The sequence below is a fragment of the Azolla caroliniana genome, unplaced genomic scaffold (assembly GCF_043228905.1).
Source record: "Azolla caroliniana isolate FFs.n. ecotype wild unplaced genomic scaffold, voAzoCaro1.0.p SCAF_12, whole genome shotgun sequence".
Taxonomy (NCBI): domain Eukaryota; kingdom Viridiplantae; phylum Streptophyta; class Polypodiopsida; order Salviniales; family Salviniaceae; genus Azolla; species Azolla caroliniana.
The window spans coordinates 2,555,631-2,627,719 of record NW_028230447.1 but is presented as its reverse complement, the minus strand read 5'-3'; the positions used below and the strand labels follow the sequence as shown (position 1 = coordinate 2,627,719).

General features: G+C 39.7%; 2 protein-coding genes, 1 long non-coding RNA gene, 1 other non-coding gene and 2 pseudogenes across 6 annotated transcripts; 4 read left to right on the top strand and 2 right to left on the bottom strand.

The window, feature by feature from the left end:
• Positions 1-17,629: 17,629 nt before the first annotated feature.
• Positions 17,630-20,273, top strand: LOC147856823 (small COPII coat GTPase SAR1A-like). The gene is made up of 3 exons (XM_087328631.1): positions 17,630-17,896; positions 19,490-19,621; positions 19,787-20,273. Exons 1-3 carry the CDS (start codon positions 17,768-17,770, stop codon positions 20,105-20,107), a joined length of 582 nt encoding a protein of 193 aa, XP_087184757.1. The 5' UTR covers positions 17,630-17,767; the 3' UTR covers positions 20,108-20,273.
• A 2,158-nt stretch (positions 20,274-22,431) lies between these two features.
• On the bottom strand, positions 22,432-28,083 carry LOC147856822 (cytochrome c1-2, heme protein, mitochondrial-like; annotated as a pseudogene). The gene is made up of 7 exons (XR_015530611.1): positions 27,891-28,083; positions 26,669-26,874; positions 25,833-26,112; positions 25,686-25,752; positions 25,369-25,485; positions 22,778-22,843; positions 22,432-22,697 (listed from the first exon to the last, which is right to left on the bottom strand). The product of XR_015530611.1 is annotated as a cytochrome c1-2, heme protein, mitochondrial-like (transcript).
• A 6,030-nt stretch (positions 28,084-34,113) lies between these two features.
• LOC147856820 (callose synthase 5-like) lies at positions 34,114-48,748 on the top strand (annotated as a pseudogene). Its single transcript, XR_015530603.1, has 41 exons — positions 34,114-35,189; positions 35,289-35,389; positions 35,873-35,994; positions 36,120-36,207; positions 36,285-36,395; positions 36,752-36,874; positions 36,964-37,056; positions 37,155-37,246; positions 37,341-37,479; positions 37,702-37,836; positions 37,924-38,000; positions 38,103-38,196; positions 38,280-38,399; positions 38,575-38,692; positions 38,792-39,126; positions 39,603-39,655; positions 39,729-39,789; positions 39,904-39,985; positions 40,094-40,143; positions 40,238-40,324; positions 41,569-41,646; positions 41,729-41,820; positions 41,901-41,997; positions 42,075-42,235; positions 42,439-42,562; positions 42,667-42,969; positions 43,199-43,350; positions 43,743-43,852; positions 43,949-44,089; positions 44,178-44,246; positions 44,659-44,845; positions 44,919-45,030; positions 45,562-45,681; positions 45,760-45,875; positions 45,987-46,070; positions 46,148-46,260; positions 46,344-46,573; positions 46,842-47,687; positions 47,720-47,770; positions 47,962-48,147; positions 48,239-48,748. The product of XR_015530603.1 is annotated as a callose synthase 5-like (transcript).
• Positions 44,175-44,256, top strand: LOC147856821 (small nucleolar RNA J33). Its single transcript, XR_015530656.1, has one exon. It is a non-coding gene; the product is annotated as a small nucleolar RNA J33 (small nucleolar RNA).
• A 184-nt stretch (positions 48,749-48,932) lies between the features above and the next one.
• Positions 48,933-55,421, bottom strand: NADK2 (NAD kinase 2). Its single transcript, XM_087328495.1, has 8 exons — positions 54,849-55,421; positions 51,714-53,510; positions 50,341-50,462; positions 50,113-50,254; positions 49,744-49,968; positions 49,605-49,679; positions 49,429-49,530; positions 48,933-49,360 (listed from the first exon to the last, which is right to left on the bottom strand). The coding sequence occupies exons 1-8, from the start codon at positions 55,419-55,421 to the stop codon at positions 49,157-49,159; spliced, it is 3,240 nt and encodes a 1,079-aa protein (XP_087184621.1). The 3' UTR covers positions 48,933-49,156.
• LOC147856818 (uncharacterized) lies at positions 55,214-55,492 on the top strand. Its single transcript, XR_015530604.1, has 2 exons — positions 55,214-55,352; positions 55,392-55,492. It is a non-coding gene; the product is annotated as an uncharacterized LOC147856818 (long non-coding RNA).
• Positions 55,493-72,089: the final 16,597 nt, after the last annotated feature.

The window sequence follows — 72,089 nt, the reverse complement described above, 5'->3', positions numbered from 1 at the left end:
CTCTATGTGCATATGTACATGGGGCATCTTAAAGCCCATATGGTTGTTGCATCATACATGTGCTAAAAAAATTTGGCATGTGGTAAAAAAAAAAATTAACATGTTCCGGTTGACATTATCACTTGTAGGAAAGTGGCCGGTTAAAATTTTTAATTTCTGGTTAGGATCACAAGCAGCAGGAAAATTTCCGGTAGGAGTTAAAAACTTTGCCCAACACTGCCCCCACCCCACTCCCTAAAAAGTTTTATTTTGTTGGTCCATTTTTCAAAAATTATTTAGTACTAACAGTATACAACGTACTCGTGTTTTTTTGGCAAAAAACATTACTTTTTTGGTACACCGTAGTGTGCTCCTACCCTGGTTGGTTTCTACATTGAGGGTCTTCTTTCAATACATTTGGAAAAAGCCTAGATAGGGTTATTCAATTCTTTGAACGTGTGGCTTTTGATCACATTACTTGTTATACATATTTGAGTGTTTGCGACCATGAACTATTCCGTTCTACCCATATTTGTGTGTTCGCGACCTTTGGTAATTGATTCAAATGGAATAAATGACTTAATAAACAAGACAACCATCATTTAAGTCAAACGTTGATAAACGGATGCAAGAAAATGAACAAAGAAAGAGGAGTTCATGCTTATGAATAATATATTCCTTTTCCAGAACCGTTCATGTTTACCATAAATCATGTATTCATACATTCCTTTTCCAAAACCAATCATATATTATTTTTCCAAAACCACGATTTAGTAAACAAGAAAATGATCATTTAAGTTATTCCGTTGATGAAATGGATGAAGGAAAATAAAAAAGAAAGAAGAGTTCATGCTTACAAATAATATATTCCTTTTCCAAAACCATGATTTATCAAATAAAGTTACATATTCCATTCATGAAATTGATGAAGGAAAATGAACAAAGAAAGAGGAGTTCATGCTTACGAATAATATATTTTTTTTCCAAAACCATTCATGCTTACAATGAATCTCGTATTCATGTATATTTTTTCCAAAACCATGATTTATTATATAAAACAACGAGCATTTAAGTTATCCCATTGATAATAACATTTAATACAAAATGAGGTGCCTCTCTTCCTATAAGAGGAAGGGAAGAGGATTAATTTTTGGGCATTTTGAGGCAACTTAGGGAGAGGGAAGAGCTCTCCATTTTCAACTTTCAAGCATTCTTTGGGTTAATGGTAGTGACTCATTTTTTATGGATGTGTGTTGTATTAACCACTCATGTTATGATTCTTGCCATGAATGTTGTAGTATTTGATAGCCCAACACCAAGTAAAGGGATGAAACAACCACCCATCATGCTAGTGAGTACAAAATCTACACAAAACTCTAATATTGAATGTGGGGTAATAGCTTTAAAAATGAATCTTATAATGAAGATGAATGCATAAGACGGGCCCTTAGATATGTTGAGCTTCCAACTACAAACACAAAATCTTTGAGCTCAGCCCTACAATTAATTGTGAAAGGTACGAATACTTGACTACCCATTCGTATTCGTATTCATATGCATTCGAATGGGAAACCCCACGAATGCGAATATGTCAATCTATGATTGTGATTAATGGTATCAATTAATTCTTTAGATATAGCTAGAATTATTAGTGAAGTTATGGACGACGACGACGACGAATCACATCATCATAAAGGCTTTGGCACCATCCCATGCGGATTCTGTGCAACGGAATACATATGAACTGTGTGTGTGTGTATGAGAGAGTGAGAGAGTGAGAGAGTGAGAGAGACAAGGAGTAAGACACAGAGAATACGCAAGGTAAAGTATATTAACAAAAGAGAAAAGACTCAACATTTTACAAGGTGGGAGGAGGGTGCTTTATATAGTCACCCTCTCTCTTCATTAACTACAAGACTCATGGAGCATGGGGAATGTGAAAGCTCATAAGTTATGTGTCATAGAATATGATTCTATGACTCATACTAAATGCTAGAATACAAAGTGGTGACATAATGGTGACTCTTGACCGTTGGAGTGTATATTCACTCTCAAGGTGAGTTCACACACTAGACCAAGTTGAGCTCGATTCTCAACACGCCCCCTCAAGCTCAAATCGGGTCGGTTTCAGACGGTATCCAAAATCTGCTTTGCGGAATCCGTGCTCCAGCTTTGTGTGTAGTTGCGAAGTCTATGCTTCGGCTTGCGCCTTTCTTCGCGGCTTTGCGCGGTAGATTGGCTCTTCGTGGCTTCGTTGCGCGCTTGTGGAATCCACGCGTTATTGCGTAGTGTCTTCAGTACTCCCCCTCAAGCTTGGCAGGTCAAGGATCGTCAATCCGAGATCGGTCATGAATTGCCATAACTTGTCGGCTCCTAAGGCTTTAGTGAAGATGTCCATCGTTTGAAGATTTGTGCTAATGTGTTGTAGGTCGACATCGCTAGCTAGAACGCGCTCTCGAATGAAGTGATAGTGCACTTCGATGTGCTTTGTCCGCGCGTGGAACACCGGGTTCCGAGCCAAATAGATACAACTCATGTTGTCGCAGTAAAGGGAAGTCGGATCCTTGATGGGTACGCCTAGATCCTTGAGTATCCTTTTGAGCCATACGGCTTCACATGCGGCCACTGTCGCGCCCCTGTATTCCGCCTCTGTGTTCGAAAGAGCGATGATTGGTTGCTTTTTGTTGCTCTAGGATATTGCTCCGCTGTCGAGGGAAAAAACAAATCCGGAGGTTGATCTTGTCGAATACAAGTGTATAATGGACGTATTCACACTATCCCTTTGTATAGCTCAAGTTTGGGCCATTTGTGTAATTAACATAAATGGTAGTTGCCCTAAGTCGGTCACTATATATAGTGACCTAGTAACCTTTTTGTAAGGTTGGTTGTATTATTCTTTTCTATTGAATAGAAAGAGCATTTTGTGTCTCTCTCTCTCTCTCCCTCTCTCTGTCTCTGTGCACGATCTTGCAAACTGTCATTCGCAGGTACTCAACAAGAATCGAATGCTATTTGATCTTCAGCATCGACACGGCCTTTGTCTACAACATTTGGTATCAGAGCAAGGTTCCTCAACCCGCTGTCGGCCGTCGTCTCAGCCTGCACAGCATTCGGTTCTTCGCTTCATCCTAGTCTGCAAAGCATTCGGCTTCTTGCGTCATTCGAAGAAACAGAGAAGAAGAAGAAAAACGAGGCTTGCATCTCATCGCGTTAGATCATCTTCGCTTGGAGTAAGCCAGCCGGTTGTACTCTGTTCCTTGTGATCGTAACCGCTCGAGGTGAAATCTCCTTGTGCAACATTGACACGATCGTGCTCCACTCGGTTAAACGGCATCCGAAGAGGTCATCAAACGCTGCTCGCCGCTCATTGTAACCACTCGGTGCAGATCGGTCTCAAGACAACAACCCCAATTCGTGCTTCATCCGGCTGATCGACATTCAGGAGGATCAGTTGGATCCGTCTCTCTCGTCGCTGCAGTCACCCGAAGCAGAATTGGTCCAGACAATCGGTTTCAATAATCGGTATTTGGCATATATATTCGGAAGCGAACCGGGCTCACTCCGACTCGGCAACATTCGGGAAGACCAGTCGGTTCTGTCTCTCAAGTTACCGGAGTCAATTCAAGCAAGTTCAACAATACATATATCCGAAGCCGAACCGACTCGGGTTCAAATCCGACTAGAACGATATCGGGTGAGCCAACCGGCTGCACTCCAACAAGGTTCGTAGTCAACTCCGAACCGAGCTTCGTCAACCGAAACCAAATTTGATGGCATCAACATCCGGCTCGTCAGAAATGAGTCTACGAAAGTTCGATGGATTGAACTTCAACTTCTGGAAGGAGCAAATGCAGGACTATCTCATAGTCAAGGGGCAAATCGATCCCATCGAAAATGAAGAACCTCCAGAAGGATACAAACCAATTGAGTGGCAGAAGCTGGACAGAATCGTCCGCGCCACGATTCGGATGCACCTATCGGAATCGGTATACTTTACGGTGCAATCGTGTACGACAGCATTCGAACTGTGGAAAACACTGTCAGACACCTACGAAAAGAAGGTCGCCGCAACGAAGATGTTTCTGATCCGGCGCCTCTACAACTTGCGGATGAAAGAATCAGATTCGGTTCAAGCACATCTCAATGAGTACGAAAGCATAAGCTCCCAAATCTCATCTCAGGGGACGGCAATCGAGGATGAACTCAGAGCAATGATACTCATGAGCAGCCTTCCCTCATCATGGGAAACTTTCGTCACAACCGTGTGCAACGCGTCAACCACGGCTGTTAAATACTCCGAAGTCACGAGTGCAATCCTGACCGAAGCAGCTCGGAGAAAGTCTTTCGCCAAAGACTCAACAGACGACGCTTATGTAGTACAAGGTTCGACAGACCGATCGAACATACGAGGAAGAGATTCCTCACGGCAGCCGAACAATCTTCGAAGACGGAGCCAGTCACGAGATAATCGAATCTGCAACTATTGCAAGAAACCCGGACACATCAAAGCCGACTGCCGCGCACTCAAGAACAAGAACGACAAGTCTCAGAAATCAGACAAGAAGAGTGGCCGGCATGAGGAGATCAATTACGTCAGCTTCTCAGCTGATGTGCTACCAAACGACCCGAATATACTATCAATCGAAAATCCAGTCGGATCAGAAGTTCTGCTCACGACTGAAGAATCGAGCACATGGCTCTTAGATTCGGGCGCGTCATTTCACGTGACTCCTCATCGATCCCAATTTCGGCAATATACGATCCGTCACTCCGACTCAGTTCGAGTCGGCAACTCGCAACACTGTGACATCATTGGAATCGGCACAGTAGACCTCAACCTTGCAGGTGGCTCTACACTTGTACTTCACAATGTCCGACATGTACCCGAGCTCTCAAGGCCATTGATCTCAGTCGGACAACTAGATGAAGACGGCATTCGTGCCGGTTTTTCTTCGGGAGGGTGGACACTCCACAGGGGGAATCTCCTGCTTGCTAGAGGACCCAAGATACACTCACTGTATCCGTTACATGTTACGCTCAGAGAGGGTAACCTGTTTTTGGTGGACATTCCTATGTCATCACTATGGCACAGAAGATTAGGACACCTCAGCAAGGCCGGCATTACGCACCTATCTAGAGCCGGATACATCCCTAAACTCTCCTTCTCGGACCATCAATTCTGCGAACATTGCCAGTATGGCAAACAAGCAGCCGCATCACACCCGACATCAGCACCAAGAGAAACGAGACCTCTCGATTTAGTCCACTCGGACGTCTGTGGCCCAATGCCGCATCAGTCTCTCGGCGGTGCCTCTTACTTCGTCAGTTTTATTGACGATTCGACTCGAAAGGTGTGGGCTTATCCAATTCGCACCAAAGATCGTGTCTTCTCGATCTTCTCCGATTGGCTCGCTATGGTAGAAAATCAAACTGACCGAAAACTGAAATGCTTTCGGACCGACAATGGGGGAGAGTTCAAATCAGAAGAATTCGTCAAATTATGCCGACAACGCGGCATCCGACGTGAATTTACGGCACCACACAGTCCGGAGCAAAACGGGATTGCAGAACGCATGAATCGGACAATCCAAGAACGGATAGTTTCCATGCTCCAACACTCCGGACTGTCGGATGGCTTCTGGGCAGAGGCTCTACTCACGGCAGTACACATAATCAATATGTCGCCAAGCAGACCTCTAGGACTTCAAATTCCTCAGGAACTATGGATCGGCAGTAAGCCGAATTACGACAAGCTGAGGATCTTCGGATGCGAGGCGTACGCCCTTATTCCGAAAGATGATCGCCGAAAACTTGCACCTCGGCATTTTCCTTGGATATGGATCAGACGGCGAAATGGGATACCGACTCTGGGACCCCGAACGCAGACAAATCGTTCGAAGTTCGGACGTTGTGTTCAACGAGTCGGCTATGAATCCATCAGTCAAACCACCGATCGAAGTCCGAAGGGTAACATTTTCCGATGTGCCGACCCTTCAAGAAGGCCCCGCTCTCAACACACGGTCAGCTTCACGGGTAGCTGAACCTTACATTACCGACTCGGACAACTCTGACTCGGCACAGCAGAATAATTCGCTTTCGGACCATCCGACCTCGATACCCGATACGACCAGGCCAATCATACCTCGACGATCCGAGAGACTGTCGCAACCTCCGGAGAGATATTCTCCTGGAATTTTCTTCACCGACGCCGGCGAACCGACGTCTTACGAAGAAGCATCGACATCTGTCGATTCAGCCACCTGGCATCTGGCGATGGAGTCGGAAATGCACTCCATCCGGGCAAACAAGACTTGGGATCTGGTCGAATTACCTAAGAATCGACGTGCTCTTCCTTGCAAGTGGGTTTATCGACTAAAAGAGACGTCTGATTCGACCACCCCAAAGTACAAGGCCAGATTAGTTGCGAAGGGCTTCCGACAAGAATATGGCGTCGACTTCGACGAGATTTTTTCACCAGTGGTGAAAATGACAACCCTTCGTTTTCTACTCGGCGTAGTGGTAGCCGACAACTTGGAGCTGATTCAGCTAGATGTCAAAACAGCCTTCCTCCATGGTGATCTTGAAGAGGAAATTTATATGGAGCAGCCAAAAGGCTTCGTGGCAACTGGCCAAGAACATCTAGTCTGCCGACTCAGGAAGAGTCTATACGGCCTCAAACAGGCACCGCGACAATGGTACAAGAAGTTCGACGACTTTATCCAATCGATCGGCTTCTCAAAAAGCGATGAGGATCATTGTCTTTTTACCAACACAGCTCAAGATGGATCACCCATCTTCCTCATCATTTACGTGGACGACATGCTAATTTCTGGACGCCACGCGGGCGAACTTGTCGATCTCATTCGGCAATTGCGGTTGAAGTTTGCCATGAAGGACCTCGGTCCGGCACGACACATACTTGGCATGAAGATTAGTCGGCATCGCGATAAACGACATCTTTTTTTGTCTCAGACCGACTATATCGGACGTGTCTTGGAACGCTTCAACATGCAATCAGCCAAATCTGCTTCAACCCCGCTCCCCATGAATCTTCGGCTCTCTCAGCAAGACTGCCCGACATCCGGTCCGGAGGGGGAAGATATGAAGTCGGTACCGTATGCACCGGCAGTCGGCTCCCTTATGTACCTGATGGTCGCGACACGGCCTGATATTTCTCACGCCGTAGGAGTCGTTAGCAGATTTATGCACAATCTTGGCCGATCGCATTGGAACGCAGTCAAGCATGTGTTCAAATATCTGGCTGGCACAAAAGACCACGGCATTCTTTTCGGCCCGAACTCAACCTCAGGCGTAGTCGGTTACACCGACTCGGACTTCGCCGGCTGTATAGACAGTCGGAAATCAACAACTGGATACTGCTTCAAATTCGGCAATGGAGCAATTTCGTGGAAGTCGAAACTTCAGGAGTGCACAGCGACCTCAACGACCGAAGCAGAATATGTAGCTGCGTCCGACGCTGCAAAAGAAGCTTTGTGGCTCGGCCGGCTGGCGCACACGTTTCGACAAGTCGACCATGACTCGGCCCCAGTTGTTTATAGCGACAGTCAAGGTGTTGTTGCCTTGTCGAAAAATCCGGTTCACCACAACGCCTCCAAACATATCGACGTTCGATATCACTTCGTTCGGGACTGCGTCATTTCAGGGAAAATCGGTCTAGAGAAAATATCCACAACCGACAATGTCGCAGATGGAATGACCAAGTGTCTTTCGGCAGACCGCTTTCGGTCCCTTCGGGATCAGATGGGCGTAACGACAAACCAATCCGGTTAGAGCCGGACACAGCGCAGGATGGTTTCAGACAACCGACATCAGTTCTTTAATGATCGGCTTCAACTCTTCCGACCCGACCAGTTCGGTCTTCTGCCTTCGGACCCTGCCGACTCGAACAAAACTGATATGTCCGAGAACCTAGGTCTATACCTGTAATCTTAGATAACCCATGTATACGCCCATTACGGGGGAGTGTCGAATACAAGTGTATAATGGACATATTCACACTATCCCTTTGTATAGCTCAAGTTTGGACCATTTGTGTAATTAACATAAATGGTAGTTGCCCTAAGTCGGTCACTATATATAGTGACCTAGTAACCTTTTTGTAAGGTTGGTTGTATTATTCTTTTCTATTGAATAGAAAGAGCATTTTGTGTCTCTCTCTCTCTCTCCCTCTCTCTATCTCTGTGCACGATCTTGCAAACTGTAATTCGCAGGTACTCAACAAGAATCGAATGCTATTTGATCTTCAGCATCGACACGGCCTTTGTCTACAACAGATCTTCTATCGGCCTTGTAGCCTACCCAATCGGCGTCTGTGTACCCCTCGAGTCGTATTGGCATTGCAATCTTGTAGAGGATGCCGCAATCCATTGTGCCGCTCACGTATCGTAGAACTCACTTAGCGCAATCCAAATGAATATCACACGATGTTTGCATGAATTGACTAAGGAGACCGACCGGATAACTGAGATCGGGTTGAGTCATCGTGAGGTAGATGAGACTCCCGATGAGTTGCCGATACTGAGTCGGCTCACATGCTTTAGTGCCGAAGTTCACATCTAGTTTGAGATTGCGATCGAGCGGGGTTGTCGCGGATTTGCACTCAACCATAACGAACTTGTATAACAAGTTGAGGATGTAGTGCCGTTGAGAGATCATGATTCCGGCCGGAGTCCAAATTACCTCGATGCCGAGGAAGTAGTGGAGCTCCTTCATGTCCGTCATCTCGAACTTGTCTGAAAGGAGGGATTTGACCTTATTGATTTCAACGAGATACTCATCTCCAATGACTAGGTCATCCACATATAAGATCATGACGATCAGACTTGCAGAATCGCTTCGTATGTAGAGGGAGTTGTCCGATTTTGACATACGGAAGCCGATTTGATGAAGATATTGTGTTATCTTCGAATGGCAAGCACACGGTGCTTGCTTGAGGCCATAGAGTAGCTTCTTGAGTCGGCATACAACTTTCGGATGGGTGCTCGAGTTGAAGCCGGGTGGTTGTATCATGTACACCTCCTCTTCTAGTTCGCCTTGTACAAAGGCATTCTTGACGTCCATTTGATGGAGGTGCCACCCTTTCACCGCGGCAAGCGCAATTATGGTATGTACCTTCGTCATCTTTGCCATCGGGGCAAAGGTCTCTTCGTAGTCAATTCCGTGTGTTTGTGCGTAGCCTTTCGCTACGAGTCGCACTTTGTAGCGGTTGACGGAACCGTCAACGTTGTACTTCACTTTGTAAATCCATCTGCATCCGATCGCCTTTTTGTGTGGTGAGGTGGGAACAAGATCCCACGTCTCGTTCTTGCGTAGTGCCTGCATCTCCTTGTTCATGACTTCGATCCATTGCGGATCCTTGGCTGCTTTGGAAAAATTTTCCGGCTCGCGTACTGTCACCACCTTCATCATAAAGGCATAATGATATGCCATGTAGTCATTGTAGCCTAATTGGCTGACCGGATTCTTTTCACGGGTGGAGCGACGGAGCTTTTCATTTGTAGAGATGAGGGCTTTCTTAGCTCCGATTGGTACATCGAAGCCGCCGACCTCACTATCGAGTGAGTGAGTCGACTCATCGTCGTCGAAGCGATCGTCGTCGTATTCCGACATTTTCGCCGCCTTACGTTTGTCCATCTTCGGGCTAGGCCGTGATGTGTTTTGATCGCTCAAAGGCTCTTTGGTCCGCTCAGTCGGGTCATGATCAGTGTTGTTAGTTTTAGGGTTAGGGTTAACATTTATGATAATCATGATGATTGATGATAAAGATAGACATGGTGGGTATGATGACGATGGAGAGTATGATGGTGAGAGAGATCATGAAGATGTTGACAAGCATTGAGAAGCATTGCGGGGTGGGGGGTGGTGCCTAGAATGGCTCCACCCCCCTCCCAAGGGGGTTCAACGTTAAGGGGAGGGAAGAGAGAGAGGGAGAGAGAGATTAAGAGAGAAATGATTATTCTTTTCATTCATTCCCCATAAGGGGTTAAATAGTACAAGAGGGGGTAGATACATAGGGGTGTAAGCCCCCTCGAGCATTCATACTGGACACTCACTCACACCTCCTCGTATCCATCCACATGCACACACGTGTGCATGTGTTCACATACGTATAGACTCACAATTACATTTATGCCCCCTACACATACACAACAACATCATGATAACATTCGACCCTCGCTCGTCACACTTAACTCTCCATACGTCTCGTACGGGGTAACACAATATGGCACGCCCGTGGGAGAGTGCCTTGCACGTCGATCCCACATGCCTTGATGATGATATTTCTTCGACCGGAACTTCCATCGGTCCTTTCAATGATCGACTCACTCGATCGAAGTGCTTGACTCGAACATCTTTGTCGGTAAGCAAATCTTTTCGCGACACGAACATTCTCGTTCTGTCGGCTAACGAACTTCGTCATGGGTCCAAAATCATGTCGTGTATATGTATGTTCTTCCTTTGTTTTGAGTGTGTGTGAGTAGTCTTGGGGATTTTCAAAATTTTGGTGGTGCCCTCTTGTTTTTTTTAAATTTTGATATGTACCCTCGAGTTTTGAAAATTTCATTCAGTACCCCCAAGTTTCTGAAATTTTAGGTTGCTACCCTCAAGATTTTAAAATTTCTTCGCATGCCCCTCTCTTCTCTTTTTCCCTCTCATTTCAATTTTATTTTAGGGTTCTTTTTCTTTTTCTTCTTCATTTGGTTCTTCTTGTTTTCTTCTGTAGTTCTTCTTCCGTTCCTTTCCAGAAATTGTCTTTTTCTGCATTTCTCGTTTCTTGTTGGGAGACAGGTCCCTCTTGATGGGAAGAGAAAAGAACAGTGCTGATGAACAAACTCGGCCGAGGCCGATAGGCCGAGGCCGAAACCGTATGAGGAGTACCCGGCTACAGAGAGCCGGATGATGCAGACCCGGTGAGGAATGCTCTCCGGATGAAGAGACATATTCGTAAATATGTTTTCTGAAGAGCCCACCGTGACTATATTTGTAAATAGCCGAAAAGTCATATTAGTATAAATATGACTTAGGGCAAACTTTTAGTTGTGGTTGGTTGTTGTCATTCTTCTTGTTGGTGCAAGAAGAAGAGAGAGTACGTAACGTTGGACAGAGAGAGAGAGAGAGAGAGAGAGAGAGGTCGTTGCCTCTGTTGTAACCGCCGCCTGTGGCGAAGATCGTGAGTCCGAGGTCGTTGCCTCCGTGAACTCACTGTTTTGTACATTCTTACATAGTGACAGTTTGCAGCCTATGGGTTGCCGTGGTTTTTCCCCTAGTTTGGGGTTTTCCACGTAAACCTTCTGTGTATTTTTTCTTCTTCTTTGTGTCGCGTCTTATTTCCCGTTTTCTGTGTATCATTCTAAGCTTGGTTGTGGCCGAGTGTTGCGCATAAGGAACGACCAGTTCCCGTCATTTCTTTCCATTTTCTGGTCTATTCCTTGTCTTCTATACTCTGCACTTTCTTCTCTATGTGTTCTAGTTCCTTCTTTTGTATCATTTCGTACCGTTTCTTCCTCTGTGACCGTCAACCTGTTGTCCGTCGTTGCCATCGTCTTTGTCACTTTTCGGTGTCGATGTCCCATCGTCTGGCCGTTGTCATTGCCCTGGTTGTGCATTTCAGTTGTAGTCTTCGTCTCTGTCGGTGTCCGGTCGTCGTCATCATCTTCCGACCATGTGTTTGGTTCGTCACTTGGCCACTCTGTTCAGTCATCATCCGGTTGTCGTTCTGTCGTTGATGTCTGACGGTTATCTCTCCGTCCATCGCTTTTCAGCGTCATTGTCGTTGTTTCAGTCATCTACTCCAGCAAGCTTTCCAACTGTCGTCCGGCCATTACGGACGCTTCGGTGCTAACCAACTTTGGTTCTAGTTCCGACTCTCTTCGCGGTGCTTCTTTTGGACACTGTGAACACTTCCGATTCTAGTCCCGTGCATTCTCAGCACATCCTGTCGGCCTCCGCTCCACACACTACGTCTTCCTCCACAATCTCTTGGTGGGCATCTCTTTCCAGTAGTGCTAGCACCGGCTCCCTTCTAACCAGAGTTTCTGTGTCGGTTCTTGCTCCGTTGTCCGTCTGGCCGTCTTTCTAGTTACTTGTCTCCGTCTTTCTGGTTGTCTCTCGCACCATGCTTTCTTGCACACACACATTGCTAACTGCAAATTTGCACATATGTTGTTGCCATTCTCGCACACTCACAATGCGTCCCGTACATTTTTGGCAACATTTCTCGGACATTTATGACAAAAACAGACCAAATAAAACACACATATATAGAGATTAATTTGTTGTAGAATTGTATGGCAATCAATCTTCCATTTTCGATTTCTTTCGCACATAATTGTAGCCTTTTGCTGCATTTCATTGTTGCCATGTCTCTGTTGCGTATTAGTCTTTGACTTCATCTCCAAAAGGGGGTCGCCTTAGTGGTCGCCAAAAGATGTTGTTAGTTTTAGGGTTAGGATTAACATTTATGATAATCATGATGATTGATGATAAAGATAGACATGGTGGGTATGATGACGATGGAGAGTATGATGGTGAGAGAGATCAAGAAGATGTTGACAAGCATTGAGAAGCATTGCGGGGTGGGGGGTGGTGCCTAGAATGGCTCCACCCCCCTCCCAAGGGGGTTCAACGTTAAGGGGAGGGAAGAGAGAGAGGGAGAGAGAGAGGGAGAGAGAGATTAAGAGAGAAATGGTTATTCTTTTCATTCATTCCCCAGAAGGGGTTAAATAGTACAAGAGGGGGTAGATACATAGGGGTGTAAGCCCCCTCGAGCATTCATACTGGACACTCACTCACACCTCCTCGTATCCATCCACATGCACACACGTGTGCATGTGTTCACATACGTATAGACTCACAATTACATTTATGCCCCCTACACATACACAACAACATCATGATAACATTCGACCCTCGCTCATCACACTTGACTCTCCATACGTCTCGTACGGGGTAACAAGCGGACTTTCTTCGAACATGTGCGTAAGGCGATCTTCATCCTCTATCTCTTGTTCGCCGGATTCTAAGTCGAGCGAAGTCGGAGTCGAAGTTGTCTCTAGTGCGTACCAGGATGCGGACTCGTCAAAAACGACGTCTCAACTTACTCAAGATTTTCGAGTTGAGGGGTTGTAGCACTTGTACCCCTTTTGCTCCAGTTTGTATCCTACGAGGATACATTTCTCTGACTTCGGGTCAAGCTTTTGACGATTCTCATCGGGGATGTGCACGTATGCTATCGCGCCGAATATCCAGGTGTGCGATAAGTCCGGCTTTTTTCCCAAGTATTTTTCGTGCAAAGTGACCTTGTGCACTCCAGATGTTGTGCACTGGTTCATTAGGTAGACGGCCGTATTTGCAGCTTCGGCCCAATATGACTTGGGCATATGCTTCTCGTTCATCATGGCCCGCGCTACTTCTAGGATGTGCCGATTTTTGCGCTCAGCTACTCCGTTGTGTTGCGGAGTGTGTCAGCAAGTGAATTCTCGCCAAATTCCTTCCTTTTGGAGATACACCATGAAATCATCCGAGAAGTACTCCTTGCCGCCATCTGATAGAAGGCATCGTACATGATGACCAGTGGCTTTTTTTACTTCATTTTTAAACCTTTGGAAGTGTCGGAACACTTTGCTCTTTTGCCGCATCGGATAGAGCCACGTGGGTCTGGAGAAGTCATCGATGAAGAGCACGTGATATTGGCATCCGCCGAATGTAGCCGTATGCGTCGGTCCCCATACGTCGATGTCGAGCGACCTTTGATCACGTTCCACTCTTTCGGGAATGGGTGTCGGTGTTGCTTGCCGAATTGGCACGCTTCGCATACACCTTCAATCTCCTTCTCTTTGAATGTCGAGAGTCCGATGAAGACTCCTTTCAATTTCATTGCTCTGAGTTTGTTGAGATTAATGTGGCTGATTCACTTGTGCCATAGCTCTATGTCGGAGTCGGCTTTCGTGCTTTTTGTGAAGATGGCGGATTTCATCTCGTGTGAATCGAGAATGAACATCCGGCCCTCTCTTCTTCTGCGTGCGATGATTCGGCCCTCTTTTTCGATGAATCACCCTTCTTGGTCGAATCGTACTTGCATCCCTTGCTCAACCATTTGGCTGACCGAGACCAAATTCTTCGTGATGGTGGGAACATGCAAGACATTTTTAATGTATGTTTGCTTACCTCTTTCGCCGAACAGAACATTGCCGATGTGACAAATCGGGTGCATAGTGTCATCTCCGGTTTTGACATAACTGGGTCGCTCCGGCTCTCGAAGTTCGAGAAACCATTCTTTATGAGATGTCATATGGTTTGGGGCTCCAGAGTCAACAAACCATACGTCCTCCGGATTGAGGGCACTAGTTGAGGTAGAGGCCGACATAGAGTTTGCTCTATGTTTCATCATGAACATTCCGCCACAGTCGGAGTTGTGTGCATACATTCCGCCACGATCTTCGTAGTCGGAGTTGTGCCCGTACATTCCGCTATACTCTTCGTAGTCGGAATTGTGCGCGTAGTTCGTGAGTTGCCGGCTTGTGGAAACCGATTCGCGCATCTTCTTTCAGCACTCTTCTTCGTGGTGGCCGAGCTTTCCGCAATATCCACATTCGGTTGTGTTTTGACGGCTCGGGCCGGAGTGGAAGCTCCCCCTTCTTGCGAAGGTTCCTCGTTGGCTTCCGTTTTGCGACCGAAATTGGGAGTTGTTGTCGTAGGTCGGACCTCGTTCGCCTTGTCCTTGGCCGAATCGGCCTCTCGCTCGTCTGCATCCTCTTCCTCTATTCGAGTGCGTGTAGAGCATGTGGCCTTCTGACTCATTGCTCCTTGTACGCACGTGGTTTTCTTCAACCAATAGCATTGATTGGAGCTTGAAGGAGGGAGATTTCTCCCTTGCTAGAACGGCAGTTCGCATCGCGCCGAACCGTGGTGCGAGGCCGCCGAGGCATATTTGCACCATCTCATCATCATCGATATTTATGCTTATCGAGCCAAGCGAGTCGCAAAGCTCCTTGATCTTCAAGGTGTATGTCGTGATGGACATGTCCCTTTGTTGAATGTTGTTCAACTCTTGGCAAAGTTGAAGCCTTCTTGCGGTTGTGTTTGCCGCGAAAATCTTTCGTAGATTTTCCCATGCCTCCTTCGGTGTCTTGGCTTCGCGAATGTAGTCGAGCATGTGATCATGAACACATGTCGCCAAGCAATACATCACGCAAGTTGCGGCTTGCTCCCATGTCGCGTATCCGAGAGCCGTTTCGATGGGTCAGTCTTCGTGCGCTCCTTTGATGTAGCTCCAATAGCCTTGTCCGACAAGGTACTGGTGCATCTTGTACTCCCAAGATGCGAAGTTGTTTCGATCCAACTTCTCGGTAGGGAAAGCGCTCCCCATTTGAGTATTCATTATGTCTTCTTCTTCTTCTTCTTCTTCTTCTTCTTCTTCTTCTTCTCTCTTCGAATGCGAGCTATGTAACGAAGCTACGATAGCGATGAGCCGGTTCTTGGTCGTCGGCGTAGGACACAATGCACGCGGATGGGCTAGATTGAGCTACCAAGTCGCTCTGATACCATGTAAAGAATCAAGAGATGGATTTTGTGCAGTGGAATAGATATGAACTGTGTGTGTGTATGAGAGAGTGAGAGAATGAGAGAATGAGAGAGACAAGGAGTAAGACACAGAGAATACGCAAGGTAAAGTATATTAACAAAGGAGAAAGACTCAACATTTTACAAGGTGGGAGGAGGGTGCTTTATATAGTCACCCTCTCTCTTCATTAACTACAAGACTCATGGAGCATGGGGAATGTGAAAGCTCATAAGTTATGTGTCATAGAATATGATTCTATGACTCATACTAAATGCTAGAATACAAGGTGGTGACGTAATGGTGACTCTTGACCGTTGGAGTGTCTATTCACTCTCAAGGTGAGTTCACACATTAGACCAAGTTGAGCTTGATTCTTAACAGTAACACACTACAATGAGCAACACACTACACAAGAAGAACACATCACACGAGGGTAGCACACCAAAAGGGCAACTCACTACACAAGGACACAACTTGATCACTACAACATACCAAGGGAATGATCAACATGACACAACAAAAAGCTCTATTGTAAAATAATATAATCGAGTTGAGATGGAGAGAGGACATATATCAACGATGAATGTAGCCCTCGAAAACACATTGAACGAAATGAATCAGTAGCTCACAACAACCAACAAAGAAACAATACATCTAAATGATGGCAATCCAACGCAAGAACTTTGCATTTACGCAATGGATGAATGTTATTGTCCACAATGATGTAACCTAGTGTTGTCAAAACCTGTGATGGGTTACATAAGTACATTGGATGATGGAGAAAGACATGACATTGAGAGAACACACAAATGTGGTAACATAAACACATGATCATGGTGATGATAGTTTTGACTTGGACACGCGAGTGGGATTCTATGAGGCGCATCCTAAGATAGAGAGATCAAATTTGGTGCATGAGAAAAATCATGATTACAAACATGGAGGAATTCAAGTTGTCCATATTGAAACAAAATTAAAAGCTCTAGTTTGCCTAAAGATCTATGGCGATGATCTTAATGCATGAGGTGGCTTTACAATTGGTGGTCAATCTTGGGACGCTTTGGCAAGCATGAAGTTAATAACTACTACAATGTAAAGGACGAGTGGTGGCTAGGGGGCATGGTAACCGATGTTGATTGTTGCAATGGAGCAAGGCCATGACGAAGCTCACCTATTGTGGATGGGTGTACAAGTGTACATGGCGAGAAAATGATATCCATGATCTGATGATGCTACGGAAAAATCATCGAGTTACTTGCATCGGTTCTCCACCATAGATCAGTAAGAGATTGATCAGTCGGCAACCCTTATTACTTGCATTGGTTTTCCACTATAGATCGGTAAGAAATTGATCGGTCGACAACCCCTATTACTTGCATTGGTTTTCCACCACAACTCAATAAGAGATTGATCGATCGACAACCCCTATTACTTCCCACGTACTGTATTCAAGCTTTCCATTAAACCTTGGCTATTAAGAGTAGCTACTTAGCTATTAAGAGTAGCTAATTACCTATTACCAATAGCTAATTAGCTATTACCAATAGCTAGTTAGCTATGATCATATTCTGATGTAGCTAATTAGCTTTGCATTGGCTTTCCATCATAGATTAGTAAGAGAGTAATCGATCGACAACCCCTATTACATGCATTGGTTTTCCACCATAGATCAGTAAGAGATTGATTGGTCAACAACCCCTATTACTTGCATTGGTTCTCTGCCATAAATCAATCTGAGATTGATCAGTCAAAAACCCCTATTACTTGCATTGGTTATCCACCATAGATCAATAAGTCTAGATTGATGGATCAACAACCCCTATTATGTACTTGCATTGGTTTTCCACCATAGATCAATAAGATATTGATCTGTCGACACACTCTATCTCGAAGAGCTTTGCTTCCATCTCAAAGAACTTTGCTCCTTGCCCATGTGAAGACATTCAAGCAAAGCAATTGATTTCTAGCCTACCTCTTTCTTTCTTTCTTTCTTTCTTTCTTTCTTTCTACCACTACTACTTCTAATACTAGATATACATTATTTTAGGGGAGTTGGAGAAAGAGAAGAGTGAGAGAGTAAAAAGAGGAGCTATGGCGAGGATCTGTTGAGGACCCATCATTATTTATTTATTTATTTATGTATGTATTTATTTATTTATTTATATTACAGATCCTTTTCCCATTTCTTCTCTCGCTCCCGCCGCCATGTTCCTCTTCGACTGGTTCTATGGCGTGCTTGCCTCTCTTGGGCTATGGCAGAAAGAAGCTAAAATCCTCTTCCTTGGTCTCGATAATGCAGGAAAAACCACTTTGCTTCATATGCTGAAAGATGAGGTAAGTTAAACTTGTTCTTTCTGTCTGTCTTTTTTGTAGGGTTTGTTTTCTTCTTCTTCTTCTTTACGTTCCTATGATTTTTAGATTTTATTGCTCCTCTACTAGGCAGACTTCATTTGTTTTCCGGTTTTAAGTATGGTTTCTTTCTCTGTTAAAGAAGGATTTTTTTTCTTTTTAGGATCTTTTCTCTATTCAAGAAGCCTTTGTTCTGTTAAAAAAGTTCTATTTTAATCTTTCCTACATTTATCTTTTGTGGGCTAGAATCCCGAATCGTATATTCAAATGGGTACATGTAATTATCTGCTTGGATGTGTTTCGATTCAAATTTGTGCTTTTACATGTTATGATAAATGCTGGATGCATAATATTCTAGCTCATTCCTAAAATGTTGTGCAGAAGATGTATATATAAGAAGAAGAAGAAGAAGAATTGCCCACATTCTTCTATAATTTTGATTCACCAAGATGGCTTCCTAAGAGAATTCTTATTGAACGAATCAAGATATAGTTATTTAGTATTTCGTTTTCCTGAGAAAGTGTGACCAAAATTGGCCTTTCCTTGTTATGATGAAGTGAAGATAAACGTGGATATGATTGGGCGATGGAAATCTAAATATATTCAGTCTTTCCTTGTGATTATGGGGAATACACTAATGTTGCAGGAAATGCTCGTTTCTGGCACTATATTATGGTTTCTCTATCTTCTTGTTTTTTTTGTTTTTACATGTTTCCTTGCCTTTCTGAGAGGGTTTTGGCTACCTATATATATCGCAGTCTTTTTTTTTAAATTGACAACTCCTCAATTGCTGTCAAACCCCTCTTTTTTTGTTGTTTATTTATGCCTATTTTTTGTTTCCTCTTCTGGATTTATGGCCTTCTTCGCAATAGTAATTTGATGTAGCCGAGCATATGATGGATAGGTAAATTTTAGATCAAGCTCTCATGGAGGTTTAACTCTAACCTGTGATACAAGGGCCTTATTCATTCTCTAGGCATAAGAGAGAGACTTAGATTATAATGTTTGGTAACATCAGTTACCTTTTTGTTTCTTGTTGATTGTAGCTATTTGGATCTATTGGCATATGTGATGTGCCTTCTAGATATTGAGGTTTTTCCTTACCTTTTTCATCATCGTCTTTCTTATTGGTTAGCAATGGTTCTATCTTGTATTTTTTACAAAGAAAATAATCAGTAATCCTTTGTTGTGTCCTCAGTAAGAAAGGAACTCCTTGAAGGATTTTATGTGGTTGTTGAGTCTTAATCAAACACTAGATTAATTTTAATTTAGACGTACATATTTGTTGTGCATATAGAAAGGCAATAGGAAAAATCCATGGAATGGGGAATATACCCCCAGTTCAATTGATTCAGACAATTGGTAGGCTATAAGCATCCTGTGATTTTAGTAAGATTGAACCAACACTAGATTAATGTTAGTCTGGAGACTTTGCTAACAATGTTAAGTATGGAAGATAAGAAGCACCCATGCATCCTATGTATCCTGTGTTTTAAGAGTTGGAGTCTTGACCATCATTAAAAATCGTATGTCCATCTCCTTGTTTTCTATACCATTTTCTTTTGTGATGTTCTACAGAGGCTTGTTCAGCACCAACCAACACAATATCCTACTTCAGAAGAGCTAAGCATTGGGAAAATTAAGTTCAAAGCTTTCGATTTAGGTGGACATCAGATTGCTCGACGTGTTTGGAAAGATTATTATGCTAAGGTAAATATTCTGTCCATGTAAAAGTGAGTTTCTTCCATTCCAATAAAGAGAGAACCCAAAAAAACATCGAGATATTCTTGTAGATTGATTATGGTTGTATGTATACTTGAAATAAGGAACTTCCAATCAAGGAATGTGGTTTGTTTGATTCTATATTATTTGTAGGTCGACGGCATTGTGTATCTTGTTGATGCTGCTGATAGAGAAAGATTTGTCGAGTCTAAGAAAGAACTAGATGGGTTGCTCTCCGATGATTCCCTCTCCACTGTGCCTTTCTTGATTCTAGGAAACAAGATTGATATACCAATTGCTGTTTCTGAAGAGGAGCTGAGGTACTTTTTAGGACTCTCTAATTATACCACTGGCAAAGGAAAGGTGAACCTTGGAGATACAGATAGGCGCCCAATCGAGGTTTTCATGTGCAGCATTGTTCGGAAAATGGGTTATGGAGATGGCTTCAAGTGGCTCTCACAATACATAAAGTAAATTAATTAGTGATTATTATTTTTTTCCCGAATGGTTATTTTCTTATTTTCTAGCTGGATCCTATAAATGGATGCTTCTTTGTTGACATTGAACTCTTTTGTCTTGATTATTTTTTGTTCTGCTGGCTGCATTTTGTGAAAGCTATTGTCATAGCCATCTTTTCTCTAATTCATGAAAGACTTGTATCTTGTGGAAGAGATTTCATAGCAAAACGATTCGCTGTGGTATCTACATAAATGATAAGGTTTTGTGAGGCAGAAGTGTTCCTAATGAATTTTGTGCACATCACGCGGAAGTGAGGGCTTTATTGCACACCAATACATCTATAGCTCAGGTTATCTAATAAAACAGACAATTGGGGAGTTGTGACTGTTAAGTGTATGTCTTATTGCACTGCTGCTTGTTTCAAAGCAATTTTGTGATCATTCATGAGGCAATTGAATGGTTTGTGATGCAATTCTGAATGTAGAACATGAATCAGATCTGTTCTGGAAATGCGTAGGAAAGTTATAACCATGTGTAATCTGTAATCTGGTCGATCTTGTGACTTGCATAAACAGGATAATAGTTGCGCTGGATGCTTATTCTGTTGCCATGGCATAGAAGATGATGCTGGTAGTGACTTGTCATTGTGATGTTCCCATGTGGAAACATGATGATACTTGGTCATGTACTTGTAAATTGTCTGTGTACTTGGTAATTGTCTCATGAACCGTAGCTCAGTTTCAGCAAAATACATGTTCGGAACTGCAGCATAGCTCATGAGCAAATTATAGGTTGCCATACTTGTAAATTGTCTGCGTACTTGCTAATTGTCTCATGAGCCTTTGCTCAGTTTCAGCAAAATACATGTTCGGAACTGCAGCATAGCTCATGAGCAAATTATAGGTTGCCATTCTAATGTCACAGGATTGATTAATGTAACACCTATTTGTTGCTCTCCACGTTTTTATCCGTAGTATTGCATTTTTTCCCCTTTTGTTTGTACTTCACTCTTATATGGTGTCTTGGAGTCTTAATGTTGGCTAGAAGCTCAAAGAAAACACTGACAAAATGGATTGGTGCAAGTAAACCTCGTATAAAAAGACAACTTGCATCTTTTGCAAAGAAATCAAAGAAAACAAATTGATTCAGTTAAGGGAACCATAGCTTGTTACTCTACGCTCAGTTGCTTTTGGAACCATAGTATGGTACTCTACACTCCATTGCTTTGCTTGTATTACAGAAATAGATTTGACACCAACACAATAAACAAAGGACACTTTCAAAACATTAAGAAGAAGCTGAAGTGAACCCCTGAATTTTAAAATTTTCTCTCCTAATAGGTGATTGCAACAGGATTAGAAACAGAACATCTGCATGTTCCATTCATTCTCTTTGTAGTAAAAGCATCTCCTCCATTACAATCTAACCAGTATATGAAGAATTAACCAACATTTTGTGTGTTCATGATATTTCAGATTAATTATGTTAATTATGGTAAAAGACAGTACACATTTAACGCAAAAACCTGAAATGTTGATTTATAAAACCCAGTACAGCAAATAACTATAGTCAATTTATGGCTCACATAGAAACAATTAAATCAACTCCAAAACATACTAGCATGATCAACTTGTTCGGGAACTGTCCTTTCAGTAGCAAACTACATTCTCATAAAAATATCAGTAAAAGCTTCGGTATTTGAATGCCACAACAAAATAATACGGAGAGTTTTCACTATACAACATAGAACGAAAGGTAGGTCAGTCAACCAGCTTTTCTATATTGATCAATGATTATATTAATTTAGAAACCAATGAACACAAATTCATGGGCCCTAACTTTTTCCAATAAATTATGGAAAAGCGCTATTTGCCCCCCCATTTTGGCTATCCCCCCCCCCCCCCTAAATTTATAGAACCTAATATAACCAAATGAAATTGTTTATTAATTAATTAATAATCTCAGCATAGCTCAGATTCTCGCATATCGCAAGTGCGTGCATTGTGACCAGCTTGACCACATATGGAACATTTGCGACTGGTAGAGTACTCTGCTTATCCAATACAACAATGATATTCTGAGCACGGAAATGGTCCTTGATAAAACTGATCAGAGCCCCTCTCTTAGTGAAGGTTTTATCGATAATTGAAGCTGAAGATGCTTGTTGAGACATGTTGCTGAACGAGGTGAGAACTATCAGAAATTGTAAAAAAAATTGGGGAGGGGAGGATAGCCAAAATGGGGGAGCAAATAGCGCTTTCCATTATTCAGAAACCATATGTTTACACCATCCATGAATTGGATTCATGCAAGCCAACAAAGTTATAACCTCCTGGTGATTATTCACAATGTAACAATTTAAATTTCTATGGCTTAACTGAATCTAAGGTTTAGTTAAGGATTCATGCAAGCCAACAAAGTCATAACCTCCTTGTTATTATTCACAGTGTAACAATTTAAATTTCTCTGGCTTAACTGAATCTAAGGTTTAGTTAATGACATCCACAACTAATTTCCTCGACTTCAGTGGTGCCCATTTCCACCTTTTATAGTAACCTGCTTGCAAAAGGGCTAAGAAAAGCACTAACATTACTTTGAAGCCCATCTGTATGAATAAATATCATAATTAATCAAAACAAACACGATTTATTACTGATCAAATCCAAGTTAACAGCACTAACTCACCAGTTTCCTCTCCTCCATCTCTGGCTCAACAGCCCATGATAAGAATGTTACTACATCTTTTCCCATCTGTCATTGTAACCAACCAAGAATTTGAGAGGAGATTTGTGCAAGCTATGTTATGAGACAATATTTTCTTTGCTTATCTTCCCATTACAAACGGCACACTGTTATCTTCATTCATGAAGTAAAATTCACCTGACCTAGTGGAACAGGAAAAACATCGCAAGGCCCTAGACTACAGGAAGTTCCATACATAATACTAATGCCCACATCTATATTTCAACTCACATTCATCTAGATGAGTCCAATTTTTTCAAAATTATCATCAATTATAAGGACGAAGCTTTTGAACATGTCTTAAATTATCACATACCATGTTTGCTCTTGAATCATGTGAGAATTCTTTACCTTTAACACCGGTTTTTTCTTTTTCTTTTAGTGTGATGCTGGCAGGGAGTTCTTAAAGGACTATGGGCATAGGTACATTTATGAACTTTGGAGTTGGAGAATGAGACAGAGATCCCAAAAAACATTGGATCCAGTTAGCCAGAAAAACTATGTGTTTTGAGTTTGCCTGTTCAGTTGTTGCATTGGATGACTAGTGGAGGTTATTTGAGGGTCGCCGAGCCGAGTCACATTTTTGTCGTTCATGTTGTTTGGTTAAGCTATATATAAGGGAACAATCAGGAAATATGCAAATGGATTCTAAGATTTAGACATACAGGAACATGCAAGAAGAGGTCAGGTGCTGCAAAGAGCATCGAGACAGGCAAAAAGAGATCGTGAGCAATGGATGCGCTGAATCATTGTTGTCACCCACATGTGGGTCTGCCTCTAGCTCTGTGTGTGTTTGTGTGTGTGTTTGTGTGTGTGTTTGTGTGTGTGTGTTCATGTGCGTGTTAGGAAAAAAGCCAGAAAGTTCAAGGTTTGAGACTTTAAGAAAGAAAGAAAGTTATATTTATATCTTTTAACATACCAACTTGATCTGATCTATAAGACCAAAGAATAGATTATGCCTTACAATATTTTCTCATCTTTGAGAACAAACCAAAAAGTATATAACTAAATATAGGGTACTAAAGACTCTAGATATCTAGGAACTTAAGATTCTAAACCTAAATATACTGAAACTTTCATCTTCAAAAAATATCCAACATGGACCACTCCAAGATGCAGAGATTTCCTAAGAGATGCACCTTCAGTGCCAGGTGATAATGGCCTTCAGTGACAAGGCTGACAAGGTCATGGTTTATGTGAGCAACACATTGCTATTGCCTGATATGTTGTAGCCTCTTTACAGTGTCTTGGTCAAGACTCCACTTGTGTAGTCCTTGATTGACTAGTAGCATGAGTGATGTGGCTAAGCCGTGATTGTTCTCTGCTGATAAGCTGTTGTGGTTGCAGTGTTGTCCAACAACTTCTCTGTGTGTCTAGAGTTCTAGCACAAACAATCTCAAGCTTGGTCTTCATATTCCATGATCTTGCATAGGGGGTCAAAACCTTGTTAGAAGTGGCAGTGACATCTGCCTCTTATTTCAGAAAAAACATCACAACGGCACACAGTTCTTATTCCAACCCCCTCCCCCCCAATGACAAATTGGCAACTCCGTTCTTCCATGGGTTTTGCATTCATATTTGCCTATCTAAATTTCTAACTGATGTGAAGAGTTTCTAAACTCCCCTATCGCACTAAAAAGCACATGAGATAGATGTCTTCATATAGGGAGTCCTCATAAATAGATGTGATCTTGTGGCATGTGTAAAAGAGTGTCTTGTAGTGAGCCATTTTCCTACTAAAAGCTCAGATGTGGACAATCCAAGCTATATTGGAATAGAGGTAGCATGTTAATACTTATTCCATGCAATTGGAACCACCTTGCATTTTAGCATACCAACAATGATTGTCTCCATTTTAAGCCAGTTGTTTTGATGACCTAAGAGCCAATCTTCAATATATTTGTTTGGGGGCACTCAAATCTGTTGAATATCTATCAATCACTCATAAGAGAAATGCCTCAGTTACTATTGGAGCTGCTCTCATCTTCTCCCAGATGATATCATGGGAACTGATGCTTTGCTCCTTATCATGCAGACAATTATCAAGATTTAAGGTCTCTCTATATATGTCCAATTATGAGCCCTACAGAGGCTCCATTCGCAAATTTCTACTACGTAGCAAAGAGTCGTGGTTTTTTTTCTTCTCTCTTCTTTTTTCTTTTTCTTTTTCTTTTTCTACTGTCTCTTTGTCACATTCTTTATTTTTTGCTAGTTATTCTGTCATTCTTTTTTCTCAATTTCGATTTCAGGCTAAAAATACCATAAAGGGCGTCAAGAAATTGACACCACCTCCCCTCTAGATGTATTAGCATATATGATCATTGCATTGAATATTCAAGTATCTTAATACTAAGTTAAATTGGACCTGGAACTCGTTTGATCTAATTAAATCAAATGTGTTTTACATGTATCTATCGCTATTAATCCCATACTCTTGTGCTATGACATCATGGAATTTGAAATTCTCCATGCATATCATCGCAGTTTAAAGCACATAAATCTTTGAGGCATGAACTTTATATGTAAGTAAATACCTGTGTCTCTGTTGCAGGCGTGCCATCTTCGTACTCAACCCCACCATCAGTCAGCATTTTCGGCATAGCAATTGCCCCACCAGGAAAATAGGGATTGTAGTGAAGACCCTCCCTTATCTGCATAAAACCACATTACCTTGAGGATATTAAATTAATGATACTTCAATTACAAGCCTTCTCCCCATCTGCACACTAATACTACTGCCATAAGAGATATACAACCTGTACAAATGAACCCTAGTAGAAGAATTTCTCTCTTCTTACACATTTAATAAATAATATCTAGCGCCAAAACAATAAAGATAATATAAACATACCGAAACACCTGCGGGTGGTTCACAATATCCAGTGAGATGGGCCATAGTTCTGACCATTGTGGCATGCCTAGAGAAGAGACAAGGGTAAACAAACCGTGAAATAATGATCTCTGTATTGAAAAATAGATTAGGTATCACCTTATCAACCTTTGTTATCAGACTCAAATCTGGGGGATAAGCCCCTCCATTTGCAAATCGTGCTGCTTGTTCGTTTGGATATGGATTAGGAAAGTGGTCACTAGGTTTTCCTGATCTGGTATACATTTCTCCCTCATCATTTGGACCATCAATCACTTCAATCTCTGAAGCAACTGATTTTACTTCATCTTCTGTGTATGCAAACCCAACGAGGTCACGGAATGATATTAATGACATGCTATGACAGGCGGCACACACTTGTTGATAAACTTAATGTCCTCTCCTGATTCTGCAAGTAGTTGAAATAAATGAGTAATGTGATGGAAGTGTGTGAACAGAACCTCATATGAATAGGCATTGATGAACTGGGTACTATAGCTTAAGAACTAATAAAAGTAGGAAGAAACACTAACATATCCTTGGATTTTTATATATTGACCAGAAAACCCATCTGGAATTGCAATATTTTAAAGACGGATGAATATTCTGTAATTTGCCTAAAAGCAAGAGGCATTCTAATAAATATCCAATAGGTTAGGGGTACGTATTTTGATGTATTTTGGATAATTTACCAGAATATACCTCTCTAACACGAAACTATTAGAGACCAAGGTATATTCTCGTAATATTTTAAAACCAATAGTATTCTAATAAATATGTGCAATAAGTTAGAGGTAAGTTTTGTTTGTCTTGGATATTCACCAGAATAACTGTAATAAAAAGGTTTTGAAGACTAAGGGATATTCTAGTGGTTTTTTAAAATTAAGGGGTATTCTAGTAAACATCTAAGCAATCAGGGGTATTTTAATATTATTTTCCCTACAGAAGTACAGCATATTACATACGCAGCATGATCATAGGAACTCAAAACGCCTTCATGTGACCATGGATAATTTGGAGCATGAAGACCATACTCTGCCTCATCAGCATAGGCAACACCTGTAAGGCCTAAAAGACCAGCCACACCTACTCCAAAGTAGGTGAACGCTCTAGAAGTCCTTGCTCCATTCATCTCTCGAGCATTCTGTTTATTATCGATGGTAAGCCCTGTCTGCGACAACAAAATAACGTGATAATCTCAATATCTCAGCAATCTGAATGGTTAAAGAGATTCAAAAAAATGCAAATGGAGTTCTAAAACACCTAGAGTTTTTACCTACCTTGTATCATTACATAACTTTGAGATTAGAGTAACCATGATTATTTCATGTAATCAAGAGTAACAATCGTGACTGAGAAACTTATTTATTTATTTCATGGGATAATAGTGAATCTCTAGAGAGGTTACAAGCCTTAATTCCATGCAATAATCATGCATCTCCCATGAACATTCTTGCAATTGTATTTATGTACTTCAGAACTTCAATCAATTTTCTATTTTATATGTTGAGTTTTACATCTGTTCAGCTTACTAAAATTTTGGTCAGTGAATAACATCAAACGCATTTTGAAAAACTGACAACTAATGAAAATTTCTAGTTGGTGTTGATTGCTGCTAAGTAAATGCAATCTTTTTCATTGAGCCGGGCTGGCTACAAAATCTTAATTTCAGTGCAATAAGCATGCATCTTTAGAGAGTGTTCTTGCAATTGTAGTTATGTATTTCATGTTCATTGAAAGTATCCAGATTTCGACAACATTCCTCCTTTATATTGGAATTCTACATCTGTTAAGCTAGGAAAATAATATTAGACATGACCAATTTAGTGTCAAATGATCCTATGTATAGAATCAATATTCATGGAAAACTAGAACATAAAGAAGAACTCTAGCAGAAATTTGAGCACTTCCCATGAACACAAAACTCATAAATATGATTCCAATATGCTAAGCTAAAGCATTACATTTAATGCAATGTTCAGGGTGAGGAGAAAGCTCAATTCATTTCTTTGGATACACAAAATTCGCACGAAGCCTAAGATCAAACCTAAGTCTGAACATCTTGCCTCTCCGAACCAAATAGAAAGCTAATTTCTTTTCTTTGCAGAAATGCATAATGATGGTGAAGTAAACCCTAACCAATTCTATTCCTAGACCTAACCCTAGAAAAAAAAGACATCTTCGTACCTGAGATACAGCTGCTTTGCCCTCAAACTGGCGGAGGATGCGAGAGAAAGCACGCCCCGTTACCAAGGCCGCCTTACGAGCTTCCATGCCACCATCAATGCACAGAAAGCTGCAAGAAAGAATCGGAAGAAGAAGAAGACGAAACACTGTTCATTTTATGGTCTGGAAACATTTGTGTTTCAAACAATTGTCTGAAAAAAAGGAGCGATTGATTGTTATTGCATAATTAATTAAATTATGGCATTGATTGATTTGGCCCAGAAGACCCGAAATGACCGACATATGTATGTGGCACGAATCAATATGTATCTTTCGGCCACCACGGACAAACAAATGTCCGCCGCCACGCCCACTCGTTCGCCCGGATCACATGAAATGATCCGCCTCCACATGTTGCTCCCTACGCGATGCCCTTTGTAAAAAAATGTGGCGTACTGATTCGGTGGTTTGTACTGGAAACCGTGGCTTAACGGTTTAAACGGTTCGGTTTAGGTTTTTATAAACGGTTCAGTTTCGGTTTGGGGGTTTAGCGGTACGGTTTGGTTCGAGCCCTTATCAGTTTAATGGTTTTCGGTTTAAACATATTAAAATTTGGAAATTTTTACAATTTTTAAATAAAAATGTGAAATTTTGAATATTGGCCTAACTTGAAAACCAAATCCGAACCACGGAAATTGTGGTTTTAATGGTTTAAACGTTTGAAAGCATCTAAAACAGTTTGGTTTGAGGTTGAAGTTTTTGTAATGGTTCGGTTTAAGTTTTGATTTTTTTTAACAGTTTGAGTTTGACACTCTCGACCCAAGTTGTTGTTGATTGTTAGTGGCGCACGATTCTCTGGACTGAAGAAAATGTCAAGATGACGTTTGTTTCCTTGGTTCGGATGGAATGATCCATCATGCCATTGTAGGCACACAACAACAACAACAATTGTTATTTTCAGTTCACATGGTTGAGAATAATAAGAAAAGGCATCAACTGAACATGGAAATTGTGGGACATAAGACACGAACCCCATCCAAATTGATCAAGGTCATATATATATGTATCAACTAAGCATTGGGATGTTTTAAGTGGCAATTTGGGTATTTTCGGCTCATATGGTTGGCAATAATAATAATAAGGCATCAAGTGAACAAGGAAATTTGTGTCACGTAATATTTGAACCCATACAAACCGAGCAAGCTCATATATTTTTCAACAATACATTGGGATGTTAAAAATAGTAGTTTGTGTATGTTTTTCAACTAAGCATTGGGATGTCTAAAGTGGTAGTTTGTGTATTTTCAACTCATATGGTTGATAATAATAATAATAATAGTAAGGCATCACGTGAAGGAAAAAATTTGTGTCGCATAAGACTTGAACCCCGTCGAAACAGAGCAAGTTCATGTATTTTCAACTAAGTATTGGGATGTTTAAAGTGGCAATTTGTGTATTTTCAACTAATAAGGTTGATAAGAATAAAAAAGGCGTCGAGTGAACAAGGAAATTGTGTCACATAAGACATGAACCCCAACCAAACAGAGTGATCTCATATATTGTTCAACTAAGCATTGGGATGTTTAAAGTGGTAGTTTGTGTGTTTTCAACCAATTGGGTTTATAATAATAAAAGAAGGCGTCCAGTGAACAAGGAAATTGGGTTGCATAAGGTTTTCTTAGTACAATGTTTCTTTTTAACACATGGGTGTGTTTCTTAACATTATAAAACAAATATATTTTTTCATTTTTGTTACAAAGTTATGTTTTCTTTAAATGGCAATAACAATCAATTAGAACAACATTGGTAACAACATAGAAGGCTTTCACGTGTACAATTTAGTACAATAACCATTCGGTTAAGTGCGTGCCCATTTAAGTGCACCATTCAATTAAGTGCGCTTTTAATAGAGGTCAAAATCCAGATAAAAAAAATTACATTGTTCATGATGAAATTACATCAAACGAAATTAAAACTATGTTCCAAACTTTCAAAAAACAATAAAAGAAAGGAGTTTCTAACAAAAAAAAAATTTAAAAGAATTTGTTACGTGATGGTGGGTGGGGGGGTCTCCTGGAAATGCACAAAGAGAAATGCAAGGAAAAAAAGAACAAAATTTCGGAATCGGTCTCTCCAGTTGTAGCGTTTGTGTGCGTGTTATGTGTTGTCTGTGTGTGTGTGTTTCAGCGAGTTGGTAATTTTGATTCTCGTTAAAGAAAATAAACTTTCCTACTTAACCCAATTTTCCTTTTCCTTTTCCGTATTCTTTCATTCTTAATTATGTTTCTTTCTTTCTCTCCCTCCCTCACTTTCTTAATTTCTCTCCATCTCTCCTCCCGCCACCGCCTTCGTTCATTCTTAATTTTCTCCTTCTTTCTTTCACTCCCTCCTCCCTCTCATTCTCTTTCTATGCATCTCGTTTTTTTTCTTTCTATTCCAGCCTATGCTTTCTCCGTTGCTCCTCCTCTCTCTTTTTTCCGGTCTCCTCCATCTCCATTTGTACTACGATTCCTTAAGCCTCCCGCCATTAGGAAGAGAATGCAAGGAAAAATCTCATCATATCCAAGGAAGTTCATTAGGTAGGCCTAACAAAAAGGCAAAAACTCAAGGTAATATGGAATCGGGAAAAAGTGATATCCAACAAGAGTACGTTGAAACCATAAACATTTCAGGTCAATTATATCACATTAATCGATCACTTTTCTAATGAAGAAACATATGATACGAACACAGAAGGAAAAAATTTCAAGAAACCCTAAAAAAATTTTAAAAGCCCAAATTTTTTTTCAGAAAACCTCTAAATGTGTGGCTCGGTTAAGTGCGCACTTCACCCATACGTTCAAAGTGCGAACTTAACCGAATGGTTACTGTAAATGTGGGGTAGGATTGTTCTTGATCATTGACTATCTATTTGAATAGATAAACCATTTAATAAGATTTGCGAGTTAGTATACCTTTCTAGCTTCATGAGGAGAATAGGCATTGGACTTTTATTCCTCAAGTATGTCTATATGCAGATGATTGTAAGAGTGGCAATGTGCATATTCTTATGGATGAGGTATTGTTTTACATGTGGACGTAAGTGTTATTATTGTCATAATTTGAATTAAGTGCATTATGCATGTGCTTGAGTGGTGGCTTGTAAACATTTGATCGAATAGGCAACAACAATGTCATTGTTTATTACCAATCTATACGAGATAAATCAACCTATATAAAACTGTGAAATTAAACATAAATGGACTATATGAAATAGAAGATAAATAATTAATTACAACGTGAAATCTTTCCTTCTGGGATTTTGTTTTCGTGAACAAGTGATTGATGACTTTGATAGGGGGAAGGGGACTTTTTTTATATGAAAGAGAGCTTTTGACAATGATTTCAAATATGTTTTTCCCTCTCTCATAACCATACATGACCCATGCGTGATACATTTCAAGAGGGAAATAATAAAGGGGACTTAGGATTGAAGGCCATGAATTGCGAGACAATCAAACACCAACATTGAATATGACCATTCGAGTACTCACATATATTGTTCATAAATGGATTGTAGATCTCGACATGATCAAAGTACAACTAGAATGGTGCATATGTACTCATGAAAACACATGGCTACGTAAGGTCAATTGGGACCCTTTGCAATGGACGTGGCGCAATCCTTATGCAGGTCAAGGAAGCAAAGTCATCCCTTTCTTCCAATACACGACTACATTGGATTGTCACATTCTGGCCACTCAAATCGCCTGAGAGCCGGTTGTTGCAAAGGTCTAGCACACATATCATGTTCCTCACACAATTATCGCCAAGTTTTAGTATAAATTTTGGAAACAACACATGAGGCAATTTGCCACGTTCTAATGGTTATTAACACATAAGTCACTATCGGTTGGAATGTGACAACGTGGGACCCTTAGCTTTCCTAATTATGTAGCATGCCAAAATTATGTTAGGTGCAAGGCACAATCAAGTGGGGAAATGTATGTTGGTTATCATGGCAAGCCCTAGTTGATAGGTACGGGCATCAACAAGAGGGTATGACTTTGGTGATAAAAGCACAAGAGGTTTTCTTTTCCACCATTGACAATATCCACTGAACTCTTATTAATGCTAAATCTCAAGTTGAGTTGGAATTGGTCAGCCCAATAACTCTTTGGATTCTAAGGAAACATCGATGTAGGTGGGTCTTCTCCAACCAAACAATGCATCTAGTAATGTTAATGCAAGAGACATGGAGTGAGGTTGTAGCCACTCTAAAGAGCTAATACAATGGTCACAAGGGTGGCTCCGATGGAGTTGAAAGAGAACAACTAGCCTTCATCCAACAATTGTCGTCCTCTCCCTTTCTTTAGTCAATGGACATCCACATAAGATGGAACTATCGTGTCCCTACAGGGATTTGTATATAACACTCTCATCTGTAAAATTGTATAACTAATGGAAGGAGTTTTTTTTGGGAAAAAAAGAAGAGAAATAATCAAGGGGACTTTTAAATTAAATTGAAGATTTTTTTTCCTTCCACACATTAAGAATTTTAACAAATGAAAAACGGTTAGATAAATAATAAAATGCTTCTTACTTCAAGGGATAAAAGATATCAATGGTTTTGACAAATTGGCCATCAAGCTCAATGCAAACATCATTATAACATGTATAATATATATAGGCTAGCTAGCCCTTTCCTTCTATGCAAGTACTCCAGATGTCGCCCAATCTTTTAGGCGCATTGGTAGTGAGTGTATTAGGGTAAACATGGCCGTTAAGACAAGCAACAATCAAAGGTGTTTTTTCACGTGTATAGGCATAATATATAAGTAAAACAAATGTGTGCGTAATAGTCGACAACGGTTTGGTTTGAACTGAACCGCAAAACCGTGGCTTAACGGTTTCAACGGTTCCGGTTCGGTTCACGTTTTTCTAAATAGTTTGGTTCGGTTTCAATAGTAGAATCAGTGGTTTAAACGACTTAACAACTTTTTATTTATTTATTTTTAATTAAAAAAATTATTTACAAAATTGTTTTTAAAGAATCTTTTCATTTTCGAGCCTTATTCTCACATTTTAAAATCATTAAAATTTTGAAAAAATTTGAAATAATGAAATATTTTAATTTTGAAAAATTAAAATAATGAAATATTTTAATTTTGAAAAATTAAAATAATGAAATATTTTAACTTTAAAAATTTAAAAATTAGACCTAAGTTGAAACCGAAACCGAACCACAAAACCGTGGTTTAAACGGTTTGAAATTTTTTAACGGATTGGTTCAAGTTAATTTTTTTTTAAACGGTTCGGTTTTGACACTCTAAAACCGAACCGAACCGTTGGCGATTGTGATGTGTGTGTGTTTTTTTTTTGGGGGGGGGGGGGGGGGGGTGGTGTGTTGAGGAGGCTAAATTAATAAATAAAGTAAAGTTTAAGAAAAGATGAAGAATAAATGAATTGGAATCCTTGGAGCTAAAAACTTTAGAAATAAGAAAAGAAAGAAGAAGGAGCGATTTGATCGAAAGCAAAAAAAAGCAAAACGCAAAAGGGAATAAAAAGCGGAGAAGCGTTTTTTATATTCTCTGTGTCTTTTTGCTTTTTGCATTCAAACGCGCGGGCAAACGTCTGTGTGTGTGTGGAAAGCAAAAAGCAGAACAGATATCTCTTTCTCTCTCTCTCTCTCTCTCTCTCTCTCTCTCTCTATCTCAGTCTCTCAGTTTCTCACTGTCTCTCTCTGTCTGTGTCTCTCAGTCTCTCACTGTCTCTCTCTTTCTCTCTCTTTCTCTCTCTACCTCTCTCTCTCTCTCTGCCTGTGCGACTGTGCCCGTTGATGTCTGTGCTCTGAGACTGTCTGATGAGAGAGAATGATTAGGAGTGAGAGAAAGAAGGAGAGAGAGAGAGAGAGAGCGAGAGAGCGAGCTCGGGGGGGTTTGCCTGTGTCCGTGACATTCATGAAGCTTTAATGGCGTTCTTCTGATCCTTCTTTGCCTCCTCCGATTCTTCGTTTCCGTCACTGTGTGCGAAGAACGAGAGAAAGAGAAACAGAACGAGATCGACAACAGCTCGGCTCATTTTTTGTTCGTTCGTTCGTTCGTTCGTTCGTTCGTCTGTGGCCGCGGCATTCGTGAAGCTGCTGTAATGACTTTCTTCTGATTACTCCTCTGAATCTACGTTTGTTTCATCGACTCCCTTTGTCTGCTTCGCCATAGCTTCTTCAGTCTCTTTGTAAACGGACGGACGCATCAAGCAACACGAATGAAAAGAAAACATATCTTTCTTCTCTTCTCCGTCAATGCAGGTGATTCGAACCCAGTGCATTCCACGTCTTGCTGAAATAAAGTCTTTTGCACTCTTTCTTCCCGTACGATCTTTACTTTTTCTGCTCGATCTGATGCCTGATACCGCAGTTTCCTCTGAATCATCACGGTTTAGTACTTTTACATGATCCACGCTCTGAATTGTGACGAATCCTTGCAGAAGTGTCAGGTTTTGTCCTTCACATACCAAAATCAACCTCAGGTTGCCATTGCTAGAAACAGTGCTTCAATTTCCTGATTTCATCTAAGGCTAAATCGTGCTCTGGATAAGATGAAGGTTTCATAAGGTTCTAAGGATCAAGTTTCAGCTCCTGTGTCAAGCTGAAGCTCAGGGGCCACTGTAGTTACATTGCTTCAGTTTTTGGGTTTCAAAGACTAAACCTAGCTCTGGATGGTACAAAACATTATCAAGACTGGAATTATCAAGTTTCTATTTCACGCTAACTCTCAGGGGCCATAAGAGAAACATAACACCAGTCTCTCCGTTAAGCTTGCATTGCAAAGGACGAATTCTTCTAATTCTGCAGAAGTATGCGATTCAAGATACAGTTCAGACGTTGCAAGCTTCTATTAGCCAAAACTTTGACCTGGAAATGAAAAAGGTTTCAAATGCAGCAGAAACTGTTCTTTGCTATTTCAGGTTTAAGTTAAGGCCATATTTGCAGCTGCCTAGGTTCAGTTTCCTATAGCCAAGAAAACAAAGTCTTTTTCACAGAACTTCTTCACGCTTTTACAAATAAGAATATTGGTTTCGTTTATGAACGGATGTGATTTTAGGCCGGTGCAGTAGCACAACTCTCTGCGTTTCGTTCACAGTGGGTCCAAGTAACCATGGCGGCTGAAAGATCAACTGGTGCACCGCAACGACGTTTCTCACGCTCTCTAACTAATACTGGACAATTCTCCTCTGACTTCAGAGACAGTGAGGTCGTCCCTTCTTCATTGTCACAGATCGGAAACATACTAAGAGTGGCAAAAGAGATCGAAGATCAGAATGCAAGGATTGCCTACTTGTGTATGTGCTCCTTCATCAATACCACGCAAATCCAATCTTTTTCATAAGATTTATGTTCTGAAGTTAATTTTTTGTTTTTGAATTTCTTGTTATCTGCAGGTCGATTCCATGCATTTGAAAAAGCACAACGATTAGATCCTCACTCAAGAGGTAGAGGAGTTCGCCAGTTTAAGACTGCGTTAATCCAGAGACTGGAAAAGGTAAATTGAGAGTATAAATCAAGGGTGATATGTTCCATGAGTGTGCTTAAATGTTTCTGGGTCTTACTTTACTCAGCAGTGCTTGTTTTGCGAACAAATCAACAGTGATCCATTGCATTAATTATTTAGAGACATTTCTCTGGACTGTTAAAGATCTGTTTGTATTCAAGGAATGTAATCACTACCTGGGTGTACAACAGAATCACTATACTGGTGTACTAATACATATAAGCAACAACATATCATTATATTAGTTAACTGGTACAAGGGGAATAATATATATCTATATGCATGCGCTCAAACATTGAATATAATCACTACATTAGCAGATCGATACAAGAAAATCTGATCATCACACTAGTGTACTCATAGAAGGATCATAATCACTGTACAAGTTTACTGGTACCAGGAGCATAAACAATGTACTCGTTTACTGGCTCAAGGAACGTAATCACTAGACAAGTTTACTGTTGCCACATGCAGGATGGTGAAGAGACAGCCCACCAGAGATCAGAACCGACTGATGCGAAAGAAATGCGGAAGTTTTATCGATCATATTACGAGAACTATGTGAAGGCCCTGAGTGGAGCTGAACAGAAGGACAGGTAATTCTGATAATATTAGCTCACACCGTTGTCATTAGCATGGCATTCTGCAGTAATTTGTTCCTTTGAGTTTGTGATTATTCTGCTATAATTCATTTCTTTGAGCTATGGTAATTTCTTTACAGAGCCGAGTTGGCTAAAGCATACCTGATAGCAGGGGTACTTTTCGAGGTCCTTTGTGCAGTGAACAACGATGAGGGTGTTGGTCCTGAGGTAATTTAGTCCTTGAAAGGCCAAGAATAAAGACTAAATTTGTTCATGCAAACCTTACAGCTCCTATCCATGTGCAGATCATTGAGGCGAGCAGAGATGTTGAGGAAAAGAAGGAAATATATGCTGCTTACAACATTCTTCCTCTTGATAAAGATGGGGCATCTTTGGCAATTATGAATAGGGAGGAGGTACTTTGAAATAACATGAGAACACATTTGATTCTACAAGATTTTTGTATCTTAGTTTTTATGCCCATGCTTTGCAGGCTTTCTTAGTTTTTCTATATTTTAAAGGACTTTATAATAGTTGTAGATCTGTGTTGGAATATGCCTATGTTTTAGATGCTCTATTTCGCTCATGGTCACATGCTTCTCCTATAGCATGCCAGCATTTTTGTATATTTAGCGTTCTGTTTTGCTGTTGGTTTCTATTTCCTTCAATGTGCCAATAGCAAGAAAAACACTTAATGGATTCTAAGACGAGATTTATGTCTATTTCCTATTTTGGTCTAAAATGTAAAAGATTTTTTTTCTCAATGTGCCAGATATGTGCCGCTGTTGCTGCTCTGAGAAACATTAATTCATTGTTGTGGCCATCATCTAAAAAACCAGCAAAAGCTCTTACATTGGACATATTAGACTGGTTGCAAGCTATGTTTGGATTCCAAGTAATCTTTCTTATTGATATTTTATCCTCAAACATTTGTCATGAATGCTTGACTTGCTGCTCAAATGTCAGGATTCCTTTATCTTGCAGAAAGATAATGTAGCCAATCAAAGGGAGCACCTTATTTTATTGCTTGCCAATATACATGTGCGGCTTTGTCCCAAACCTACTCTCAACTATAAGGTATTTGATGAATTCTAGTCAATTCTTGCTGTTTACCAAATATTTACAGCAGGTATCTATGGATCAGTTTCTAACTAGTTACTTATGAACTATGTCAGCTAGATAATCGTGCAGTTGACAAACTTAAGAGCAAATTGTTCAAGAACTATATGGATTGGTGTGAATTTTTGCGTCGACAGAGCAATATAAGGTCTGGTTATTTGAGTTGCTGGAAATCTCTGAATTTTGTATTAACTTGTGTTTCAGTACACAACCTTATATGAGTGGAGCGATGTAAACTGCAGTTTTTCACTTGGCCCAAATGCATCAAATGAAACAATTCAACAGCGAAACCTTCTCTTTATTGCACTCCACTTATTAATTTGGGGAGAAGCTGCGAATCTGAGATTCATGCCGGAATGCCTTTGCTACATCTTCCATAACGTATGTTATGAAAGTTCAGTATAATGTTTTGTTTCTTAATTGAAGAGCTTCAGATTTGAATGCCTCTGCTACATCTTCCATTATGAAACTTCATTATAACCTTTTTCCTTTTCAATTTTGGTTTGTTATATGCAGTGTGAAAGTCAGGACACCGTCAATATATTCTCTATTGGGAATTTCAGATTGCATTTCAAGTTTTGAATATTTTTTTTAAAAATGCAGATGGCATCAGAGCTCAAGGGGATGCTCGGGAGTACTAGCATTGTTACTGGTGAGCATGTTATGGCTGCATATGGAGGAGATGAAGATTCATTTTTGAGAAAAGTTATAACACCAATATACAATGTGGTGGAGAAGGTGCCTCTTAATGATTCAAGATTATAGTTAGTCTGTTTTAGAATATTGTATTTGAATTTCAAACCATGAATTGCTTTTGCCCCGTAGGAAGTTAGCAATAACAAGAATGGAACTGCAGCCCACTCAGCATGGAGGAATTATGATGATTTGAATGAATTTTTCTGGTAATGTCTTTCATATTGTCCATCATAGATATCATTTAGTTCTGGAATCGTTTAAAATTTATAAATAATAGATTTAACGTTTTGCCATCCTAATGCTTGCAGGTCAAATGAATGTTTTCAGCTGAATTGGCCTATGAAATGTGAACTAGACTTTTTCCAGACTCGGGCCCAAGGTCGGCCTTCATCATCTCTTAAGGTGCATTCTTTGGTGTCCATCTTACTTTGCTCTAATGATTACTCTATGATTGGGGAAAATCTAAATTTGATGTGAGGTTCCAGGATCGCCACATTGTTTCTTCTCACAAGGTCAAAAAAATGAATTTTGTAGAAGTCAGAAGCTTCTGGCATCTTTTCAGAAGTTTTGATCGCATGTGGACCTTTTACATTTTAGCCTTACAGGTATACTTGCATGAAAAACGTGAAAGAGAATACGTGTGAATAATTTTGGCCTTTATGCTTTTGATCTTTCTTTGGGAATGACGTCAACATTTTATGTACTTTTGTGGAAATCATAACAGACACACTGAATTGAATTTGTGAAAGAAAAACCACAAATTAAATGGATATTTTGCAGGCACTGATTATCTTAACCCAGACGGAAACAGGTTCTCTTCTTGAAGTTTTCCAGCTTTCTGTATTTGAGAACGTCTTAAGCATATTCATAACAGCAGCAATACTTCGTTTGCTACAAGGTCTAATCTTGTTTATTGTATCTTGAGATGAATTATTATTTCAGCCCTCAAATTTAAACATCGTTAAGAAGAAAGCTGGATTACTCTTATACTTTGCAGTGATGCTCGATATTGCGTTAAATTTCAAAGCTTATCACTCCTTCAAGCTAAGCAATATGCTAAGATTGTCATTGAAGCTAGTAATAGCTGTGGCATGGGTTATTGCATTGCCAATCTGCTATGTACATTCATGGGAAAACCCAACTGGCATTATAAAAGTGATCAAAGATTGGCTTCGTGAAACAGGAAAGATTCCCTCGTTATATATTACGGTAGTTATAATCTATCTTTTGCCAAATGTCCTCGGTGCTGTTCTGTTTTTGCTGCCTTCTCTGAGGACAATGATTGAAAAGTCCAATTGGAAGATATTCCAGTTCCTGCTCTGGTGGTCACAAGTAAGTTTTCTGCATTTTCGTTATTTTTATACTCAAAAACTTATTCTCCCACAACGAGTTAAGGAAATAATATGAATGAAGTGGTTTTCTGGCACTTCATTTCATTGTGTTTGATACTCAATCCAGTCCACCCTGGCCTTTGTCTCTGCAGAGTGTGGCCCAGGTAGTATACTGGGTTTTTGATGAGATTACACCTACTCTCCAGCATTGATTATGTGCAATATCCTAGTTTCTTGTTTTATGAAGATTCTTTCATCATCATTTATATATGAGTTCTAACGTTCCATATTTCATGTAAGAACATTTCAAATAAGTTAAAGTTTAGGGTCCCTGGCCTCCTTGTTAAGTCTGAGTGATTCGAATAAATGTGAGCAGAACTAATGATTTAAGCAGAATCAATTCTACAAAAATAAATGCAGCAATGTGAATATACGAGAAAATATATTTATGGAATGTTAAACATTTTGTGGATGCAGCCTCGTTTGTATGTTGGACGAGGAATGCAGGAGGGTGCTGTTGCTCTGTTCAAGTAATCGATCTCATGCTCAAAGGGATGTATTTTTTTTGCTTGAAAGTTTCTGATATTCATCTTTGAATGACAGGTACACAATATTCTGGATTGCTCTTCTGATCTGCAAATTTAGCTTTAGTTATTACATTCAGGTCAGGAGGTTTCTTTTTTTTGCTATTGTGCCAGACTTTTATATTTGTCAGTTGTATCTTCCATTAGCATTCTTGGACATCATTTTAGTGAGTTGAGGGAGACTGTTTTGGCAGATTAAACCGTTGATGAAGCTTACACATGACATTATGGGTGTGACTTCTGTTCATTATGCGTGGCATGAGTTTTTCCCCCGCGGTATATTTTCGGCAATTGCATTTTTGAAAGATCCTATAATTTGTGTTTCATTATTGTTAATTACGATCATTTTATGCCTAATAACTATGAGAACTGTTATGCTAACAGCAAAATATAACGTTGGAGCTTTGATCTCTGTTTGGGTTCCTGTGATTTTGGTATGTTTATATAAAGTGGAATGTTGGTTTGGTACTTTATATCTAGGTACAGAATTTGACTTACTGAACAATTGCCATATCTCTGTTTCTGCAGGTCTATTTTATGGATACTCAAATATGGTATGCTGTTTTTTCCACACTTGTGGGGGGAGTGGCTGGTGCCTTTCGCCGTCTCGGTGAGGTTAGAAATCAATCACAAACAGATGTTTTTATGGAGTCCGAAATTATTTTCCATGCTATCGGAATTGTCTTGTGCCATTGTTTAATATGAGCTCATGTAACCTGTTCTTCTGCTATGGTGTAACACAATATAAAGTGTATATCATAACAATGATGTGATCATCTGCATGGCCTTTCCTTGGACGGAAATGCTATATATATTTATGTATGTCTAAATGTGTATGTGTACACATGTGGACAATATGGATATCTCACAACCAATCGTACTGCGTATAGTAGCAATTTCTGACACATTGGATTTTTAGGTTTTCACTTAGGCAATCTCTACATGATTCTTGATGAGCCTCAAAACATACACAGAATACACAAGGCATGTCCTCCCAGTCATTTTTGAATGTTTCCAATCTTAAGACAGATAGGGGCACACTGGTTACGTCCTTGCAATCATTTTTGTGGGCTGTCACCTCGGATTAAGATAAGTATTACAAAAGAAACGATATGTATACATACAGGCATAGATTCAAAGATAGATAGGTAGTATTCGAAAATCAAGAGATTGCTTAAATTATTAATAGCTATATAAGTACAATATAAAGTAATAACAACTTACAACAGTAGAGTTTTTAGCTCTTCTTGAACCCGTTGACCAACTCCCCTTTTTCTTCCCCCCCCCACCTTTACAATTGGCTTTTGAGACGTATATTATATTAGTGAATTAATTAATTATTGATGTATGTGTGTATATACATATATGTATGGAGGTATATATGTATATATGTATGTGTATATGTATATATGTATGTGTGTATATGTGCATACGTATATATGTATGTGTGTATATGTATATATGTATATGTTATATGTATATATGTATGTGTGTATATTATATTGTATGTGTATAGCTATTAATAATTTACGCAATCTCTTGATTTTTCAACATTACCTGTCTATTTTTTCTCCAATTCTATTATCTTTCTATCTCTCCTTCTAATTCCCAAGTCCTCTCAATCTATCTATTTTATTTTCTTTCTTGCTCTTTGTATCTCTCCAAGTTCATAATCCTAGTAGTTCCGATGCATTGATCATGAACTTTACAACAACGTGGGGATGTGTATGCCAGGAATTTGTCAATGTGCAAACATGTTGCACTTGCCACACAAGTTAATCCATTCCATCTCATGAACTTTAAGATGTGCCTACTTGTGAGTTCTGAAGTATATATTTCAAATGTTATCTACAATGCAGATTCGTACACTTGGTATGCTGCGTTCGAGGTTCTCTTCGTTGCCAAAGGCTTTTAATGATCGTCTAGTGCCACATATGGTAATTGTTGACTTACATCTGTGGCCACATAGAAAATATTTGTACACCATGTTGAAATATTTTATCTTTATCCTTGCAACAGATTTGTGATGCAAAGACCCAGCATGCAAAGTTTGCACAGCTGTGGAATGAGTTTATCCTTAGTTTTAGGGAAGAGGACATCATTAGCAACAAGTAGGTCTTGCGCAAAAGTGACATTATTAATCTGAAAAGGGTTGGATTTTCAATGTTAATGTGCATGTATATACACGCAGGGAATTAGATCTACTGCTTGTCCCGTCGTCTTATTCTTCAGACACCAACTTGAAAATAAACTCTGAGCAATGGCCACCATTTCTACTTGCAAGCAAGGTGACATTTTGTAATATTCAATAGAATTCATCCACCATTCCTTCCAAATCTTGACAGAAACTGCTGTTCATCTGCAGTTGCCAATAGCACTGAATATGGCAGCGGACTTTGAGGGAAAGGATCAGGATCTTTGGAAACGTATTTCTGCAGATTTCTACAGAAAAGTTGCGGTTGAGGAGTGTTACGAGCTTTTCAAACTCATCCTAAACTATTTGATCATTGGAAAGAGTGAAAAGAGGTAAATTAAATAAGTGTCTCACATGGTTGAAGCTTCTTTGACATTTTGGACGATCAATTAAAGAAGTGTCTGAAATGGTTGAAACTTCTTTGACATTTTGGACGATCTTTAATTTGTTGTTTGTTTACTTTATAATGAGTTTGTTATTACAAATAGATGTTCAAATATTCGAAACATATATTCTTTGCATGTTATTTGTTCAGAATCTTGAAGATCCTTTTAAATAAAGTGAAGACCTCTATTGAAAATAGAAAATTTCTTGACACTTTCAAGATAAAAAAGCTTCCTCTTCTTTACCAGAAGTTTGTCGATCTCATCTTAACTTTGGTAAGCTAGCTATAACTCGCTTGAGGAACATATGCGAGTTAGTTTCATTTTGGAATGTGTTGTTTACTGATAATGGTGGTATAATGCATCATGGTTTGCAGCAGCAAGAAAGCTCCGACGATTCAAATCATAGTGCTTTAGTTCTTTTACTTCAGGATATGCTTGAAGTGACTACACAAGACATTATGGAGGGAAGGTAACTTTTTCCTTCTCTTACTAAATCTTGTGCAAAGCATTTTTCCAGCTGTTTCTCAATACATTTTACCTAATTCTTTGTGTGAATCAGCTTTGACCATGAGTTGAATGTCCAAGGCAAAGATCAATCAGAGAAAAAACAACTCTTTGCGAGCACTGTTCCACCGGCAATACATCATTCTCTACCTGATTCTCTTGCCTGGAAAGAGCAAGTATGTGCATTCAGTGGTTATGTGACTGTAATTATTTGTTTATCTTGTATTTTATAGTACAATTTTTACTCTTTGCTTTTCTCAGTTAATAGCAGCTTAAAAAAGACCCATATATCTTTGATTTATTTATTTAAAAAAAATAAATCAAGGATATATGGGTCTTGTTTTTGCAAGTTGTTTTGAAAGGCTGTAAATCTCAGAAGCCTAATCAAAGGTATTTGCTTTCCAGATTAAGAGGCTGTATTTGCTGCTCACTGTCAAGGAATCGGCCATGGATGTACCGTCAAACTTGGAGGCACGGAGACGCATTGCGTTCTTTACAAACTCTTTATTTATGGGAATGCCAAGAGCTCCACCAGTGTGTGACATGCTATCATTTAGGTATAATAATGAATTTTGATAAGGGTTAGGACCCGTAATTTTATAGAATGAATCCTTTGTTCTTTTGCTTTCAAAAGAAGACATGCATTTTGAATTTATGTCATTGCTAGAAAAAATAGCCCTGACAATTATAATTCAAGGTTGTAATATTTATACAAGAAATAAGTAGTGAATTATACCTTAAATGTATGTACGTGTAGCTTTCCATTAGACTCTTTACAGAATGGACACCAAGAAAGAAAAGTATTGCCTTTGCCACATCACATTTCATTAAATTTATGGTATCACAATTGAAAGTAACACTTTTTTTAGTTAAATTATTTTATGAAATTTTATTATGTTTGGGTTTATGGCTGATCTTATTAAGTTCTGTTAATTCCTTTGATGCATAGTGTGTTGACTCCATATTATAGCGAGGATGCAGTATATACTATTGACCAAATTAATCAGGATAATGAGGATGGTGTATCCATCTTGTTTTATCTACAAAAGATCTATCCAGGTAATTTCATATAACTTTGATAAGTCTCCTAGGTGCTTATTGGACGGAGTGGTCCCTGTTCGCTTTCTTATATTTTGAATTCTTGCCGCTATCTAGATGAATGGGAAAATTTCTTAGAGCGCTTGGACCTTTTAAGAGAAGGCGAGAACAGGAAAGAAAATGATCGTTGGTCTGGGGAAAATGAGCTCGAGTTACGACATTGGGCATCTACACGTGGACAAACACTATTCCGAACAGGTATTGAAATCTTGCAATTCAAATTCTTCTACATGGAAAAAGTGTTTCAAACACCAGACTTACTTGGTTGTTTTTGTATTCATTGTAGTGAAAGGAATGATGTATTATTGGCGGGCTTTAAAACTTCAAGCATTTCTTGATATTGCATCAGATAAAGGTAATTGTTATATTTTTCTTGATTTTTGTCTTAGCTCAATTGACCTAATTTTTCTTCGAGTGAAGCAGATTATGTTGGTTTTTCTTAGTATCCATACATGTATATTTCTAACTTGTTTCTAACAGCACCAATAATATTTGTGCGGATACCTAATATGTTTTTGAAGTGGAATCTAAATTGTTCTCCCAAAGATACCTAATACGTATTCTTCAGTGATCCCTGGTGATCTGAAGTTTTAGAGAAACATGAAACTTTATACTAAAAACAGCATTCAGTAATTTTATTGCATCCTCTGATTTATAGTACTTTATTGCTTTCTCTTAATCTTCTGGTACTAATCCACAAATAACTTTTTCATGAAATCATGAATTTAAACCCAAATTTAGCATTAAACAGCACATGTATTCTGCAGAAATAGCTGAGGGTTACAAAGCACACATTGCAACCTCTGCTTATGAAGGCAGCCAGAGGTCACTTGAAGCGACCCTGGAAGCAGTAGTAGACATGAAATTTACGTATGTGGTTTCATGCCAAAATTATGGTGCCCAAAAGCGATCTGGAGATCAACATGCAGCAGATATTTTGAGTCTAATGGTGAAGTATGTAGCCCACCTGTCCCATCCAGTGTATTCAATCTAGAACAAGGATGGTTGATCCCTTGTATATGTATAGGTACCCTTCTCTAAGAGTTGCATACATAGATGAAAAGGAGGTGAGGGAGAAAGACAAGATGCATAAAGAATATTACTCAGTCCTTATCAAAGCAGTAAATGGATTGGATGAGGTAAATTATTTATCTGTTCTCTAAACCTCAAGCTAACTCCAAATCATGGATTGGGTAGCTTCTGTGCTGCTATTTAAATTGTCATGTATTAGCCAACAAGGATGGATTAGGATCTAATAGGAATTGATCACCATGAAATAGATGGGGCATTTTCATTCCCAATTATATTATTGCTAACTCATCTTCATCAGGAGCATTGGGATTTTGGTATTTCTTCCTCTCCATACAGAAGACTGCTTAAAATTGGTCAAACATTCATCCACGCATCAGATTTGTAACTTTGACTTAAAAGTAGAGACAACAAACATATTTCTGTCTGTATGTTTTACAATCCGATTGATTTGCTTAATCCAAAAGAGATTTCTGTTTGCAACTCATATTCGAAAACAAACTTTACGAAAACAAATGTTTTTGTAAGGTTTTAAAGATTAACATAGATGTGAATTTTCCATACAAAAGAAAGTATATATAGATTACTAGAATCAATAATTAAGTGTTTTTACTAAAACTTAATGTTTTGGATGAAATCAGGAGGTATACCGAATCAAGCTGCCTGGTCAAGTTAAATTGGGAGAGGGAAAGCCGGAGAATCAGAATCATGCGATTATCTTTACACGAGGGGAGGGATTGCAGGCTATTGACATGAATCAAGTAATGTTTATCACTGCAAAATTGCTGAATATGTTGATTTAAACTGATGGACTTCTTATGAATATTGAGGTATTTCAGGATAACTATCTAGAGGAAGCCTTCAAGATGCGGAATCTGTTAGAAGAATTCAAGGAGGATCATGGTGTCAGGGATCCTACGATCCTTGGTGTAAGAGAGCATATTTTTACTGGGAGGTATATCTTTTCAAATTAGTAATATGACAGGCTTGTCACTGTGATATGGATGGTTGCAACTCCATCCAGAACAAACCTTATATGGAGCATGCCGTTCCTTTGTTTTTACAGTGTCTCATCATTAGCTTGGTTCATGTCCATGCAAGAAACAAGTTTTGTCACGATTGGACAACGTGTCTTGGCACAGCCATTAAAGTAAGCTCTGTTGTATGTTGTCTGTTCTGAGATATTTGAATGATATTCTGTTTAATTTTAACATCTTGCCTATACAGGACTCGTTTCCATTACGGGCATCCAGATGTCTTTGATAGGTTGTTCCATATAACACGAGGTGGTATAAGCAAAGCTTCACGTGTTATCAACCTGAGTGAAGATATATTTGCAGGTTTGTTATTTTGACTTTTGAACTGCATATGCTTATATGTTTATATGCTTTTTACAGTTGATTTTATTTTCTTTATACACTAGGATTTAATTCTACTTTGCGACAAGGCAATATAACACATCATGAATATATTCAAGTTGGCAAGGGGCGGGATGTGGGTTTGAACCAGATATCAATGTTCGAAGCCAAGGTTGCCAATGGAAATGGAGAGCAATCATTAAGCAGAGACATATATCGTCTTGGGCATCGGTTTGATTTTTTCCGGATGTTATCATGCTATTTTACAACAGTAGGCTTTTATTTTAGTTCAATGGTATGTCACTTGGTACCAAGTTCTGCTATGTTCGATTTTAATTTTAATAACAGTTTCTTCTCATTTAGTCATGAACCCTGTGGATGCCATAGTATCAGAAGTGGGAGATCTAGTATAATATATGAAACTTTTGTAATCATTGCTTGTCTTCATTTTATGGATGGTTGTCTTGCAGGATATGCATTCTTATATGTCCATTTTATCATTGGTTGGATACCTAATACAATATGTGAATCTTACCTAATCATTGCTTGTCTTCATTTTGCAGATGGTTGTGCTTACGGTATATGCATTCTTATATGGTCGTCTTTATCTGGCTTTAAGTGGCTTAGAAGCTTCTCTTGTGGCTGAAGCTGAATTAAAGAAGAATGTTCCTCTGGAAGCGGCATTGGCATCTCAATCCCTTGTGCAGCTTGGTGTATTGATGGCACTACCCATGGTTATGGAAATAGGCCTGGAGAGAGGATTCTGGAAGGCTGTGAGTGATTTTATAATAATGCAATTGCAGCTTGCATCTGTATTTTTCACATTCTCATTGGGCACAAAAACTCATTACTTTGGGAGGACTATACTACATGGAGGTGCAAAATATAGAGCAACAGGACGTGGATTTGTCGTGAGGCATGAAAGGTTTGCTGAAAATTACCGTTTGTACTCGAGAAGCCACTTTACCAAAGGAATGGAACTTACTATACTTCTTCTGGTCTATAGTATATATGGAAAGTCAAACAAAGGCTTAGTGCCATATATCTTAGTCACATGCTCAATGTGGTTTCTTGTGGCATCCTGGTTATTTGGCCCCTTCTTGTTCAATCCCTCTGGATTTGATTGGCAGAAGATTGTGGAGGATTGGGATGACTGGAACCAATGGATGAATAGTCGTGGGGGCATTGGTGTACCCTCAACCAAGAGCTGGGAATCATGGTGGAATGAAGAGCAAGAACATCTCAAATACACAGGCTTTTTGGGCCGATTTTTGGAAGTTATTCTTTCACTGAGGTTCTTTTTGTACCAATATGGCCTTATCTACCAACTTAACATCGTGAATGGAAACAAACAGATACAGGCAAGGGACTTCACAACTAAACTGTGTCTTCTTTTCTAAAGCATCCTTGTTTCTCATTTCTACTGCCTATGTGGTTGCAGGTGTATGGCATGTCATGGCTAGTGATTGCAGCAATGATGGCCTTATTGAAGGTATGATTTATATTTTAATAACTACATAACCAATTTGGCAAAATTCTTCAAGTTTTTAGTTGGAGAGTTCACCAAGCGTAGGAGACTCTTACGAGGTTCCTCTTAATTTCAGAAGAATGAAAATGTTTATTTATGGTTTTATGATTTAAGTATAAGAGACTGATTTATTTCTTGATTAAATTGGATGCCAGGTTGTCTCAATGGGAAGACAACGGTTTGGCCCAGACTTTCAGCTCCTGTTTAGACTGATGAAGGCTGCACTCTTTCTTGTTGTAGTCTCCATACTTGCAGCACTCTTCTTTGTTTTTACCTTTACATCAAGTGACCTCTTCATCTCCATGCTAGCTTTTTTTCCGACAGGCTGGGCAATTTTACAGGTATCTTTTGCATAATCACAGGTTACCTTTTGCATAATCACATTGTTCTTTCCATGTAAGCTCTTGTTTTCTTCTTTCCCAATTGGCACAGGTTGCACAGGCATGCAAACCAACAGTGGTTGCAATAGGGCTATGGGATTCAGTGAAGGCACTTGCACTAGGGTATGAATACATGATGGGCCTTGTGTTATTCACCCCAATTGCAGTGTTAGCTTGGTTTCCGTTTGTGTCTGAGTTTCAATCACGACTCTTGTTCAACCAAGCATTCAGCAGGGGTCTTCAAATCTCTCGTATCTTAGCTGGTGGCAAGAGGGGCTGATGTCATATTTTTATCACTTCATCTGGTCCATTCGTGTATGTAATGATGATAGAAAGCTAATTCTTTTATTACGGGAAGGTTCCCCATTTAGGTAGGTGATATATGCAATTTGATCTAGAAAATAGACTTAGCAAGAAACTAGGAATTTGATCTTTCATGAAACTAGGGATAGAAAATCCCCCCCAAAGGATTTGCCATATAAAATATGGCTGTCAAAGGCGATACCTAAATTTTGTTATGTAATGAAGAAACTGAAAAGGATTATACTACATGTTCACTAGAGCAATGCCTACCAGTGAAGGGAAATTCCAAATCTGCTGTTGTATACAATGCACATCATTATATACTATTGAAGAAACTGAAAAGGAATATACTACATGTTCACTACAGGGATATAATATGTAGAGCCTTCTTATGTTGTCTCTAGGATTGCCATTTATATAACCAAACAAAATTAATCAAGTCATTGTTTCAAATTGTTTATTTTCATTGAAGGAATATGATGACCATTAATGAGCATCTCTATTCATTTTATACAGTGTATAGGGATCCATATACACATAATTGTACAAGAGTTAATATATTCAACTGAAAGAGAGTAGACCAATCAAATTACTTAGACCTTGCCATAACAACCTCTCAATATTTATATGTACAATTCCAAAAAGACACCAACCTTCATTGAAAAAATTACAAAGCCTTCTGCTCCAGCCTTTCATTCCAGTTCAGGCATCTGACAAGACTTCTGAACCAGTCATCAGTCTGATCAGACTTGTTTATGGTTGGGAGAGGGTGCTGACTCATGCAAATGCGAACAGAGTCGCCACGAGAAAGTTGTTGCCTTCTCTTGCCATCAAAGGAAACCCATGCATTACTGCGTGCATCTTCTGGAACCTGTGACATGACACATGTATCAAATGCAACTTTGTATACTTACAATTAACTTGAACTGATCTTTTTACCTTCAGTTCTAACAATGCAGAGTCGGGGAGTATAACGGGACGAAATGAGAGAGAGTGTGGACAAATTGGAGTGAAGAGCATACATGGCACATTCGGATGCACCTACAATTTAGCTTAAATTATAATGGCAAGACCAGTTTGTATTAACAAGATGAGTAATGGCAATAATCACATACCATAGATCCACCAGCAGCTGTAGAATATGCAGTGCTTCCAGTTGGTGTTGCCACAATTACTCCATCAGCTTGTACCTATATCATAAGCAGGTTCAGCTGATGTTATATATAGTGCTACACAGAACACTATGAGGCTCACCTTTGTAATTAGTCGATTGCGTTCATAACACTCAATCTTGCAAAGATATGGATTGGAGCCCCTATCTACAACCACTTCATTCAGCACGTCAAACACTTTACCAGGAACTGGCTTGTCATTTCGGAATATCTCACATTGTAGTCGCATACGCAGAGTTATGTAAACACCTTCCACACGTGTATTTCCATGAATGATAGCCTTAAGATCTGGCATAAAGTCTTCAAACTGTTTGGCAAGGGAAATTTCGAAATTATAGTTAAGAACTAATCATTTTAGCAGAAAATATATGTTCACATTAAGCATTCAACATTTCTACATCTCCAACTTGATACGAGAATATTCTCAGAACAGTATATGCTTGCTACTCACAGGATGTGCAGTTAGGAAACCGAGTGAACCAAGATTGAATGAGACAACAGGAGGAACTGCATCCCGGAAAAGGTTGGAGGCATGCAAGATTACACCATCACCGCCAAGGCAGACTACAAAATCTACCCTCTCATGTAGAAGACTGTTCAAAAGGTTATTTAGGATAGAATCAAAGGCATCCATTGTCGAACGGATTTTGTTGATAAATAAAATTTAAGAGTCTAAAACCTTATATCTTGACTATGGAAGGTTTGAATGAAGCCAAACCCAGCAACCCTTGCTAAATGATCATGAACATCTGGCTCTACAATCACATTCATCCCTTCTTGATAATGCAAGAATGACGCCACCTGCAGTTGACAGATTACTTAACTTTATTATATGATTGCTTAAGAGCAATTACTGTTAAGACATTCAAAATATAAAGTTGAAGTCAACCTGTTGAAAACAAAACTTTCCTACAATACATTGTATGGAATACAACATTTTATCTACTAAATTTCCGCAAAAAAGACATGATGTACTCCTATTTCTATTAAAGGTTCATGGATATGGTAAAAGCTCAATTATCTACAGATACAACTAGATTCAACAAAGCAGAAACAGGAATTCTCAATTTACTGACCTTCCTAACAGACTTACAGACAAGTGGCTCATATATATATATATATATATATATGCAGAAAAAAGGAAGATATATTAGCATCTGCAAACACTGAAATATGCTTTTGATATAAATCACAAGTACAAATATGGTGAGCTTTTATTGTTCATACTGAAAAGAAAAGAAAAGCATTGGTCTGTCTAGAGATCAATGAAGAGGTTACTGATGCATCAGACATGGTTTTACAACAGTTGATGAATCTTAGGATGACTTTTACAAGCATGAAGAGCACAACTACTACATAGATCACGAGTGGTGGCAGGGGGATTGATGGGTTAGAGACAGGTAGTGAAGATATCTATCAGCTGCATCTGATAGTCATCACGGACTAAGACATGGTGAGCAACGATGTCCATGGTCTGATAATTGCATGGAATTATCTGAAATTAGTAAAAGCAATATCTGCTCATTGAAACTAATATTGCTGTCTCCTTAAATGATCCATCATAGGCCTGTCTATTATGGATGTCGAAGCAAGGCACCTGCTTTCTCTCTTCAACAATAAAGACCTTGATTTCTCAACAAAAGATACAGGATAGACCTCATGAGAGTGCTCATTTAGAAAAAAACATGATTCTTATGTTTTTGTCATTTTCGGAACCCTATTGCGCTTGCTACTCTGGACTTCTACTTTCTTTATGAATCCATCTCAAAAACTTGTTGAGCACCAGAAAAGCTTTTAGATTTCACAACCAATGCCTATTCAAGGCTCAACCCATAACAAAATTCTCACACAGGTTATGTGATAAATTACCAATACATGTCAAGTTTGAAAGTTCATCAACATGACAATAGGTCGATAACTATAAGAAATTTCTAGTAGTAGCAACAAATAAACACTCGGAAGTTTTTGGATTTGTATCAGTATGGAGATGATAGGGTCAAGATCTTTCTTGATTAAGAATGAAACAGTATTAGTAAATCTATAAGAAAATACCAGTTCTGTTTCTTGTATAAGCTCTGAGCCCAGCTTCTTAAGAAGAAGAACTGTCTTTGGAGCCGTTTTCCACATAAGCATTTGTTGCTGAGTGCTGGGATGTGTGAAAGCCAATGTTGATTCTTTCACCCTTTCTCTTGTGCAAGAAAACCCATCTGTCCGAACAAGGTACATTTCTGCCTTCTTCCTAGACTGAACTCTTACCACCCCTGTTGTGGAAGCACACATATCACCCACAACTGCATCATCATCACCATCATCAACCCCAAGAGCACCATTGGTACCAGGAATTCGATTGAGAGCTCCTTTTACGAGAGTTATTTCTGAAGAAGTTGAAGCTCCATTTGTTACCCCTCCAACATATCTTTCTTGTTCATCCTTTACAATATTACCATTGTCAGCGCCTTTTGAATTTGCCCTATACTTACCTTCAACTTTTCCTGCTCTAGGAATTCCTGGACCATCTAAACACCACCTTCCAGCAGGTTCAGCAGTCTCTGTATTAAGAGCAGTTTCATCTCTGTGAATAACAGTAGAACTGACTCTTTCTAATCGTCTGTTGAAACTTGCTGGCACAATCTTTCTTCCCTTCAAAAATTTTGACATATCTCGTTGAGAAAATGATTTTTTGGGTGGTCTTTGTGATTCAAATGGAGTAAACACCGTTGTGGATTCTTGCAATATATCTGTTTTCATTGGCAGTGTTTCAGGAGGGTGATGGTTTTCCGACCCTGAAGTCTCCACCAATGATTCAATATTAACTTTCTCAATAATCTTATTTTCGGATTTAACGACAAGCTCTTGATCACCATTCACAGAGCAGGTCTCATTATCTAAAACAGTTATGCTTGATTGCTCTTCTTGAACGTGAATTTCAAGGCCAACTTCTCGCCATTTAGTCACCATGGCAGAAGTCCTTCCGACCCCTTGTTGACTATGAAGATAAAGAGGTTGATTGTTCACATCAGCCACAAGTTTTGCAAACTCTAATACCTGATCCTTGGTGGGAACATTTCCTGGTTCAACTGGCAAAATGACTTTCTTTAGTTTCCCAGAAGAAACTGCAGCATCCATTGCAGACTTTGAGAGATAATCTTGACTGGGTTCTGTTCTTAAATCCACAACACATTTGAAACCATTTTTAATTAACCAGTCTACCCCATCATCTGTCAGTTGACCACCTCTCCAAAATGCTATATCACTGTTTATTTTTTCATTCCACGGGGTTTCCAGTTTGACAGCCCCCCAATTTGGAATATCTGCATGGTTGGGAGAACCTTTTGCCCTTGGATACCCAGCATCAAAGCAGATATTCTGCAGCATCTGAAATTTCTTGTGCATTAACTTGAATTGGTCATCATGGATCGGAAAATAACAAAGCAGCAAAGCCTCTAGTTGTTCACAACATTTCTTCATGTTAGCACGAAATTGTGCAAGTGGTGGTCTGGTGTTGTAGCCTTTACCAGGTGAAGATCCATGATTGAGTCTTCCACTAAGAACTTCTTGTTTTTGTTGATATAGAAGTGCACCAATACACCCCAAACTGGAGACTATTTTCTCTTCTAGCAATGGAACATCCTCAGAATTAAGGGGCTCTACATCACCTAAAGAAATGCCATTATAGACACTAGACTGAGGAGTAACATGTTCTCTAGAATCATTCACTGTGCACAATGCTTCCATGACCACATTGTGCACTTGCTCTGCTACTCGAAATATTCGACAAAATGTTTCGACCTCAGCAAGATCACCTGGCAACGGTCCATGTCGAAAATACCATAGATTTTCCTCCTTTATCTGTAATACAAAAACTCTTCCGTGAACCTAAATAAAATATGAAATAATAGAAATATACCATAAAATCCAGCTCTCAAAAAAACTAGCATTTTACATCCATTCTGTGATGCATTGTATGTTATGGGCATATGTATTGCTTTAACGAGCTCACGATACGGTAGGTATACCTCTATATACCATGAAAACTTGGGTCCAGAACACAGTCGTTCAAATTTCAGGTGGTGTCTAATAACATAGACTTCCACCAGATTGATTGATCCATCTCTAGCCACATACATGACATCAGCTAGTTAGCCCTTTAAATATCATGAAAACCTAGGTACACAGCCAGATCATAGTGAAACATTGTCCGGCCATATGGCCATCCACCAATTTGAGGGGTTGTATCTTTAGCTCTTATGATTCCTTGCATATCCTACAGAGCCCACAATCAGGTACCTTATCCTTTATATACCGTGAAACCCAATGTCTATGGCTAGACCATGGTGGTCCAAGCACTGTCTGCTCATACGACCATCCCTGAATTGATGGTTCATTCTCTAGCCCTTACAACTCCTTGCAAAACCTCAAAGAGCTCACAATAGGTTAGCTAGCCACTCATATTCCATGAAAGTACAGGTCTGTAACGAGGTCTATATCCAGACCATAGCCATCTAGATTGTGTCTAACTGTGAACATCTATCATGTGAAAGCTAAGGGTAGCATATGCTTATAACATTGTATCCAGACATAGTATTTGAATTGATTGTTAAAGCAGAATACAGGATATTCTTCATCCAAACAAACATGATATGTCGTAAATGACTGTTTCTAGTTTCATGCATAGAGTATATACACTCCATTCAAACATACCATTATAGATACGGATTCTTAAACAGCTTTAAATGACTGTCTCTAGCATTATGCAACAATAGAATATAACATATGCATATGGATACCCATATGATTGGTTATAGCACAATCCATATAGCATAAACTCCTTTCAAAGTTCAAATATAACTATTATAGACGACTGGTTCAAGTTCCATGATTACAGTATATATAACTGTCCAAACATCGCAAGTATGATGAATTCTTAAAAATAAAATAAAAATAGCTGTCATGCATACAAATTCTTAAAAACAGATATAAGTAACCGATTCCATTTCCACGCATATGAGTTCTTAAACAATATATGAGTGGCAAGTTCTAGATCCATCCAAAGATGGCAAATATATCCACGATGACTCTTAAAAAAACATATATAACTCATATGATGAAGCTCCGAGCATACAACATTGCGATTATTCATGATCCATATACAAGGAGATTAATAGCTTCTAAATCATCTTCACATACCTGGTCTGCGGTGATAGAATCCATTGCCAGCGATTCCATGGGATAAGCATCTCTCTTCCTCCTCCTCCTCCTCCTTGAAGATGATGACGATGATGTCAGTGAATCTTCCAATTCCTCTTCTTCGTCTTCTTCCGATGAGTTCTCGACAGAAAACATTGCAGAAGAAGAAGAATTTACTGAAAGAGAAATCGATGAAGATGAAGAAGATGAATTCAGTACTGACCCTGATACTGACCGAGTCTGTTCAGAAAAAAGAGATGACACAAAGGAATTCGCTCCCATTACGTTATTGCTGCGATCAACGTGAGTACAAGAAACCACATCTGCACTACAATTCCCATGGTTTCTTGAAGAGGATATTATCATACCTAGGGAAGAAGGTTGGGATCGAGTTTTTTTCTTCTTCTTCTTCTGCATCACATGTCTCTGTGCAGCAGTAGAGGAGGGCTTGAGGCTACAAAGGAGGGATGATTCATGTAATGGAAGGATGCGGTGGGTGTGGGTGTGGGGGTGGCGATGATGGTGATGGTGATGGTGATGGAGGAGATGGTATTCATTCACAAACAGCAGCATCTTCTTCTTCTTCTTCTTCTTCTTCTTCTTCTTCTTCTTCTTCCTCCTCCTCCTCCTCCTCCTCCTCCTCCTCTTCGGTCAACGACCGATTACTCAGACATGGCCTAATTAGAGCAGAAGGAGATACTGGCAAACACAGAGATGGATCCACCGATCGATCAATCTCCTGCAGAGGAGAGATGGATGGTGGCAGCAGCAGCAGCAGCAGCAGAAGCTAAAGGATAGAGTAGATAGGAGACATGTGCTCCGCATGGTTTCTTCTGCGTCTTTCTTCTTTCTTGCTCATCTCCATCACCATCATCACCATCACCATTCATTTATCTTCTTCAATATGTATGTACATATGTACATATGTACATGTATGTATGTATGTATGTATGTATGTATGTACATGTATGTGCATGTATGTATGTATGTATGAGTGAATGCATATGTATATGTGTATCTACTTGTTCTGGTTGTGTGTGTGTGTGTGTGTTATGTATGTATGTATGTATGTAAGTATGAGTGAATGCATATGTATATGTGTATCTACTTGTTCTGGTTGTGTGTGTGTGTGTGTTATGTATGTATGTATGTATGTATGCATGTATGTATGTATGAGTGAATGCATATGTATCTGTGTATCTACTCTTTTTTTTTTTATAAAGATATCCTGTCATTAGTATAGTCATTTTACAAGATTCAAAGTTCTATGTAATTGGGGGGGGAAACAACCGTTTCGGAGGTTGATAATGCCAATAAGGAGTACCACAGTTGGCTGTCATGAATGGAGAAGGTTTCCATATAGTGATAAACTCATGCCGTTGAGCAATCTTAGCATCAGAGTCACCAATAATACCATCCCATTGGCCCTTCAAAGTATGCACTATGTCTAACCAAATATTTGAGACCAATTCGGCCGGTGGTGTTTTCAGTTGTTGGAAAATAAGAGAGCACCTAGTCTTCCAAATATGATATATAGTGGTACTACTCAATATCTCCCATACTGGTTGGACTTCCTTTCGTATTCCTGTAAACTGTAGTGACAACAATGGTACTTTATGTACTCTTCCAAATTTAGTGCAAAATCCATGGTCCATTGATTCGTTATCATAATGAAATACATCACGGACAAGAGATGTCCAAACCACCATACCCCAAGTGAAAACCAACGGGGAGAAATAATTAGCAAAAATTCTAAGGAGACGTTGCCATATCAATTGAGACTCAATACATTCCCATAAGCAATGTTTGTGAGTTTCCATTTGTAAACGACATCGTGCGCAAGTAGACTCTACTCCCATCCTATGCAGCCAGGTGCCAACTGGCAAGGCTCGATGTACAAGCAACCACTGTACATGCAATATTTGGTGTGGCTGTTTTCTAGCCCATAACACTACCCAAAAATTTGCCAGGAATTGGGGAGTAATACCTTGTTGATTCCAAAATTGAAAAGCAGCCGGTGTCACATCTCGTATATCTGAAAGCACATGTCTTCCTAACTGTACAGAATATTGGAAAAAATTAAATTTGTTACCCGTAAAAGGGTCTGTCCACTGATAATCCATTGGGTCCCATTCTAATCTGAAAACCGGTATTTTAGCCAACACCCACAACTTCCAATGTGCCTTTATTTCCCCAATCATTGGGTCAATGTACCATTTCCGGTCAGCATATCCGATGATTCTTATCTTGTGTTCCATAGCATAAGGGTAATCTATCCTCATTTCCCCGGATTGTGTCAATTGGTTTGCTTCATCCACCTCAAAGGATCGGTAGGTCTTATCATCTGAATATCCTTTAACAGCCAAGAGTACTTCCAATCTTGAAAAGACCCCAACCCATCTGTGATTAGAGTTATTGGGTGGAATAGGAAATCTACTCATAGCCTCTTGAATTTGTTGGTACATTATTTGTCCCCCATGCATACTACCTAGGATTTCTTTTTGTTCTTCCCATGACCTTGATAAAAAACGTTGCCATGTCTGAACAGTTTTTGCAGGACCTTCTGCCATTTTTCCCCATGATAACCATTGTCTAGAACCCAACAGCGAACCATCTGATGTTGTAAACAACGGATTCCAAACTATCCTTTGTCTAATATACTCAATATAATGATTGGGCTTAGGTTTATTGCGAAGCAAACCAGGTAATACTTGTTTCCATGCCGAAAATACTGTTCTAATAAACCTGTCTTCCCACTTGTTAGCTGCAGGTACTCTGAAATTTTCCCTAAATATCCAGTTTACATCCTTAGACCAAGGGGCACCTAATCGAGGAAAGCAGTCTGAACAACGGTCGAGTAATAGTATTTTCCATATCTCTTTCCGCGGCGTAAATCCTCTAATGAGCAACTTACTTAATAGTGCTCTTGATTGGTCTACTGGATCAATAATACCTAGTCCTCCTTTAGAGCGAGGTAAGGTAATAACATCCCATTTTACTTTAGACCGAGCATTTCCTTCCGATTTGCCAGACCATAGAAAATTACGAATCAATCTGCGTATTTTCAGAATACATGACTTGGAGAATATCCAACATGACAAAACATACCATGTTGACGCCAATAACACCTGATTGGCAACTATAACCCTACCAGCAAAAGACAACTTAGCTGAACTCCATAATAACAGTTTTTGCCTCAAAGACAATAAGAGGGGAGCCACTTGATTTTCCATCGAAAGATCAACACCTATAGTACATCCTAGGTACCGAATTGGGCAACCTGATGGTATCCATCGAAATTGCGGGTGTGGGTTCCATAACGGAGGATTTACATCTCCCACCCAAAATGCAAAGGACTTGTTCCAATTAACCAATGCACCTGAAGCCTTACAGAATGTGGATATGGCCACTTCTGTTTTTTCCAAATTTTCCAAATCACCTTTTTAAGTATAGGGCAGTGTCATCTGCAAATTCAGCATCCCTTACTTCTATATGTGAGAGTGGAGTGCATAGTCCACGTATACCAATATCAGCAGCATTCAAAAAAGAAATCATTGCCTCAGCAAAAAACAGGAATAGAAAGGGAGCCAGTGGACAACCCTGACGAACTGATCGAGAAATATAAAACAAAGGGCCATAATCTCCAGCCAACAAGACTCGGCTTTGTGCAACATTATATAATGAGGAAATACCTTTTATCCATTCTTTTGAAAATCCAAAGCGAATCAATACCCCTTGTAAAAATTCCCAGTCAACACGATCATATGCTTTCTCAAAATCAAGCATAAGAACAACCAACTTTTGATTAGATTTAGTTGCCAAGGCCACAGATTCCCAAAATGTGTACACATTATCCAAAATACTTCTTTCTCGAATGAATCCTGTTTGAGTCGGATGTATAACTGTAGGCATTATGGTGCTGAGTCGTATACTAATTGCTTTAGCCAAAATTTTATACACTGTATTTAGTAGTGTAATCGGCCGCCATTTCTTGATGTCGAGTGAAGGACCGTCTGATTTAGGAATAAGATAAATCAATCCTTCTGTAAACTGAGAAGGCATCCTACCCTCTCGAAGAATTTGCTGAAATGCTGTGCATAAATCTGCTTTGAATATGTCCCAATATTTAATAAAAAATGTTGGGGTTAGACCATCCACACCTGGACAACAATTTTTAGGCAAAGCGTGAAGTGCTTCAATTAATTCATGACATGTAAGAACATCTTGAAGACTTGCATTCATATCCTCTGTTATTCTTGACTTCAACTTATTCCATACATGTGACCGACATACTAATTCTTCATCAGAGAAAGAAACAACTGATAGTAGGTTAGAATAGTATCTTGTGGCTATTTCTCTCATTACTTGAGAATCAGATGAGATGGTCCCATTCTCATGTTGTAGTTGTTTGATTGAAACCGCATTATAATTAGGTCTCTTTGAATGAAAAAACTCAACTGTACATTTGTCACCCACTTGGGTCCAATTAGCTGCCCTACGATGATATTGAAATTCTGCACGCTTTTCTAATAGTTCAGCTAGTTCTTGTTTTGTTGACCCAAGTTTCTCGGCAATCCAAGTACAGTGTGGGTAATGTTCTTGTAACCGTTGCAAGGAAACAAGAGAAGCACGAGACCTTTTCTCCCTTTCTTTCATCATAGCAAACCTTTCCTTAGATTTACACCTAAAAAATTCTGAAATTCTTTGTAGGCCATTAGCTACCCGCATAGTCATTGATTCTTGCCCAACATCTTTTTGCGACCATAAATCAATCACCTATGATGAGAAATTATTGTCAAACAACAGCTCTTCAGGAATCTTCAGATTGACAAATTCTTTATTCTTTTGAGTCGAGAGTGAAAGAATAATTGGAGCATGATCAGAAAAGGTAGTTCCTGGCATTATATGCACGGTACCCGTTGCTGAAATAAATTTGCCAGATAAATAAAATCTATCCAAGCGAGCTAGATTAGTACCATTTACTTGCCTATCTGATCTTGAAAACAAAAGTGAGGTGTTTGTACGAACCATGGAAGGCGCATGCCAAGCGTCTAACATTTGTAAGGAAAACACCAATTGTTCCCACATTGTTAGCTCATGACCATGTATCGTGATTGAGCTACCTCCCATTCTATCGATGGGATCCTCAAGCATATTAAAATCACCAGCAATACACCAATGATCAAGAGACGGCAATTTATTTAATAAATCTTTCCAAAATTGTTGCCGCGCCGTTGCAGTATTGGGAGCATATATATTTAAAAGTCCCCATGTAGTCTCTTCCTCTTGGATAATAACAAATTGAGCCCTTCCTGGAATAACCACTTGTTTTTGAATAATGGATGATATCCATCTTTGTGAAATAGCCATACACACCCCTCCTCGGACTTCCGTGTTGCCTATTGCGGGAGACCAAAACATGTCCCAGTTCCCAGGTAGAATGGAACCGTACCGAGAAATTCTAAAAGTATTTAGATGATGTTCTTGTATTAAAAGAAAATCTAGGGGTCCACCCACTATGCATTTGTTGATTTCTTGACGGAGACGATATTTGTATCATCTATATAAGGGGCCTCCTAACCCTTGAACATTCCATGACATTACTCGCATTTAGGAAAATTTAGGTTGTTGTGATGCCAGTTTCCTGTTTTTCATTAATGGCTCTAGAGTGACCTCATTGCCATCTTGCTCACCGTTTATTGAACCTGATAAGGGTATCGCATCACGTATCATTCTATAATGATGATGAGCTTTAGCCAATACTTGGCCTTCTGATAATCCATCTTCATGAATATATGTATATCCACAATTTGGAAGAATGTTAGAGTCTAAAGCAACAACCACCTGCCTCCGCCCCATCACATCAGACACTGGCAAAAGTTGCATAGTTGCTCCCTCAAGTCCCCTTAATAATGTTTCCCCAAAATTGTCACAATTAACATATTTTGCAAAGTGTAATGTTTGCTGTCTAACAGCCAATCGAACATCCGCTGCTACCCATGTTTGTTTTTCATATCCACAGAAAGGAAATGAAAATCCTACTAGAGATTGCATAGATCTGAAAAGAACATGGACTCGTATTGCTGCATTCCCATTATCAACCATGTCTCCCAAAAATTTCAAAAACTCAAATCCGTATGTGGCATTCCATCTAGTGACTTCCACATCACAATTATTTTCTACTATGGACTTTAACGGAATTGTGCGAATGAAATTCGCATTCAGCCCCCTCAAGGTAGATGATCTTTTTATAGATCTATGACTTGGTCGAGATGCACTAGACTCTTTAAAATGTTCTTTACTTGATGTCATTTTTGTTTCCTGAGTGGACCTAACGAGATTGTTGACTGATTCGGTCTCTTCTCCAACAAGAATAGATTGTTCAGAACCCTTACTGGTTTGGCCTAAATTAACCTCATTTTGAGGCAAAGAATTATCCGGTTCTTGTAAGACTTCATAACGGCTTGTATTTACGTGATCACTCTTAGATTCTATGCTCTTATTAGGTATTGTGTGCCTTTTTTCAATTGTCTTCCACACCTCATCTTGGGAGGGTTGAATACTTTTCCCTTTTTCATCCTTGGAAGTCTTAACATTCTTTCCTTTCTCTATTCCTTCACGTAGATGTGTTTGTTGATTTCTATTCAACTTAACGTGATTAGCCTCTATATGTTCATTACTTAGGCCATTCTGGGAACCATCTCCCTTCTTTTTCCTTGGACAATCTTTTAATACATGACCTTTTTGTTTACAATAAAAGCACTGCCCAGGCATACCTACATATTCCAGTTTTTGCATAAACGTTGAATTCCCGGTAATTGATGGTAAAAGTACCTGAGACGGTAGATTTTCCATTGAGGGAACTAATATGCGAATTGATGGGTATCCTGACATCTTCGCTTCTAATGCCTCCACCCGTGGAGGAAGAACCGTGCCGATTCTTGCTGCAATTGATGGAAGCACAGCCATATATTCTTTAGGAATTCTCGGGAAAACTACGGAAATCGGAATCAACCGATGTCCGGAACTTAACATTTGGACGGGATCAAAAGCCGGTTGCCATGGCATAAAACAAGCAATCGCATTGCGAATATTAATCATATTAGCCTTTAACATTATCAATATGGATTCTGCCGTATCCAATTCTAAGTGATAGAAACCATGTCCAAGGAATTGAACATCAATTATTTTTCCGATGTGATGCTGAAAGGCTGCCTGGAGGAGATCCCGCAAATCTCCTCTATTTGGTCTTAATCCTATAACCCTGCATACTATTGAATAGGAGTGCAGGCGGCTTACCTCTGTTTTCAGCATCGCTTCTTCTTCCGGTGTGAAGACGACTGTGACAGCTGACCGTGAAGAGGATGTCGGGGGCGCTGCATCAGAGTTCCCCTGTTGTGTCGTGTCAGCCATCGTCTTCCTCGTCTTCTACAACGTTCTCTGTAACGCTTCCTTCCCTGTAGCGTTCTCTGTAACGTTCTCTCTTGTGTATATCTGTGTATCTACTTGTTTTGGTTGTGTGTGTGTGTTATGTATGTATGTATGTATGTATGTATGTGTATGTATGTATGTATGTGTATGTATGTATGTATGAGTGAATGCATATGTATCTATGTATCTACTTATTCTGGTTGTGTGTGTGTGTTTGTTGACATTTGTAAAGGCCTATGTGCATAGCTTTCATAACCCAACCAAGTGAGTATATGTTAAAAGGGCCTCTTACTAATCAATAGACCAAATTAAAGTAAAAGAAAGTCGAATCAATTTGACCAATTCCTCCCGACCACCCCCGAGCTATGATGAAGACACAGCCAACCTACCCCCGACATTCCATACCAACGGATATTGAGATGACCAATAAATACCTTGGAATAGGTAACACAATCATTGTTGTGAAAGCCTAACCCGCACCATTGGTGTCTCAAAACTTCAGCCTTCCAACGTAATGTGTATTATGAGGGTAACTAGGGCTCATATTTATACTTCTTCCCAGGACTCTTGAATAGATGTGGTTTTTTAAATGACTCCATTCATTGGTTCTCAACATCACGATAGTGCATGCACCTATCATTCTTTCTATCCAATCTATTCACATTTCTTTTACATTACTTTGGTCTATTGATTAGCAAGAGACTCTTAATAATATATCTTCAGCAATGTGTAATTACTCCGAGGGCAAGGATGGTCAAATGCAAGTGTTTAGACAAGGGTACAATCGGCTATTTATACATTGACATCAATATGGTGTTCTCCCTAATTAATGGCTATTTAAGTTTTGATGCATGAATCCCACGTGTTACAACTTCCGACAAGTAACAAGTTATATGAACTTGGGAAATATAGATAGTGAAAGGGTTATTGTAAGGCCTTGAAGGGGATAATGAGGGTTTGGAGAATCTTGACAAGTGTATGGTTGTGAGATGGCATGCATTTGCACATCAGTAACTTGTTTGAAATCGTTTCCCCCAAGTTGATACCAATACCAATCATGTTTGTCTTGTTTCTTGTTTTCCTTTTCGAACTCTCTCTCACTCTCATATTGTATTCAAACTTATTTAGGGTTCAACATTGATACAATACAAGGACATTGAGTATATGGACAACGCAATTATCTTGTCACGACTTTGCAAATAGAGAGGTAATATGTCATTGGTCTTTAGAATGAGAGCGATTGCAAACTTGTTTCATGTCAAATCTAGAAGCCTTCGTAATTACATATAAGTTCGTGTATAATAGTGCGGTGTGCATGCGTTCCTTTGTGCCACCCTTTTAGCACACCCTTTTTAGCACGCATGTAGTTAAGCCAACCCAAATGGGTACCTTTGTATCAACTATAAATTGAGTAAGAAGTAAGAAGTTAAGTAGGGTGGTTTTGATTTCTTATCTGCATTTCACATATTGGTGGAGAAGCGGGGTACCAGTCCCCCATGTCCAAGCATCCGCCTCTTCCGCTTCGTAGGTGTGCATCGCTCTTGCCACCATCAATCACTCAACCCACACTATCTTGTTAGCCTCTAGTAGTAGTATCTCTTCCATTAGCACCGCCTTAGTTCACCAGTTAGGCCTCCAGACATCCACCGCTCCCTCCATCCAAGTCCTTTTTGGCAATCACCAACATCTATACCTATTAGAGCTTAGCTACTAATGTAAGCATATGATAAGGATAAATGATAGATAAATAAGAAAGGAGAGAGAGAAAGAAGGGTGTCGATCCACCTCACCACCCCCAAGTGAAGGGATCAAGACGGACTCGAGCCTCGATCGGCGTCCCATACCACCATCGTGGCATCGAGTCGTACCTGATGTTGGCGCGCTCGCTACAAGCGTTGACCCACCACAATGTCAGAGTCTCGACATAGTCGATAATGTGTCAAACGAGGGTAGTTAGGCCTTATATTTATAGCCAGACCTAAGCCCCCCTGCAAGTTCACATTTGGTCTAATGGGTTGTCTCAATCTCGAGTATTAGAAGTAATCCTCCCCTTCTTTACACTCTCGTTTAACCCTCACACTTTATCCATGTGTATAGAATACTACGGTCAATTCTCACCACGAGATATTATATGGTTATGCCCATAACAATACCACTCTCGCACACAAGCCTATTGCACCATCACCTTAGGCAATCTCACTTTCTCACACCACTTTTATGTCTTGCCCCACCAACTCTTCCCCCTCACCTTAGGTTGCCCACTAACTTTTTGTCCCACGAGTTTCTCTGATGCCCCTCCTACGTGATAGCCCTCATGTCCCCCACCTCAGCCAAGTTCAGGTGGCCCTCACTCCACATGAGCGATTGATCTCTATCCACCATTGATCTTTCCCTAATCCCCCTCCAACACGATAACCCTCTTGTCCCCCACCTCAGCCAAATCTTGGTGGCCCTCAGTCCACATGAGTGATTGATATTTCAGACAAATGGCTTCATCGAATGCCGCAACAAGACCCTCAAGTAAGAGATGACCACACGAATCAACCCTTTTCGAGCACTTTATGGGTGTGATCCTCGCCTCCCACCGGAATCGTCCATTGACGTCCATTCCAACCCTGCCAACATGGATAGTGCCCCTTGGGGGCTCTATCTCCAACATATGCTCCTCCTCCTTCGACAAGCCAGCTCCCGAAACCTACAAAGTCACACATCAGCGCTAGAGACACAGAGGGATTTGGCTTGTTCACCATAGTTTGCGCCATCAAATCCACCACATACTTACTCTGACGCAATTCCAATAACTGATTCACATCTTCCCATGTTGCCTGCATCAAGCCCTATGCCACCCTTGGCCCAACTTCTGACCCTCGTTCTTTCCCCATGTCCTAAACCTCCTTGTTTCTCTAAGGGGGGATGTTACGGGCATGACCATATAATTAGCTGTGGTGAGAATTTACTGTTGTATTCTATACACGTGGATAAGTGTGAGGGTTAAACGAGAGTGTAAAGAAGGGGAGGATTACTTTTAATACTCGGGATTGAGACAACCCATTAGGCCAAATGTGAACTTGCCTAGGGGGCTTGGGTATCGCTATAAATATGAGGCCTAGCTACCCTCATTGGATCATCTTTTGACTACGTCAAGACTATGTTCTTGCGGTGGGTTGACTCTTGTAGCAAGTGCGCCAGCACCATGTATGACTCGACGCCACGACGGTGGTATGGGACGTCGATCAAGGCTCGAGTCTGTCTCGATCCCTTCGCTCGAGGGTGGTCGAGTGGATCGACACCCTTCTTTCTCTCTCACCTTTCTTATTTCTTATATTCTTTTATCCTTATCATATGCTTACGTTAGACCATCACTCTAACAATTGGTATCAGGGCTCATGTTTCTAATGTTTCTTTTGTTGTCTTCTTGATGGATGGTGATCGATCGATGTGCGGTTGATCTTGATCCAGATAGCAATCAACAAAGGAACTTCGGTAACTTTCTTGTTTTTTTTCTATTCTTTCTTCTCACAATCTAATAATGTATAATCAATATGTGTTTTCTTTTATTGATTCAATGATGTTGTAATGGTAATTAATTGGTTGTATAAATGTTTACATATGTGTATGAGGTCAATACCTCATTTGACATATATTTGATATATGTGATTTGTGTCCTATGTGTACGAGGTTAATACCTCAATTGCGTATTATGTTCACATACATATGTTACGTATACGTATACGTATGAGGTCAATACCTCGATTTCTAAGTAAATGATATGTGTTTGGTGTCGTATGTGTAAGAGGTCAATACCTCAATTGCGCATTACGATTAACCCTTATTATTGGATGTTTTGTGTGCATAGAGGCTATATGCCTCGATTACATATCTCGATTACATCATTGTTGGCTATTTGATACTACAATTTTTTTTTATATGCATATGTGGTCACACGTATCTATATTTGATCGTATATATGTGATAAATATACAGATGTGTATATTAGTTATTACGTGATTTCTATATTGTATGTGTATATTCGGGGAAAGGATCTTGGTGGCCCTCCTCACATTTTTGCTAGAATGACATAGTCACCATCATTTTTCCAACAATCTTTTTTGTTGACATCCCCGTTGGTCACTTCGATTTCGTTACGCTCATAGCCACAATGATGTTGAGAATGTAGGGCTTGACCCACTTCATGTGAGGTTGCTCCTATGACACACATATCCAACATCCCTCCCTCATTACATGGACACGATGCCACCATGAGATAATTCTTACGAAAGGCATTCGTAATGACGTAACCATGTGATGGGCCACGTGGGCCTATTACGAAAAGAGGGCTCATTTGGCTTGACCATTAGGTTGCACTTTGGCATATGCCATCGTAATTATGAGACTTGAGGTTAGGTAACGCACCAACAAAGTTTGTGGTAAACGAGAGGGAAATAAGGACTCTTGACATATATGTTTCTTTTAAAAAAACATATATGGGCAAATGCCTCGAATATCTCTTATAATGTTAAACATTCAACACGAGCAACCTATTTGGTTAGCTCAAGTGTTTAATGCATTTGTTCTCGAGGTCTCGAGTTCAAATATGACCAAGACTATAATACATGTGTAGACTTTAGGTCTAAGTGCACTTCGGGGTCCTCGTAATAGGACTTAAAGAGCTGAAACCACATACGTGGGCATAGAAACATAGTTTATTGTTAACATTTTTTTCGTGTATAAACTATGCATGACGCAAACATACATGGTTATGGTTGAGCCTAGGGGAGCCACAATGAAAAAATCGATATAGAGATTAGGGAAAGACATTCATTTGTCACCCCCATGGTTTTTAAAACACCTTTGTGTTACCATAGTAACCTGATCTTGAACCTCATCTCATATGTCTAGAGGGGTATTGACATGAGATCATGATATCAATTAATGTTGGCCCATTATATGTTTGCATCACGACTTGATGTTATGACTATTTGTCTGACCTTATCCTATTTCTTTGCCAAAAATAATCATTCAATGGCTCAGAATAATGACCCGATGTCATCCGCTCAATCGGAAGGAACTCAAGGAAATCCTACTGGACCAATGTACATTGAGTTGTATTTATTACAAATACAACATTTCCTTAGTTCAACCGCGCATCAAATGTCCGAACTTTAGGAATCTCAAAGTGCTCTCAAGGCACGTGTCATTAGTTTACAATGTGAGAGCCTAATAAACCCGATGAGTGTTAGGGTGAACCATCATTTCTCGTAAAGCCATTTACGGGAGAAAAAAAGGAAAGAACCGAAGAAGCAATCTACACGTGGTTGGGCCGATGGGAGTCTCATTTTGAGCTCTATCCCACGCCAGATAGTACGAATATTGCATATGTCAGCCGAGATCTAAGGGGTAAGGCCGTTGCTTGATGGCGTGGGCTCCGAACTTTGGGGAAATTGCTTGATACCTGGACAGATTTTGTCACAGTTTTCAAGGGCCAATTTGTACAACCTCCCTCTCAAACCGAGGTAGCACAAGCTTTAATGAACCTCTATAGCAAGACATTTTCCTCGCGAGAAGACTATGTTCACCATACTAGAACCCAAATAAAAAAACCAGGTCTAGAAGGGGACAACTGGTTGATAGTTTGTTTTGTCAATGGCATCCCCAATTCGGACTATCACTAGATAGTGCACGATAAGGATCCAAAATCCTTTGAAGAGGTCGTTGAAATAGTTCTTCGCTATCAACACTCTTCGAAGAAGGACCATAACAAACCCAACGAAGCGCCCGGGACTAAGCAGACGCAATTCGCTAGGAAACGCAAGACACCCAACAAATTCATGGATCACGATTGTAAGCGAGAACATCCTTTTTGCGTATTCTGCAAAAGGAAGGGTCATACAAAAGAACAATGTCGAAAGCTCCAACAAAAAGAGCACGACAACAAAGCAAAAGATGCAGACCATAAAGGACAGATTCCTAATGTCCTTAAGGTCTATACACATCATTTAAGTAATTGTCAATGTTCTTTCCCTCATTATGTATTGGGACCCAATGATTTACTACGTGCAAACGGGTATATCAATGGATCTCCCGTACAAAATTTATTTGATTTGGGAAGCTCACACAATTTTGTGAATGATCATTTGGTTCAGATATGCGGAATCCAACCCACCATAAGTGATCACACCTATAGGGTGCACTTGGCTGATGGAATAGTACAATACATCAATCGGGCGATTCATTCATTAGGAATTTCTATTGATACTTATATAGAGGAAGTAGACTTCCATGTAGAATCTTTGTACCACTGATATAATACTGGTTTATCCTTGGTTTTATAATAAAAACTCTTCTTTATGTATTGATTGGGTTCATCATTCAATTACTTTTGTACTGAATGATTGTACTCATTTTATTCAATGTGTTAAAAAACAATCTCTTTTGATTGTTTCCTCATCATCAATATCCGAGTTGTCTTGTTCTACTTTATTTTATTGTGTACTTGATCCGGACATTCACGTTTACAATATCGATAATGTCTCGGTTCAATTATCATATTTTGAACAACAACAACTCGATGTAATCTTAAATTATTTTTATGATGTTTTTCCGAGTGAACTACCACATGGGTTACCTCCGAAACGTAATATAGACCATCGTATAGATATTGTACTTAGCGTTGCACCAATAAGTATACCTCCTTATCGCTTAAGTCGATTCGAAGAGGATGAGGTATCTAAGCAACTCAAGGACTATTTACAAATGGGTTATATACATGTTATAGTAAATCTCCATGGGGTGCACTTGTTCTCTTGGTAAAAAAGAAAGAGGGCACATGGCGTATGTGTATTAATTACCAACGCTTGAATAAAGTGACGATCAAGAATTCATATCCATTGCCCCAGGCTGACGATCTAATTGACCGTCTCCAGGGAGCTTGGTATTTTACGAAACTTGATCTCCGTATGGGCTACCATCAAATTCATATAAGTGAGGACGATGTTCCTAAAACGGCATTTCGTACGCGTTATGGTCATTATGAGTTTTTGGTTATGCCTTTTGGTTTGATCAATGCTTTGGCCACATTTCAACAAGAAATAAATGACATTTTTTTAGAACAACTTGGAAAATTTGTCGTTATTTTCTTGGATGATATTCTAGTTTATAGTCGTACATTAGAAGAACATGCTAAACATGTCCGCTTTGATTTACAAACATTGCACAACAAGCAATTCTACACGAAGATCTCAAAATGTGAGTTCTTCAAGAAATCAATTACTTATCTTGGACATCTCATAACCGAATGAGGAGTTGAAATTGATCCTTCTCGCATTGAGAAAATTAAACTTTGGCCCACTCTTCGGAATATTCGAGAAGTTCGATCATTCATTGGTTTTGTCAGGTTTTTGCGAAAATCCCTTTGTAATTACTCCCAATTGACAACGTCGTTTACTAATCTTCTAAAAGGTCAAACGTGCAAGTCTACAAAACCTATTGTGTGGAATGCTACACTAGACCTTACCTTTAAGGACCTCAAGGACCTAGTGTGCAAGGCTCCTTCGCTTCTTTTACCCGATCCTTCAAAACCTTTTGAGGTTGAAACCAATGCAAACGATTATGTTATAGGTGTTGTCTTATATCAAGATGGTAAACCAATAGCATTCAAGAGTAATAAACTTGATTCTACTCAATGTCGGTATACCGTTCAAGAAAATGAGTTATTTGTAGTCATACATGCACTCAAAACAAGGCGCCATTATCTTTATGGAAATCGTATTGTGGTAACTACGGACCATGAGTCCATGAAATATTTTTGTGACCAACAAGACCTGAAAGGTCGTAAGGCACGATGGGTTGATCTCATCCAGGACTTTGATTTTTCCATACGATATCGTAAAGGTTCCATGAACACTGTCGTTGATGCATTAAGTCGCATCCGTGAAGTTAACATGCTTAGCTCCATTGAAATAACATCAAATCTTTATGATCACCTTCGAGGAAAGTATCTTGATGACAATTATTTTGCGAAATATTGGGCAAGAGTTGAGTCTGGAACAAACACCACCACATCCTCGAAGGAATCCTTCCACATTGCTAACGGTCTGCTCTACCGTAATGGGAAGGTTTGTGTTCCAGATTTGCCTGAGGTAAAAAAGAGAATTCTTTTTTAATGCCATTATGCACCCTTAGTAGGGCACCCTGGAATACATCGTACACTCGTTCTCATCTCCACTCAATTCTATTGGCCTAAGATGCGTCCTGACATACATAGTTATGTGACTAAATGTCACAAATGTTAGGTTAACAAAGCCGAGCGACTTAAAGCCGCATGACTTTTACATCCCTTGAACATTCCCAATAATAAGTGGGAAAGTATATCCATGGATTTTATTGTTAGCCTTCCTTGCACCCAAAAAGGCCATGATGCCATCTGGGTTGTGGTTGATAAACTAACTAAAATGGCCAGATTTATTGCTATTGAAACCATGGTAACAAGTCCTGAATTGGCTTACCAATTCGTTGACGAGTTATTTCATTTTTATGGGTTACCGATGGATATCGTGAGTGATCGAGATCCAAAGTTTACTAGTGACATTTCTAGACGCAAGTCTTTAAGAAGTTCGAAACTACGTTGAGCATGAGCTCCACAGATCATCCTCAATCCGATGGACAGACTGAACGAGTAAATCAAATTATTGAGGACATGCTTCGAGTATACGTTGGTGCAAAACCAACAAAATGGGAAGGTATCTCCCAAATTTGGAGTTTGCCTATAATAGCTCCAAGCATACGTCGACGGGATATAGTCCTTTTATGTTGATGTATGGTTTTCATCCACGAGTTAATATACATCATGATGAGTTGCGAAGTACGCACAACTTTCTTCGGGATATGCAAGATATGTTGCATATTGCACGATATAATATAAAAACAACTCAAGATAGAGCGCATTTTTATGCCGATCATAATAGGCAACCTCGTGTATTCAACCCTGGACATAAGGTATTTTTACGTGTACCTCACAATTCTAAGCCATTGTCTACGGGTAACTGCGCTAAGTTAGCCCCAAGGTTTTGTGGACATTTTCAAGTCCTCAAACACATTGGTTCATCAGCCTATCGTCTCGCTCTTCCCGATGGAGTTGAAATTCATTCATTTTTTCATGTAAGTCGTCTAAAAGAACTGAATCGGATTGAAACCGATAGGCCGTTAGAGGCCTACGGATCCAGCCTAGTACGTAGGCATATTTTTGGGAGTCAGTGATAGTCGCTCATGTGAGCATTGAAGAACATGTCAGTACTTCTGTCAGTCCTTTATGGACTTGTATAAAAGTGTTCTCTGAGCACATTCTATGTACAGAGTTTCAGAGTGTTATTTTGAATTGAGTTTATGTTCTACTCTCTCTCTCTCCCTTCCCACGTATATTCTTTGTGTTAAGTTCTCCATTAAACATTTTCTCATTTTATGTTGCTATCCAGCTGAGCCGGTTTGTTGAACGCTTCTGCACGCTAACTTTCACATGGTATCAGAGCGCAAGGGTTGAGAACCTCTACAATTGACTGACGTTTTCGAAGACAAACCCTAATACCTGGTAAGGACAGACAGAGGTATGGCGAGTTCACTTCCCACAGAGAAGCTCGACCGGAGTAACTATGTGTCTTGGTCATATAAAATGCACCAGTACCTACTGGGGCATGGATATTGGAGCTACGTGGAAGGAACCAACGGAGCCGGCACACAAGGACTTCCCGACATGGGAGCAAGGAGCAAGCTGGATACTCTAGTATGTTAATGGCGCGAAGGACCGTGGACTGTTAT

What these genes read in the sequence shown, in the direction of transcription:
- NADK2 (XM_087328495.1), bottom strand. Translation starts at nt 55,421, where the DNA reads ATGCTGCTGTTTGTGAATGAATACCATCTCCTCCATCACCATCACCAT. An exon ending in TTCCATAGTCAAGATATAAG is followed by an intron (nt 50,255 to 50,340) that starts GTTTTAGACTCT and finishes CCTTTTGAACAG; the next exon opens with TCTTCTACATGAGAGGGTAG. An exon ending in GCAATCGACTAATTACAAAG is followed by an intron (nt 49,680 to 49,743) that starts GTGAGCCTCATA and finishes CTTATGATATAG; the next exon opens with GTACAAGCTGATGGAGTAAT.
- LOC147856823 (XM_087328631.1), top strand. Translation starts at nt 17,768, where the DNA reads ATGTTCCTCTTCGACTGGTTCTATGGCGTGCTTGCCTCTCTTGGGCTA. An exon ending in TTCATATGCTGAAAGATGAG is followed by an intron (nt 17,897 to 19,489) that starts GTAAGTTAAACT and finishes GATGTTCTACAG; the next exon opens with AGGCTTGTTCAGCACCAACC. An exon ending in GGAAAGATTATTATGCTAAG is followed by an intron (nt 19,622 to 19,786) that starts GTAAATATTCTG and finishes TATTATTTGTAG; the next exon opens with GTCGACGGCATTGTGTATCT.